Here is a 60,948-nt window from a genome sequence, read left to right on the forward strand (position 1 = left end):
GAAGGAATGGGTGATATTTTGGAGCGAGTCTGAAGAAGGGTCACCCATTCCTTCTCTCCAGAGATGCTGCCTGTCCCACTGAGTTACTCCAGCATTTTGTGTGTAAACCAAATAATTTCATCAGCATCTCATCATAGTTGTTTTCTCGGATCTCAATACACACAAATTTGCTGCAATGCTTCCCGCATTACCATTTTTTTAACTTGTAAAGTGCATCATAGGCTGTGAAGAGCTTTGAGTCATCTTGGAACCATAAAAGGAACTACGTAAGTACAAATCTTCTCTAGCAAGTCCAAGCTCCCTCCTCTACAGTAAAAAGACATCTGGATCTGTCAAACTCAGTGACTGTGTTAGACACAGGTGTCCTCACCTCTCTGCAGCCCACTCCATCCAGTTCTAACGACTTCACTGTAATTAAGCTGCTAACTGCTGTGAAAATAATGAGGAAATCTCCCTCGCATGAGTCATTCTTTTTAATTGCCATGGCAACGCTTCAAGTTCTTCGCATTCATTAAAGTCACTGATACCAAGGAACAAAATATTCACATTTCAAATTATCTGAGGAGTTTTGGAACACTGTTCAAAAAGTTTGTCACAAAATGGCTTCAATAGGTGTTGAGCAAGCAATAAAATTAACCTCTAATTCACTTTATCCAAAGGGTTTCATGGAAAAATGAAACTGTAAAGCACATTGAAACTGGTGCTGCAACTGCACCGTGCAAGGGATCTGCTGCTGTTCCTCCAACAGTTTCTTCCAAGCAATTCCATTTGAAATTTGAACAATCCTTTGTTTGCCCGTTTCAGCTTCTTTCTCCGGTCCAAATGTACGGTTTTATTAACTATGTTTCCATCCTTCCACAGAAACAAAGAAAACAGGTGCATTCGGCCCTTTGAGCCAGCACCGCCAATCAATATGATCATAGCTCATCATCCAAAATCAGTACCCCGTTCCTGCTTTCTCTCCATATTCCTTGATTCCGTTAGCCCTAAGAGCTAAATCTAACTCAGTCTTCAAAACATCCCGTGAATTGGCCTCCACTACCTTCTGTGGCAGAGTATTCCACAGATTCACAACCCTCAGGGTGAAAAAGGTTTTTCCTCATCTCAGTGGAGATGGCCTACTTCTTATTCTTAAACTGTGACCCCTGATTCTGGACTCTCCCAACACGGGGAACATTTTCCTGCATCTAGCGTGTCTAATCCTTTAAGAATTTTGTATGTTTCTATAAGATCACTTCTCATCCTTCTAAATTGCAACCGTGCCTCCCATATTACAGCAGTGAAGTCAGATACGTGATGTTCACTGACTGACTTCACTGTAATGCATGCAATGGCTTTCACAGATCACTGCCTCATGAGTCATACAGTCCGGGTTCAAATCCCACTCCAGAGACTAGGAAGTACAATGGTATTGGTTTATTATTTTAGTTTTTACTAGTTTTAGCGATACAGCGCGGAAGCAGGCCCTTCGGCCCACCGAGTCCGCACTGACCAGTGTTCCCCGCACATTAACACTATCCCACACTAAGGACAATATTTTCTACATTTATACCAAGTCAATTAACCTATAGACCTGTATGTCTTTGGAGTGTGGGAGGATACCGAAGATCTCGGAGAAAACGTAGGAGATCATGGAGAGAACGTACAAACACCATATAGACAGCACCCATAGTCAGGATCGAACCCGGGTCTCTGGCACTGCCAGGCAGGAACTCTACCGCTGCGCCACCGTACTGCCCTTAATTGTTGCGTTGTAGCGTGCACCAAGATACACTTTGTTTTGCATTGCCATCCAGGCAGATTATACTGTATGAGGCAGGAGATGTAGAAGTGTGAAAACACACACCTCCAGATTCAGGGACAGTTTCTTCCCAACTGTTATCAGGCAACTGAACCATCCTACCACAACCAGAGAGCAGTCCTAAACTACTATCTACCTCAAGGGAGACCCTCTGACTGTTTAATCAGACTTTATTGGCTTTATCTTGCACTAAACATCATTCATGTTATCCCCTTTATCATGTATCTCTGCACCGTGGACAGCTCGGTTGTAATCATGTATGGTCTTTCCGCTGACTGGTTAGCACGCAACAAAAGCTTTTCACTGTATCTCGGTACACGTGACAATAAACTAAACTCAAAATTTCAGGTAGTGCAAAGGAAAAATAAAACAAGAGTATAGAATATAGAAACACGGAACTGCAGATACTGGTTTGCCAAGGAAAGACACAAAGTGATGAGTTAACGTCACTCAGAAATAATGTCACCTAGACAGTGTTTGAGGTTATTATATTGTAACTACCATCACTTTATATCCCAGATCTCTTGAGATTGTAGACAACATGTCATTGGCAAATCAGTCATCACTTGTGGGACATATTGTCAAGCTTTGGGTGATTTTTAAAAACAGTTGAGACCCCAAAATCTCTGTTCTCCATAATTTATAGTGTTACTCCAACACTTTGTGTCTATCTATGGTTTAAACCAGCATCTGCAGTTCCTTCCAGCACACAGCAATCTCTGGCATGAGGCAGAGATCAGCAGCGGCGACTGGCATGGTTCAGAGGTCACAAAGCTGAGAGTGACCCTGACGCTGGTATCTCAGAACAAGCATTCTCGACAGATGTGCAAAAGTGTGCTGGAGGTCACAAGAGGCCTCAAATCTTGGTCAGGACAAGGAATGTAGTTTGAGACTTGGCCCAGGAGAAATTGTAAACCAGCATCTGCAGTTCCTTGTTGCAGCATCTCCAAGTATCAGATCAGTAAGGTTGAAGACCTTGGGAGAATTTTTTGCTGGAGAAAAAGTGCTAACAAAGGCCTGTTTCCTTTATCATCGTAACTTTTTGACATTTCTTTCATTCATCTGTATCTGTCTATGTCACCAGCTATATCTCTCGTTTTCCTTCCCCCTGTGTCTCAGTCTGAAGAAGGGTCTCGACCCGAAATGTCACCCATTCCTTCTCTCCAGAGACGCTGCCTGCCCCGCTGAGTTACTCCAGCATTTTGTGTCTATCTTCACTTTAAACTAGCATCTGCATTCCTTCATGCACAAGAGGACAAGCATACTGGCAATAAATGAGCAGGTGGATTCCTTGCTTCCATGCAAAGTTGCTCTACTCCTGGTTAAACTGATTATCAATATCACAGCTTCAGACACTGTGTAAATGTCACAGTTAACAAAGAGAGCAGAGAAGAGATTCTTTAGAATGGTACAAAATATAAAGCGGTTGGCAGCGGCTGGGACGAGAAACTGGAGCCCTCCATGAGATCAGAATTGTAAAGATGTGGTAAAGGTGCTGAAAATCATGAAGAAGTGGAATATATTTCTAATGATCATTGAGAAAATGGAGTATCAATTGAACGTCATCACTAAAGAATGAAGAATTATTTTTTAAACAATGGACTGCCGGGACTCAACATTCCTTGCCAGAAATAGTTGTTGATGTAGAATCCATAATGGCTGTTGAAAAGTAAGTAGGTAAATATTTAAAAAATGAAAGAATGTGGTCAACATCCTTTAATGAGCACAGTCAGTCTATGATTTGCATGTGGCTAATGTATGCTGGCATTCTTTAATGATCCAGTCATTTGTTGCAATGTGCCATGTGTGATACTACTGTGTCTCTAATCTCGCACCCATTTCTCCCTACCTCCTCCCCTGCCTACCTTAAGAAGTCAACTGACAAGAACAGTAGTTGAATAACATTTTGATGATTTGGACAGTGGGGTTAGAAATTAATAACCCAGCTCCTAAAGTTCTGAGATTGATAACCCGGTCATAGCTGACCTGCAATGCTGATCCCAGTCTTTAGTTTAGAGTTTTAGAGATACAGCGTAGAAGCAGGCCCTTCATGCTATGTTATCCCACGTACCCATCCTACACACTAGGGGCAATTTACAGAAGCCAATTAACCTACAAACCTGCACGTCTTTGGAATGTGGAAGGAAACCGGAGCACCTTGATCCACGTGGTCACAAGGAGAACGTGCAAACTCCATACAGACAGCCCGTGTAGTGAGGATTGATCCGCGGTGTCTGGCACGGTGAGGCAGCAACTCTACCGCTGCGCCACGCTGCATGCCTCTCTAGTACAAGGCAAATATCGGCTGTCACATCACCACTGTGACCCCTGCCTGGATGACATGGGTTTCTCTCTCCACTGCAGTAAATGACAGCAGAGGTCTGTCTCACTGCCTGTGCTAACATTCAGGTCCATTTCCATGTCGAGGGCAATCCTGTGGTTTTCAACCAGAGGGTTTAAAAACCTCAAGTGGTGTTTAAATCAACAGAGTAACAAGTGCTCCAACATCAACACAAGGCTTTTCCTGAACAACACTCTTTTCCTTTCTTTTTGTTCCTCTTGCTGACTAATTTTCCTGTATATTTCCTGTATATAAGTTTGCAGCAAGTGCTTTTATAAGTATGGAAACAATGAAGCAGTTTCCAAGCTGATTTGTTGTCTGTTCCCACTTGTTTATCTAACAGAGTTATTTAATCCAAGGTTATGTGATAATGTTTTCAAGTTTGTGAAGGAAGGAACTGCAGATGCTGGTTTAAGCCGAGGACCGACACAAAGAGCTGGAGTAACTGAGCGGGACAGGCAGCATCTCTGGAGAGAAGGAATGGGTGACGTTTCAGGTCGAGACCCTTCTTCAGACTTGATGTTTGCAAGTTATTGTTTCTTTCTCTTTGCGTTTGGTCCTTTTTTAGACAATTTCCTCTCTCTCCTTGACAAATTGTCAGCTCAACAAATTTTCAGAAGGAAACAGATTGTTTCAAGGAAATTTGAGTCTTCAACATTGATTGCAAGCCAGTCTTCCACTAATACTTTGAGCATGTTACTGTAAAATAAGCAAATCATCAAATCAGTCTGAAGAAGGGTCCCGACCTGAAACATCACTCATTACTTCTCTTCAGAAATGCTGCCTGTCCCACTGAGTTACTCCAGCTTTGTGTGTCTATCTTCAGTGTAAACCAGCAACTGCACTTCCTTCCAACACAAAGAAACAAAGATGTTGCTCCTCTCAAGACCCAATTTAATGCAGTAAACAAACACCCCGTTCCTGCTTTCTTCCCATATCCCTTGATTCCGTTAGCCCTAAGAACTAAATCTAACTCTCTCTTGAAAACATCCAGTGAATTGGCCTCCACTGCCTTCTGTGGCAGAGAATTCCACAGATTCACCACTCTTTGGGTGAAAAGGTTTTTCCTCAACTCAGTCCTAAATGGCCTAACCCTTATTGTTAACCTGTGACCCCTGGTTCTGGACTCCCCAAACATCGGGAACATTTTTCCTGCATTAGGCTGAAGAGCCTCTTTCCACGCTATATGACTCTAATGCAACAATTTAGATTTATTTTCCTGGCTGAGGACAATAGTGATGTGGTGCTGTTTTACTTTTATACTTTAACTCACTTGTCACGTGCGGATTTTATTTTGATGCCATTGTTTGGGTGTTCGTAATAAGGTCCTAAGTGATAGTAGAATTAGGCCATTCGGCCCATCAAGTCTATGCCATTCAAGCATGGCTGATCTATCTCTCCCTCATAGCCCCTTTCTTCTGCCTTCTCCCCATAACCTCTGACACAAATACTAATCAAGAATCTATCTATTTCTGCCTTTAAAATATCCACTGACTTGGCCTCCACAGTTGTTTGTGGAAAATAATTCCACAGATTCACGTCCCTCTGACTAAAGAAATTTCTCCTCATCTCCTTCCTAAAAGAAGTCCTTTAATTCTGAGGCTGTGACCTCTGGTCCTAGACTCTCCCACTAGTGGAAACATCCTCTCCATATCCACTCTATCCAAGCCTTTCACTATTCTGTACATTTCAATAAGGTCCCCCCTCATTCTTCTAAACTCCAGCGAGTACAGGCCAAGTACCGACAAACGCTCATCATTGGTTAACCTACTCAATCCTGGGATCATTCATGTAAACTCATCTGGACCCTCTTCAGAGCCAGCACATCCTTCCTCAGATATGGTGCCCAAAATTGAGGTATGGCCATCTCCCTGAATGGGCCCATAAATCTGTATAATTTTCTAAAATGCATGTGTCACTGCAGTCCCTAGTTGAGGAGGGAGTGAGAGAGAGAGAGGGGTGTAGACGTTCGGCTTGAACAGCTGTATGGAGGGGCTTGAAGCCAATGAAGTGCCCATGCACCTGTTATATGTTTCCACCTCACTGGTGGAAATCATACGTTTATAATTAAATGCAATTGTATAGGATATCATGTTCAATAATATCTTATGATACTGGTCCATCATTCTAAAACATTAAGCAGATCCTATTATGATGTTTTTAATGGCAGGAAGCCAGAAATGCCCCGTGATGGGGAATCAGAAAGGTAGCAGGCATTCACTGTATGTAGAGGCCTTATTACTCAGTGATAGTTGTCTGAAACACTTTGTGGGGACCTAATTAATAGGGCAGTGCAGTGGCGCAACAGTAATGTTGCTGCCCTACAGCGCTAGGAGACCCAGGTTCGATCCTGACTACAGATGCTGTCTGTACGGTTTTAGGTTCTCCACATGACCTGCATGGGTTTTCTCCGGGATCTCTAGTTTCCTCCCACACTCCAAAGACGTACAGGTTTGTAGGTTAATTGGCTTCTGTAAATTGTTAATTGACACTAGTGTGTAGGATAGTGCTAGTATATGGGATGATCGCTGGTCAGCACGGACTCAGTGGGCTGAAGGGCCTGATTCCAGTATCTCTAAAGTCTAAAAAGTGGTGCCCCTTAGGACCAAATATCTTGGCTTTATCTTATCTCACGAGATATCGGTGCTGGCTAGTTTCCAGGTTCTTTATCTAATAGCCTCTGGTGATGCTGATGGTCTCAACCCAGAATGTCACCTTTTCCTTTTCTCCAGAGATACTACCTGACCCACTGAGTTACTCCATCATTTTGTGTCTGTCTGATGGTATCAGAACCTGGAACATAATCTAGGATGTGTAGGAAGGAACTGCAGATGCTGGTTTAAACCGAAGATAGACACAAAAAGCTGGAGTAACTCAGCAGGACAGGCAGCATCTCTGGAAAGAAGGAATGGGTGACGTTTCGGGTCGAGACCCTTCTTCAGATGGCTGTCGAATGCTGAACTGAGGAAGTGCTGCCATCTGTGGGGGGAACACTAAACTGAAGCGTCTCAGCATCTACGGAGAAAGTAAAGGATCTCACAGCTATTAATCCATCCCACCTACAACTCATTTTCCAGCTCTGTTTATACACGTGGCTGTTTATTTCTTTATTTTCTGAACAATACAATCCAGCTCCTATGAACAGGTTTCCACAATATTAAGTCTAGAAAGGAACTGCAGATGCTGGTTTATACCAAAGTTAGACACAAAGTGCTGGAGCGGGCAGCGGGCATCCCAGGAGAGAAGTAATTCAGAGAGCAGGCAGCATCTCTGGAGAGAAGGAATGGGTGACATTTTGGGTCGAGACCCTTCTTCTTCTGAATTACTACCGCTGAGTTAGGCTGATTCTGCTCCTAGAAATTATGAACGTATATATGAGTGTGAACTGAACAACGAGACTGAAGGTGAAGGATATAATCTTGTTCTTTTCCTTCTAATGATTTATAACAACGATGCAACAGCAAGTGCCAAGGGTACAACTTATGTTTACGGTGAAGGGGAAAAGATTTAATAGGAATCTGAGGGGTAACTTTTTCACACAAAGGGTGGTGAGTGTATGGAACGAGCTGCCAGAGAAGGTAGTTGAGGCTGGGTCTTTCCCAACATTTAAGAAGCAGTTAAGACAGGTATATGGATAGGACAGGCATGGAGGGATATGGACCAAATGATGGCATGTGGGATTGGTGTAGTTGGGACATTTTGGCCAGTGGGGACAAGTTGGCCGAAGGGCCTGTTTCTACTCTGTATCACTCTAACAATTCAGGACACTGGGGGGCAATTCAGTATAAAACACTTGATTCCTGTGAACAAATTATTTGTGAATAAGAATAAATGCTAACACCCTAATTCTATTTGCAGACTGAGTGCAGTAGTACTATGACGTCTTCCCGCCATGAATCTTAGTGCTAGCACATGAATAGAAAACGGGTAAGCTGATGACTCGTGGCCCACGAACCTGGAAGTAATCAGGTCTCCCCACCAAGTTCCTCTGGTCAAGAGGAATTCTGTACTGAAAAGGGGCAAGAATGAACCACGATGCTGGTGCCATTCCATTCAATCACTTTAACCGTGCAAGCATGGTACTGCGGTACAGACAGACTGCTTTGGGACAGATTTACAATAAAATAGGGAGACCACATGTCTTTCCTTGCACAAACACTGATGTACGGATGCCATCTAGTGGTGGTTGGATTTATACATGTGAGGAACTGTCCAGGAAAAATGGTTTTCAGTTCAGTTTAGTTTAGTTTTTGTCACCTGTTCTGGGGTACAGTGAAAAGCTTTTGATGCGTGCTAACTTGTCAGCAGAAAGACAATACATGAATACAATCAAGCCATTTACTTTGTACAGATACATGATAAGGGAATAAAGTTTAGTGCAAGGTAAAGCCAGCAAAGTCCAATCAAGGATAGTCCGAGGGTCCCCAATGAGGTAGATAGTAGTTTAGCACTGCTCTCTGGTTGTGGTTCCCCCCCACATCAGTCTGAAGAAGGGTCTCGACCCAAAATGTCGCCCATTCCTTCACTTCATAGATGCTGCCTCATCCTCTGAGTTTCTCCAGCAATTTTGTCTACCTTCGATTTTTCCAGCATCTGCAGTTCTTTTTTAAAGGTTTGTAGGTTAAATTGGCTTCTGTAAATTGCCCCCAAATGTGTAGGAATTAGTGTACAGGCAATCGCTGGTCAGTGAGGGCTCGGTGGGCCGAAGGTCCGCTTTGCACGCTGTATCTCTAAACTAAACTAATGCAAACTCTCCAGATGACTTTGTACTCCCTTCTATGGCAGGAATGTGAGAAACAAAGGTCTTTTGTTGAATATGGCACACTCAATCCTTCGGATTTGTGTGCTACTAAATCTCCCAGTAGCAAGTCAAGAACAAAACATTTGTGGACCTGCCACAAAATTAGTCATAGTCACTAAAATTGTTGCTTTCCAATAAAGAGCTCCAAAGTTCCATTCAACATATTATTAATCTTCACTGTTTTATCCTGGGTTTTTTTTAAAACAGATTTTGAAAAATAATTGCTATGATATTTTTGACAGAATATTATAATCTTTTAATGTCATACAGCATTCGCAAGACAAAAATAACTATTAAGGTTTTAAATACTGGCTATTTGAAATAGATGTCAAAACAATTGACAAACAGGCTGTAATCAAAAGCCTGTGTATCAACTGATAATGATCTTGAGTAGGAAAGAACTGCAGATGCTGGTTTAAATCAAAGGTAGGCACAAAATGCTGGAGTAATTCAGCAGGACAGAAATGGAGAGAAATAATGGGTGAGAAGAGGGAGATGGAGAGGGGGAGGAGAGAGTGGTGGGGGAGGGGAGGAGAGAGGGGAGGGGGGAGAGAGAGGTGTGGGGGGGGGGGAGATGGGGTACCACCACCAGTTTAAATTCAATTTGGAGATGTTTGATCCAAGATCTAAAAGAGGCTCAGTTTTCATGTCAGGTGGTCGGTAAAAGCTTCCGATCTGTAACGACTGACCCTGGAGTGTAGCTTGATACCAGATTTGCTCAGAGTCGCTGTCTAAATCAGTTCTGTCAAAACAAGGAATGGTATTGTTAACTCCGATGAAGACAACGCCTCCATGCGAGTTTCTGTCCTTTCTAAAAATTTGGAGGTGAGGAGGAAAAATTTCAGCAGATTTGATTGATGGGTTCACATATATACAACAGAAATTATCTTGTCATCAAGTTCACCGTGGATTGAAGGGCCTGTTCCCATGCTGCACTGTTCTCTGTTAACTTCTAAGCTTTTCTCAGCAGTAGCGGAGTTTATCTTGGCCCACTCACATAATCCTGGCACGTTGCAGGATCTCACTGATCCTCTAGGCCACCTAGTTCAACGTTCAGGTTCTAACACCGATACGTTGGGAACAATGAGAAACATAAGTGGCATGCTGGGCAGTGGACCCAACTCAGAACATTGTCATTGACTCCTACAGCATTGAAACAGGCTCTTTGGCCCAACTTGCCCACACTGACCAACATGTTCCATCTACACTAGTCCCACCTGCCGCCGTTTGGCCCATATCCTTCTAAACCTGTCCTATCCATGTACCTATCTATATGCTTCCTGAACGTTGCAATAATACCTCGACTACCTCCTCCAGCAGCTTTTCCATACACCGTGAAAAAGTTACCCCTCGGGTTCTTATTAATTCTTTACCCCTTCACCTTAAACCTAGGTCATCTGGTTCTCGGTTCCCCTACTCTGGGCAAGACTCTGTGCATCTACCCGATCTATTACTCTCACGATTTTGTACACGTCTATTAGATCACCCTTCATGCTCTTGCGCTCCCAGCAGTCCTAGCTTACTCAACCTCTCGCTAAAGCTTAGCCCCTCGAGTCCTGACAACATACTCATAAATCTTCTCTGCACTCTTTCCAGTTTGACAGCATCTTTCCTATAACATGGTGCCCAGAACTGAACGCAATACTCTAAATGCAACCTCACCAACATCTTACACAACTGCAAGATGACCTCCCAACGTCTATGCTCAATACTGTGACTGATGAGTGCCAATGAGCCGATAGCCTGTTTGACCGCCTTATCTACCTGCGACTTCACCTTCAAGGAACCGTGTACTCCTCGATCCCTATGCTCTACAACCCTCCCCAGATCCCTACCATTCACTGTGTAAGCCTTGCCCATGTTGGGCTTCCCAAAATGCAGCACCTCACATTTCACTGTATAAAATTCCACCAACCATTCCTCAGTCCACCTATCCAAACGATCAAGATCCTGCTGCAAGTTTTGCCAACCAAAGTTGTCTGCCAATTTGAATCCTGAAACATAGGTTGGTTAATCCCTTAATTTACTGAGATATTCTGCTAAATGATGAATGCAGTTTGGTCTCCAAATCTGAGGAAGGACATTATTGCCATAGAGGGAGTGCAGAGAAGGTTCACCAGACTGATTCCTGGGATGTCAGGACTGTCTTATGAAGAAAGACTGGATAGACTTGGTTTATACTCTCTAGAATTTAGGAGATTGAGAGGGGATCTTATAGAAACTTACAAAATTCTTAAGGGGTTGGACAGGCTAGATGCGGGAAGATTGTTCCCGATGTTGGGGAAGTCCAGGACAAGGGGTCACAGCTTAAGGATAAGGGGGAAATCCTTTAGAACCGAGATGAGGAGAACTTTTTTTCACACAGAGAGTGGTGAATCTCTGGAACTCTCTGCCACAGAGGGTAGTTGAGGCCAGTTCATTGGCTATATTTAAGAGGGAGTTAGATGTGGCCCTTGTGGCCAAGGGGATCAGAGGGTATGGAGAGAAGGCAGGTACGGGATACTGAGTTGGATGATCAGCCATGATCATATTGAATGGCGGTGCAGGCTCGAAGGGCCGAATGGCCTACTCCTGCAATTTCTATGTTTCTATGTTTCTATGACACATTGACATAAGCACACTGCTATAAAGCAACATCCACACGTTTAATGTCAGTATCTATATCAGATCTGATATTTCATTGGGCACATCTTCAGCAAATCTCAAGCAAAGATTTTATGCATTGTTAGATAGCTACGTTAAATCATTGCCATTTATCATCAGATGCCAAGTGTAGTCATTTATATATGATGGAGGAAAAATATGTTAAAGTTTCCATCGTTAATTCAGTTAGCTACATCCACTAATGTACAGGCAGGGCCCTTTATCATTTATCAGTTTGACCCATGCACATCTCACACTGTTCCTGGAGACGGCTGGTTGAGCCATGCTGACTTGTGGTCTTGGTGGAATGAAGAAACCAATGAGCTTACATTCATTCTTTGAGTCAGCTCAGCTTGAATAGCAATGCTCTCTTCACTTTTTAATCCACACAAGACACTGCATTTTCTGCTTCTTCAGTTCTCAACTCATACCTGAAATTGACCACATTCTTGTCAAGTGAGGATGGACATCTTGTGTTGAAACTGGAACTAAACCTTTCAAAAAGTGCAATTAAGAGATTCACTTAGCGCCTAATGGAGATTAAAAGCTTATAATGGAAGATACTGACTTACGTTGGCATGCTAAGCACATTCCATGAAGTAAAGAATGCAAAATTCATGCTGAGTTCTTCAATATAATTGCACAAGAATTTCATAATGTACCCAGTGTGATCCTCTTTTCCCTTGCACAGCTCAAGTGTCAGCCGTGACCACTTGGAAGGTTGTTCTACTTCTGAAACTCAACAACCTGAGCTCCTGGAACCTGTTGAACTGGTTCGGCTGTAGTATTGAAGCTGGGTACCAAAAATATATAATCTGTGTTAAAAGTTGTTTCTTTTATCACAACCTTCTTTTTCAATGAAATTCATGTTCATAAGTGATAAGAGCAGAATTAGGCCATTTGGCCCATCAAGTCTACTCTGCCATTCAAACATGGCTGATTTAACTCTCCCCCTCAACCCGATTCTTCTGCCTTCTTCCCATAACCCTTGACACCCGTACTAGACTTGGAATAGACTTGATGGGCCGAATGGCCTAATTCAGCACCTACCACTTATGAAGTTAATCAAATTATCCATGTCCTTGGGCATACTTAAATTAAATAAAGCCTCATCAAATTTTCATAATACAAAGTCAGACTTATGAGATCATGCTTTTTATATCTGTGCAAATGATTAATCCGTACGCTAAGCCACAACAGATTCCTTGTATGAAAGCATCCATCATCTTGAGTGAGAGAAGTATGATCAGCAGAAAGTGGTTGAATAGATTTCACTGACTCTGTGGAATGTTAACCAATACCTAACAGGCAAAAATAATTAACAAAAGATAGGAACAAAATTCTGGAGTAACTCGCTGGTGGCAGCATCTCTGGAGAGAAGGAATGTATCAGGTCGAGACCTTTCTTCAGACTCAGAGTCGGGGGAGAAGGAGTCTAGAGAAATGGAAGGGTAAGGTGTGAAAAGGACAGATCAAAGCAGACGGTGATCAAGGAAATGTAGAATAGTTCATTGTTGGCTGAGGGGAAGCTGACAACGAGGCATACAAACAGTAAAATTAATCAGGAGGACAGTGAAACTAGTCGGAGAACTAGGGTGGGGGTGGGAAGATGAGAGAGGGAAAACAAGGGTTACTTGAAGTTAGAGAAATCAACATTCAAATTTTGAACGACAGAAGTAATTTTATTTACTGACCTGACTGACCAATGGATTTGTTTTACTTTCCGTATTAAAAGTTATAAAGTTATTCTTTTTTATAATTATGAAGAACTAATTTTAAGTTAGCTAGACACAAAATACTGGAGTAACTCAGCGGGACAGGCAGCATGTTTGGAGATAAAGAATGGGTAACACTTCGGGTCGAGGCCCTTCTTCAGACTGATTTTAATCAATTAACTAATTTTACGTTACTCTGACTGAGATGTGAAAAATTTGCTGATAAAGTCACGTTTAATGTGCATGTCGTTATCAGTGTGCAAAAGCAGTATTATCTGGTGGATAAAATACATTTTGCTGGGCAATATTCAGTACCTGTCTCACTAAAAACAGGAACTTGCCTTCAGCTTCCCAGGGATTTGAAAATTAACCTATTATCTCCCAGTTAAAACAAATTAAATTTAGTATAGAAGGTCTGGGCTGGAATTCATCGAAAATTCATGTGAAAATTCTGTTAATATTCCTGCAATATCATCCAACTTTTCCAATGTAGAAAGTGAAAAACTGAAACTGTGAAGACTCAGTCCTGCAGGTAATAAATTGTTCCACACGATTGAGAAATCAAATACTAAAGTGTGGAAACAGGCCCTTCGGCTCAACTTGCCCACACCCACCAACATGTCCCAGCTACACGAGCCCCACCAGGCCGTTTTGGCCCATATCCCTCCAAACCTGCCCTATCCATGTACCTGTCTAACTGTTTCTCAAATGTTGGGATAGTCCCTGCCTCAACTACCTCCTCTGGCAGCTTTGGGTTAAAGTACGAGAGGAAAGGTTTTCAGCTTTTTCACACAGAGGATGGTGCAGAAAGAACTGCCAGAGGAAGTGGTTGATGTATGTGCCACAACAATATGTAAAAGACACTTTGATAGATATATGGTTAGGAAAAGATTGAAAGAGGTGTATGAAAAATGGAACCAACATGGATGGACATTTATGCTCAGCATGGACCAGTTGGGCCGAAGAACCTTTTCCCATGAGACCTGCTAATACAAAGATAATTTATATCTGCGCCCGCTGCATACACACATCAGGTGTTGTCATTGTTTCACATCTTCCAATATCTCCAGTTCAATTCTGCTCCAGATTTACTAAGGGAAAAGTTACAAAGTTAATGTTTCTGGTGAATGTTCTAACGACTGAAGATCCTGACATCACGCTTAAGAAAGGTTTTGGACTATTTCCTTTTGTTGGACACCTCCCTCCCGAGGAAATGATTATTCTGCTGCTGACAAAAATATACATGTAACATAGAAGAACTAAGACGGCAAAAAATGTCAATAAGGATTAGTGAAGTCTAGATCATTTAATAATACCTATCAACACATGGGCACCAGATTTTCAATGCAAAAGTAAAAACTAATGCCAATGCCCTGCTTCCTATCCATAGACCTGTCAGCTCTAAGTCACGGCACTCAAAGGAGAAAGAGTCCAACTGGCTTTTGATACTATAGTTAGCACAAAAAGTTTGTCGTATAATTGAATCTTGACAGCAATGTTTATTGCCTGGTGCATGGACAGTTGACAATGAGCACGGAAAAGAAAAATGGAGATATTAGATCATATTTTGTTCAGATGCCACTTAAAATACTATCTGGCAGCAGGAGTACTGCCAGAAACTCTTGCCTAAAAAAATCATGGTTGAACAGCTTGATCGTCATATCATCATGTTGCACTCTGCCGCTGGAATCCATTTTGTTGAAGTCAACAAAATCAAATTGTGAAGCAAACGACAAGGTGTTGCCAATTTGGCATGTTTTGCCCGACTGACTGGGGATAAATTTCTCCCAATCTTATTTCCTGCCGATTTATTAAATGTGGAACAAATTAGTCCACTTAATTTCAGAATTATCGTGCAGCTGACTGATCTGGAGAAGTAGAAATAAGGAAGAGCAGATGCTGGTTAATGCACAAAAAAAACACAAAGTGCTGGAGTTTCAGTTTAGTTTATTGTCACGTGTACCAGGGTATAGTGAAACGCTTTTGTTGTACTCAGCAGGTCAGGAGAGGTGGCGTTTCAGGTTGAGACCCTTTTTCAGACTGATTGCAGGGGGAGAAGAAAACTAGAAGAGGAGAGAGGCAGGACAAAACATGGCAGTAGATACTCAGAGAGGGAGCTGTGAAAGAGGGTCTCGCAGAACTCATCTCAGAGAGGAGGGGAACGTCTCCAAAGTAGGCATACCTGGAGGAGATTGAGCAATCAAAATGTAGAAACAAGAACTGTAGATGTTGGTTAAGAATCTGGATTTGGAAGAATATATTTTGAAAGAAATGCTGAGGACGTTTTAAATGTTCTTTGGATAAATGGACAGTTAATAAACCAAATTGGTATCTTTAGCTTTACAAATAGAGTCATAGTGTAAAATGTAATCCTCTGTTGCCTGAATTAAACTTGCAATGATGTCCATTGATCTGCGCTTTATAACATTATTCCACTGAATTCGATTGAGTTACATTTCAGGTAAAATAAAGGTTTTGGATTGTTCTCTGTTGGACACCACCCACCAGAGGAAATAATTTATATCTATTATGCTACTGTCTAAATATCATCATGTGTTACATTGCTCGGTTGTGCACAACTGAGGACAGATTTTTACTGCGGAGTGCAAAATAAATAATACTTTTGCAAATCTTTATAAAGTATTAGTTTGGCTTCAGCATGAGTAATGTGGCCATCTCTGGGGACTCTGCTTCAGGCAGGAAGTCAAAGCTTTGGAGAGAAAAAATGAATTACATCTGGGAAAAGAGATTTCAGTGATGCAAAGAGAAGCTGGGATTGTTCTTGGAGAAGTTTTAAGTAAGGCATAATAAAAGTGTCAAAATAATAAAGTCCGATGATAAATAAGAACAAATTGTTTCCACTGGAATGAGAGTTGCTAACAGAAGCACATAAATTTAATAACTGAAAAAAATTGAGATAACTATTTATAAACCATGTTATGATATTCAATTCCAAATTTAAAATATGAGCGCGGGGAGCTGAGATTCCCCCAAGGCGGGAGTTTGATCGCCCCGATGTGGAGGACTGGACCGCCGGTTACGGGAGCCAAGATCACCCCAACAACGGGATGTTTTCGTGTGCTGGGCTGAATGTCCTAATTCAGCTCCTATAACTTGTGAGCAGGCCTTTTGACCCAACGTGCCCACGCCAACCAAGATGCGCCATGTATGTACACCAGTCCAGCCCGCCTGCATTTGGCCCAAATCCCTCTAAACAATTGCTGTCCAAATGTATTTATAGACCCGCCTAAAAGTCGCCAAGAAGCACAATCCATGGTTATGAGAGGTAAACGATCAGCATTTTGCTGTACAAACATAGAAACACAGACAAAATAGGTGCAGAGGAGTAGGCCATTCGGCCCTTCGAGCCAACACCACCATTCAATGTGATCATGGCTGATCATCTAAAATCAGTACCCCGTTCCTGCATTCTCCCCGTATCCCTTGATTCCTTTAGCCCTAAGAGCTAAATCTAACTCTCATTTGAAAACAAAGGAGATAAAGGACCAGAAATAGGTGTTTTTGTGTAAATCAGCAACTGCCGTTTACTTACACGACGCCACGGTCACGTGCCGCGAGGGGGGGGGGGGGGGTCGGTGATGTCTGGTCACGTGCCACGGGCGGGGGGGTCGGTGATGCCTGGTCACGTGCCGCGGGCGGGGGCGGGGGGGTCGGTGATGTCTGGTCACGTGCCATGGGCGGGGGGGGGGGGTCGGTGATGTCTGATCACGTGCCATGGGCGGGGGGGGGGGGGTGCCATGGGCGGGGGGTCGGTGATGCCTGGTCACGTGCCGCGGGCGGGGGGTCGGTGATGTCTGGTCACGTGCCATGGGCGGGGGGGGGGGGTCGGTGATGCCTGGTCACGTGATGTCTGGTCACCGCGGGCGGGGGGGGGGGTCGGTGATGCCTGGTCACGTGCCACGGGCGGAGGGAGGTGAGAACGCACGGGGCGCAGGCCCCTGTGACGTCAGCGGCTGCATGGCGGCGCCATTGCTGGCAGGCGGGTGAGGCGACTCGAGGCGCGGCGGTGTCGGTGTCGGTGGTTGCGGACGAGGATTGACCGACCTGTGGGGGCCACGTTGGCCCTGCTGACGGTAGGGTAACATCGCCTCAACAATCCCCACGGGCCGCTCCACCCCGCTCCGCCGCTGACTCGGCCATTCCCTGAGGTGAGTTGTAGCGGGAGGTGGAGGGCCTGTCCCGGGAAGGCCCCGCGGCGACTCTCCACTACTGGGCTTTATACACGGAGTCGAGGATTGTATTTCAATAATTTCGTCGTGTTTTGGTGAAGGGGGAGTTTTATTCGCCGCCTGAGGTGAGTTTCGGGGGGCGGGGGGGAGTGGACCCTCGTGCTCTCTCCTTCCCGCGCTCGCAGGCCGCAGTCGCTCCGCGTGTTGTTAAACTGTGAGGTGGGAATAGCGGGTCAGGCTCGGGAATAAGGCGAAAGTAGTTGGAATTCTGAAACTAAACTGTCTTAAGTGGTTATGTTTTCAATTGTTGAAAATAAACTCTGATCTTAAGGTTCAGCTTCATACCAACAAGGTTCTTGAGGCAGCATCTCTGGAGAGAAGGAATGGGTAACGTTTTGTCACAAAAACTCCCTCTTCCCTCTCTCGTTGGATTGAAGATACAAAAACTGGAATGCACATGCTTTCCTGCTGTTATCAGACTACAGAATGGTCCTCTAATAAAATCAGTAATCCCAGTCTTCCAATCTACCACATTGGGGAACTTGTACTTTTTTAATCTGCACTTTCTTTGTCACTGTAACACTAATGCTCTAACATCATATTCTGCACATTGGTATTTTTCTCTTTGCACTACCTGCTGTACTTGTATGTGGCTTGATTGTACTTGTGTACAGCATGATTTGACTGACTAGTATTGCAAACAAAGTTTTTCACTGTATCTTGCTACACATGACAAAAATACGTGGGAAGCCCGACGAGCTGTGGCCTTATCCCAACGGCAGGCCTGGCTCATCCACCATGAAACTGAGAACTCGCCCGGAGATGGAAGCAATGGGGGAGAGGATGGAGGGACTGGACAGGGAAGTGGGCACTAGACAAAAGGCCCCATGGTAAGAAGAACCTGGGGGTCTTACCTTCTCTGCCCTCGAGGTCGTCTGCTTTAAGTGCTCCCTGGAGAACAAGGGTTGAAGAGGAGCTCGACTGGAATGGAGCAACAGCTGCAGCTGGGACTGTAAAATGGTCCCCCTTGCACATAGACTCAGTGGGCTGATCTGTACTAACTGGTTGTACTTATGTATGGTAATAGGTTTGCTCAGCTGTATGCAAAAAAGTATTTTGCTCTACTGTTCTACACGAAATAAAGAAACCGTTGAACGTGTTGACTATTTCTCCTGAACTGAGATGACAATTAATAATCAACCTGTATAATAATCTAGCATAATATAATGGCATATTTACTTTTCAAACGGGCATTAGTGTACCAGAAGGGTCCTCACCAAAATCCAGTGGTTTCATGATCCTCCTCATCTCCTTCCTAAAGAAATGTCCTTTAATTCTGAGATATGTCCTCTGGTCCTAGACTCTCCCACTAATGGAAACATCCTCTTCACATCCACTCTATTCAGGCAAATCTTATCATAGTGCAAATCCTAACCTAATCTCAAGCTAATACATATCAGATGTGCTTTTTTAAAATAAATGTATTATTTTCTGTTCTGTATAAATTGTTTAATTTCTTTCTTGAACAGGAAAGTGTCAGTATGGCAACATCTGCGGATAAAAGCCACAGTACGATGTGGGCAAGATTTCATAGCGAATCAGCAAGTAGGGTTGTGAAATTATTGAGAAAAAGTAAAAGTATGGATACACTACTGCAATCCACCAACTGGATACTAAAAGATATTCCAGATTATGATATAGTTGAAACTTTACTCCCTTCATCTCTACCAATGGCGCCACTTACAAAATGGGAGGTTCTGCTCCATCAGCACGGAGAAGACCATTTTTTGGAATCAAGAAGGAAATTGACAACTAGCAGCAGCTGTCCATCGCTTGTGTACAGGCTGGAAGCATCTGTTTGTGAAGTACATAGTGTCGTTCAATCTCGTTCTGAAGGTTAGATGAAGATTTAGCCTTTATTGTAGTAAGAAATTACCCCACCTGTTAGTAACAATTAGGCACAAGCTCATGGGACAAAATGGTTTATTGCATTACACAGGATTATGTCCATTATAGATTGGAGCTTGATAATTGTTATTTTCGCCCTATTTGTGTGTGTTCTTTGCCTGACAATAAGTCGGTCCTCTCGAGCGACTGATCTGACTTAACCTTTATGCACTCATTAATGCAGATAATTCTGTGTTGATTCAAAATAATTACATTGAAATAAATAAAAACATGGATATCTACAAGTCAATAGATATCTGAATTGGCATGACTCTGGTGCAATTTAACCTATTGCTTGTATTTCACAGAAATTCCAAGTGTTACCAATCAACCTGAAGCTGTTTCATGTGAGGAAACGAATCAGTAAGTTGAAACTTTAATTCGGGGACATGTGTACGGTGTTGGTCATTACACACACGCACACTAACCACCCTCCACACACACACACACACTAAACCCCCCTTTCCAGTTTGCAAGGGTATTAACATTTGCTCATTCAATTGCAAATGATACAGATTGGGGAATGACTCAATAATGAGAAGTGCAACAGGTTCCTAGAGGGCATAATAAACTTGAAGAATTGGCAACAATTAGTCAGCGGATAAGATTCTTCATTTTGGACATGGAGACAATGCAAATGGTTGCAAATAATATCTTTAAGGATGATACAAGAAATAAGAGTATAAATATCAGGAAAGAATGAACTAACTTTTGAGAAAAGTCTATGAAGTAACCTAGTCAAACTCTTTAAAATTGAGAGGAGAAGATGCAGGGAGTGGTATGTTTTAAATGGGTAGAGAAAACAGAAAAATAAATAGTTGATAAAAGATGTACGTTGTGACTAATAGAGGCCATTCACCACATTAACTCCATACTAGTCTCTAGACTGATGCAATCAGTCCTATGCTTCCATTCTACATAGTCCATGTTTATTTCAACTGCCAACCTAATTTCCAGTGGAAATTACTGAATATCTGCATAAACCTGCCTCAAAGATATGTTTCACTTGTCACAGCAGCATGTTATTCAAGAATGAGATATGTTATTCACATTCCACATATCAGAGTACTCTTATTCAGGAGTTAGTATTAAATGTTTTTGTTAACATTGCAAATTAAGAAAGACAGGAACCAGCATTGCTTGTTATCTGTATTTCTACGATCTTAAAAGGTCAGCTTGTCATACTTTGTTAACAAAAGTTATCTGTCTCCAGGTTAGCTGACCTGAATGCCTTTACTATGGAATCAGTACAACGTACAGATGATGACAGTAAAATGCCAGATCAGAATGATGAGTTTTTCTCTTGGGCATTGGAGAGGTAAAGTTGGCTTCATGTCTGTGGCTTTTCTCACTGTTAAGAAAACTTCCATATAGAATGGCGTTGACTATAATGACTGAGGAACTGTGCACCAGGGCAGATAAATAAAATCTGTTGTTCGCATCCCTCCCTATAATATCTTGGCCGAAACTTTAATTCTGTTTTCCCTAATCCTTGTTTCATCAACAGTTTCTTTTGTCTTTTTTAAAATTTTAATGTGTGTTAAAAGTCTGTAAATGTTCTCCGGTTTGTTTTATGTGCGGGGAGGGAGTCGGTGAGACTTTTTTTCAGTTTCTTACCTTGCCGGAGATGCAATTATTTTCCGGGTCGCATGTCCGGCTGATCTGCGGATATCATCGATGGAGCTGGAAACCTCCTCGGACTGACTTTGGGCCCCACCGCGGGGTGTGGAATTAACATCGGCTCCGATCCCTTGCCTGGGATCGCTCCAACCGCGGGCCTGCAGACTACATCGGGAGCTCGCAGTCTCCGGAGAGGCCGAGTCGGAAGCTCCTACGGCGCAGAGGCTCGACCAGCCCTGACGCGGGGTCCGATCGCCGGTGCGGAGGAGCTGACATCCGCCCCGATGCAAGAGCTGATCGCCCCGATGAGAAGGGCCCAAACGCTGCCGGCTACGGGGGGTCAAGATCGTTCTGTCAACAGAGGGCTCAAGGTCCTTGAAGATGCCCCATTGTTCCATTTAATTTATTCTTGTTGCTTTTCATCCATTTTACATCCATGGGTCCTGTCCTGTCCAATTGAAATTTGGTCTTTCCCGGTTTAAAAATCTACTTTAATTAGATTTCATTAAATTACTACATCAAAAGCTTATGAAGCGTTGATCTCAGTTACTGATTCTGGTTCTGGTTGATTACTGCGCAAATACCTCAAAGACGATGTGTTGTCCCACTATGTCCTTGCCACTTCATTATCAAGCAGCAGTTCCAAAATGTCTATTTCCTAAATAGACGAAGAACATATATTGGTCAAGAATCACAGATGTGATAATTAAAAAAGTGTCTGCTAGTCCTTTATATGTAGAATCTAATATAACAACTTCAGTCTTGTGCTTTACTGTTCTGCCGTCCCTTGCTTTATAATGAACTGCACTCCTTCAATGTGTTGCTAGTCTTCCACTATCCTCATGGTCCTTCAAGTTTATTTCAACTGCTAGTCTAATTTTCAGTGGAAATTACTGGCTTTCTTACCCCTCCCCCGCCCCCAATCAGTTTGCAGACGGGTCCTGGCCCAAAATGCCACCTAGATACCAGAGATACTGCCTGACCCTCTGAGTTACTTCTGCGCTTTGTGTCCTTCTGAGCATTTCTCAACTGTTCACCAATAATTAAAGAAAGTCTCTATTCCCTTTTTAAAATCACGTTTCTACATCATTACGATGTCATTTAAATTAATACCTGGACTTTGGTTTGCATGTACCACTGTCTTCTCTCTTTTCTTGATTAATAAAATTCCAGATTATCTCTTTTCCTTCACTGTATTCAATTCTCCCGTTCACCAAATTCTAGATGGTACTCTAGGAACAGTAAAATCCTCTTTGCCTTTGATGTTAAAAGTTGAGTAAGAGTTTCAAAAGTAAATGGAACACACCAGATGGATTTGCATTAATTGAGCTGAGTTTATCAGTTTAGTTTATTCACATGCACCGAGGTACAATGTAAAGCTTTTTGTTGCGTACTATTCAGTCAACGGAAAGACAATAGTGTTGCTACTGTAGCTGTACTGGAGGAAAAAATTATATTATATATACGCATACACACACACAATCATACTGTATGAAAAATAATTGAGATTTACATATAATGAACATAGTTCTATTTCTAGAGCTGAAAGGGCAAATATTAAAGACCGAGGTTTTGAAGAATTTGTGGTGGAAGAAAAGGAAGGATTGATTTTGGAAAATGACTACCTTAGCCCAACGGTGCCTGTTGGTAAACTGGTAAGACTTTTTATCTCTTCCATCTGACCCCACAGTTTTTCCCGTTCACTTTACCTAAATGGGCTGTGTTAACCCCTATTCTGTGCCATACCCCAACTTTCACCAGAAACAAATGTGCTGGGTATTTTCCTCGATTTATCAATGCAATCAAGCATGCGGACCAATCTTGGTTAAATAAGGACATGACAGGAAGGGCACCAGATGTACCTAAAATGAGGCACAAACTTGCCAACGTTACAGCACAGGACTGCATGCATGATAACAGCAAAATAATACGCTATGTAGAGCTAAGTGATACCACAACAAGTAATTACTATTTCCAGCAAGAAAGAACTTAACTACGTACTCTTTACTTTCATTGACATCACGTTTTGAAGAATCCCACAACTTCGACATCCCGGAAGGCACCATTGATCAGAAACTTATTAGCCACATGAATAGTTACAAGTTAACAATGTCAAGATATTAGCAGGTCCAGAGTTGCACCCTAATTTGTGCATTTGTTGTACAAGCTCATAAACTATATTTGCATTTTGCATTCCTTCTGCCGTTTGCCTAATTTGCCCATTTTGTAGAATTTCCAAGAGGCAAGAAAGCATCTCAAGAACTAACCATGACCACTTCTTTTTCATAACGCATAATTTAATGAGAGGTTTTGATGGAAAATTTACCAGTAACAGAACTATGAATGAAATGTGATATAATTATATAACCTTTATGTCATCTAGGGTTTGGAGACGAATGTTAGCATGACATTTTTATTATCTTAAGGTTTTTTTATATGCATGTTATTATATTTCAGTTTAGTTTATTGTCACAGTGAAAAGAATGAGTGATTATTTTTTATTATTCAGGTAACTCAAAGAACAAATGCTGGGCCCGCAGCCATGGAGGAGACTCCAGTAAGTGCTTGCATAACCTGCAACTTTGTTCAGTGTCTGATCAAATGTTTAAAATGAAAAAACACCCTGAGCTACACTTTGGAGTTTAAACTGGGTAGAATTCACCCTTGGAATTTGTTTTTCTTTTAACCTAAGCAAAGAATTTCAGGAAATTTCACATTTCACAGAAATTTCATATTGAAACTAGGAAAATTTGTTTCAATATATTCTGAAATTAAAGAAGATGTATGTTCTCATTTCGGAAATCTAAGTCGGTTACAATCAAAGAATTAATACAATCTGAAATGATTTTTTTCATAAAAAAGATTATCATCCAGATCAAAATAAAATTAATCATATAAAAGTACTTTGTTGTATAATGTGCAAATTAATTTAAATTGATAGATGTGCAAATGAATGATAATAGACAATAGGTGCAGGAGTAGGTCATTCGGCCCTTCGAGCCAGCACCGCCATTCAATGTGATCATGGCTGATCATCCCCAATCAGTACCCCGTTCCTGCTTTCTCCCCATATCCCCTATCTTTAAGAGCCCTATCTAGCTCTCTCTTGAAAGTATCCAGAAAACCGGCCTCCACTGCCCTCTGAGGCAGAGAATTCCAGACTCACAATTCTGTGAGAAAGTGTTTCCTCGTCTCCGTTCTAAATACCTTACCCCTTATTCTTAAACTGTGGCCCCTGGTTCTGGACTCCCCCAACATCAGGAACATGTTTCCTGCTTCTAGCGTGTCCAAACCCTTAACAATCTTATATGTCTCAATAAGATCCCCTCTCATCCTTCTAAATTCCAGAGTATATAAGCCCAGCCGCTCCATTCTCTCAGCATATGACAGTCCCGCCATCCCGGGAATTAACCTTGTAAACCTACGCTGCACTCCCTCAATAGCAAGAATGTCCTTCCTTAAATTAGGGGACCAAAACTGCACACAATACTCCAGGTGTGGTCTCACTAGGGCCCTGTGCAACTGCAGAAGGACCTCTTTGCTCCTGTACTCGACTCCTCTTGTTATAAAGGCCAACATGCCATTCGCTTTCTTCACTGCCTGCTGTACCTGCATGCTTACTTTCATAGACTGATGAACAAGGACCCCCAGATCCCGCTGTACTTCCCCTTTTCCCAACTTGATGCCATTTAGATAGTAATCTGCCTTCCTGTTTTTTATACCAAAGTGGATAACCTCACATTTATCCACACTAAACTTAATCTGCCATGCATCTACCCACTCCCCCAACTTGTCCAAGTCACCCTGCATTCTCATAGCATCCTCCTCATAGTTCACACTGCTACCCAGCTTTGGGTCATCTGCAAATTTGCTAATGTTACTTTGAATCCCTTCATCCAAATCATTGATGTATATTGTAAATAGCTGCGGTCCCAGCACCGAGCCTTGTAGTGCCCCACTAGTTACTGCCTGCCATTCTGAAAGGGACCCGTTAATCCCAACTCTTTGTTTCCTGTCTGTCAACCACTTCTCTATCCATGTCAGCACTCTACCCCCAATACCATGTGCCCTAATTTTGCCCACTAATCTCCCATGTGGGACCTTATCAAATGCTTTCTGGAAGTCCAGATACACTACATCCAATGGCTCTCCCTTATCCATTTTCCTAGTTACATCCTCAAAAAAATCCAGAAGATCAGTCAAGCATGATTTCCCCTTCGTATATCCACGCTGACTCGGACCGATCCTGTTATTGCTATCCAAATGAGCGGCTATTTCATCTTTTATAATTGACTCCAGCATCTGCCCCACCACCAATGTCAGGCTAACTGGTCTATAATTCCCTGTTTTCTCTCTCCCGCCTTTCTTAAAAAAGTGGGATAACATTAGCTACCCTCCAATCCACAGGAACTGATCCTGAGTCTATAGAACATTGGAAAATTATGATGAGAGAAAGGCCATCAGACCTGTTGCTAATCACACAACCTGCAACTTGCTCAATTAAAAATTGAGTAATTTCTGGTTTACTCAACTTATTTTCAGAATATGTTTTCAAATGGGAATGTGCTTTTTATACACATATTTCATTTACAGACAGGAATTAATGACTTCCATTCAGAATATTTTGCTACGATGAAGGAGGTTAGTCATGATTTATTTTACAGATTGTTATGACTGAATTCTACAAATTGTACAAGTATTATTTGCAGTTTTTCACTGTTAAAATCCAATGATTTGCTCTCGGGGTTTAAGGCCTGACATTTAGAAAGCTTGAGCAAGAATGTGAAACTGAAGCAGCACGCTACCTGTTCTGCCTTTCAATGAGATGATGGCTGATTTTTTATTTCGTAATCCATTTTCTATATCATCTCCATAATATCTTGATCCGTTTGATAGCTAAGAATCTTTTGATCTCTTTAAATATGATCATCTTCCAATGTTGACTAGAAAAGTCCAAAATAAACCAATTCATTGTAGGAGAGAGGAGGCAATTTTCAACTTCAGTGCCTAATTGGTAATTTAGTAGATGACAGAGTTTCAAGAATAGAAATCTTTTTGTTTCATCCACATCAACCATCTTCCCAGCCATTGTACAAGTTATTCAATTTTCATTCCATTGATTTCCTCAATGCAATCTGGTAAATGGCTCCCAACTTATTGTCAAGATATTCTTTAAAGCCAGGTTCTGGAGCGCTTTTACTGCTCTTTTATGTTCTGCAGTATATGTAAAACTAAAGTGGGTGGTATCGTAGATAGTGAAGATGGTTATCAAAAATTACAGCGGAATCTTGATCAGTTAGGCAAGTGAGCTGTGCAATGATTAATGGAATTTAATGCAGATAAGTGCAAGGTGCGATCTTAGTGCAATGTATAAGATCACGAGAGGAGTAGATAGGGTGTTTCCACATTTTTACCCAGAGTAGGGCAATCAAGAACCAGAGGCCATGGGTTTAAGGAGAGAGGGTTAGGATTTAATGGGAATCTGAGGGGCAACATTTTCCACACAGTGGGTGGTGGGTATGTGGAATGAGCTGCTAGAGTAGGTAGTTGAGGCATGTACGATGACTACATTTATAAGTTGGACAGGTGAGACTCGTATAGATGGAGCATCTTGGTTGGCAAGGGTGTTGGGCTGACGGAGCTGTTTCCTTGCTGTATAAATCTATGCAGGTGCATGATTCCTTGAAGGTGGAGTCGCACGTAGATAAGGTAGTCAAAAAGGCTTTTGGCACATTGGCCTTCATCAGTCATCTGGGCACCATGTTATAGGAAAGATATTTTCAAGCATGAAAGGGTTCAGAGAAGATTTACGAGGATGTTGCCAGGACTAGAGAGTCTGAGCTATAGGCAGACGTTGAGTAGGCTGGGACTCTATTCCTTGGAGTGCAGGAGGATGAGGGGTGATCTTATAGAAATGTAGAAGATCATGAGAAGAATAGATCGGGTAGATGCACAGAATCTCTTGCCCAGAGTGGGGGAATCGAGGACCAGAGGACACAGATTCAAGGTGAAGGGGAAAAGATTTAATAGGAATCTGAGGATTCACTTTGGGTGGTGGGTGTATGGAACAAGCTGCCATAGGAGGTAGTTGAGGCTGGGACTATCCCAATGTTAGACAGGTACATGGATAGGACAATTTTGGAGGGATATGGACCAAACGCAGGCAGGTGGGACTAGTGTAGCTGGAACATGTTGGCTGGTGTGGGCAAGTTGGTCCGACTACTAGACTCGGCTTGTACTCGCTAGAATTTAGAAGATTGAAGGGGGATCTTATAGAAACTTACAAAATTCTTAAGGGGTTGGACAGGCTAGATGCAGGAAGATTGTTCCCGATGTTGGGGAAGTCCAGAACAAGGGGTCACAGTTTAAGGATAAGGGGGAAATCTTTTAGGACCGAGATGAGAAAAACATTTTTCACACAGAGAGTGGTGAATCTGTGGAATTCTCTGCCACAGAGGGTAGTTGAGGCCAGTTCTTTGGCCATATTTAAGAGGGAGTTAGATGTGGCCCTTGTGGCTAAAGGGATCAGGGGGTATGGAGAAAAGGCAGGTACGGGATACTGAGTTGGATGATCAGCCATGATCATATTGAATGTCGGAGCAGGCTCGAAGGGCCAAATGGCCTACTCCTGCAACTATTTTCTATGTTTCTATGAAGGGCCTGTTTCTACACTGTCACTCTATGACTCTTAAATGTTTTTACCGCCAAATTATTTTCTGTCCTTTCAAATTATTACAGTTTTCAGAAAGTTAAATAAAGAATACAGGAATACTCCTGGGATACAGAATTTAATTTGATGTAATATTGAACATCATCAGTCATTATCTAACCTAGATTGAAAAATTCCACTTAGGGTGGCAGACTGCACAAAGACTAATTCCTTCATGTTTTGTTCTTGGTATAACTTCAAATCTGGTCTGGTCATATATCCATTAAATAAATAGATTCTGAATGATTAGCTGCTATCTTTTTAACTAAATCTGTGCAACAGTTAATGGGCAGAATGCAGGAAAACATGTCCCAAAATCTAGTATGTATTATTACTTCATTTTGAACCAGTTTGTTGGATCCGTCTTGAATGCTGCCATATAAAGTCTCTTTTAATTTATTATTCTAAAAAATGCAATTAGTGGAATAGAACAAAAGTTAGCAGCTTTTGCTGTTGCCCTGCTTCCTCGTACATAACTAAATTTGTCAACATGAACACTTTAAGCTTGCGGTATATTTTATTTTAATTTAGAGTTATTTTGTGCTTCACAGCCTGAATGTAAAGAGATGGTGCCTGGAGTTAATACAAAGTGTGATAATGTTGAGGTAAATGCCAGTTAAAATACTTTATAGATTGTTAGCTGCTTTTCATCTTAAAAAAAAAACTAATCCTTGCTAAAAATCACGACTCTTCTGTTCATTTAACGACCAGTCTACTAGTTTGCTTTTTTCATTTTTAATTCATATGAAATATTAAGATAATGGAAAGTAGTTAATTAGTTTCATGACTGGGTTAGCAAACTGTCGTAGATTAAAGTTATATATGTTTTATAAATGTAAAGATTCAAGTTAATTGAACATAATATTCGTCACATCAGATACTTTGAGATTAGCGTCTGAATTTAGTTATTCTAAGCTCAATTACTGAGCTTCATGGGAGCTGATTATAGCAACAATGGATTCCAAGTTGAGAGCAGACCTGCTGATCTGTATGACTTTATCCTAGTCCAGCATGAAGATCAACTGTATATTTGCGTTAATATTAAGTATATCAGACCAAAACATGTTTTTCAGATGGATCAAGCGTTCCAAAAGATGGAACCAGCTGCAGAACCTGAACATCTTGCACAGGTAAACACGATGATAAGATAAAAAGCTTTTGTATCAGTTTTTCTTCATTCTGCATTTGAATGGTTGATTTTCTTTTAAATGTATGTACTCATCCAGCAGATTACAATTTAGGGAAACACTACAATCTTCCACAGAAGGCAAGATGCAGGTTGTTTTAAATTAAAACAATATTTGGGATAATTCCCTTCACCCCGGGTTATTCCAGGATTTTAACCAAGTGAATTGGAGTAAAGAAAATCTAATGTTTTTTATGTGTACATTTGTGGAGATTGCAGGGCCTTGAAAAAGATCTTTGTATTTTCTTTAGTCACAGGTGAAGTCCCAACGGACTGAAGAATTGTCAATGTTGTTCCTTTGTTTAAGTAGAGATAATCCAGGAAAGTATAGATCAGTGAGCCTCATAATCAGTGGTAAGAAAGGTATTGGAGATAGCACTGCCTTGCACCTTGTCATCCTTTGTATTCTGACAAACAGGTGGAATAATGTGATGTAGATTGACATATAATTCCAACAGCCATAGTAAATATCTGCAATCTAGGTGGCTGGCACAGTTATGATCCAGCCTTTCCCACCTGGTTTAGATCGAGGGTTGTGGCCTTTGTTACATTATCATGTGTTAGTAGGAGGAGGACCTTCCTCCAGTTTAAGTGGAAGTGCTAGTTTTTGTTTGTTGCTTCAGGTACCTGTTGTGGGCAACTTTAACCTGGAAAATAAAGGGAAGTTTGTGTCTGTATGTTTGATCGAGAATTGTATGTGTTACTGAGAAGGCATAGGATATTAGAGATTAATGGCGGGCAGCTGCAGAAATACCTGCAGTGGGTATCTGTAGTTGCGTTTAAAGTTGCCATTAATTAAAGAGAGCTCAAGGTGTCAAAGCACAAACCTGGCAAATCTTGTTAGGTTCTGGATGTGTTTACAGCACTTCCCCAAGGTTTGGAGGCCCTGCTGAAGGCTATCACTGATCAGCTTCCGCCAATTGTATCCCTGCTGTAGAGACCCTTCTAAAGTTTAGTTTATTGTCACGTGTACCGAGGTACAGTGGAAAGCTTTTTTGTTGCGTGCTAACCAGTAAGCAAAAAGACAATACATGATTAGAATCGATCTATTTATAGTGTACACGAACATGATAAGGGAATGACGTTTAAGCTGCTGATAAAGAGAGCATAAATCCTGACCACTTTTCGGCCATAAAGTTGAGCTCTGAAATTGGGAAGAGTGGGTGCACTCCCTCTTTTCCATTAGTTTCCCCCACTACTTGGGAATTAGTTTCATAAGGATTGTAATGATTACCAAACCTAGCATGCAGCAACATGAATTAATTGTGTTAAAGTTGCAAACATTACAGTTTAGCATCAGTCTGATTAGTGGACTGTAGTGATTTTTTTTAAATTGGCCAAAGCTTGACCTGTGAACATAAATTTAAAATGTTTTAAAGACTTTAAAAGATTTCAACAAGTGAAGTTTCATTTTAAAGAAAAAATGACTAAAAAAAAAAAAGAGGAGTTACATTACTTCTCTATTTCAGATTGAAAGCATGGAGTCATTTGAATATTCTTTCACTAAATCTAAAAGAAAGGTAACTATCCGTGCTTGCTGACATTTAAGTACTGCTCATTTATATTTTCATTCTTTTTGTCTTTCAGAAGACTTTTCACATTTTTAATGTATTTGTTCATGGAATGTGGAGCCAGCTTTTTGTTCCTTCCCTGCTTGCCCCTGAACTGGGATGGAGTTAAGAGTTGTGTAGAAAGGAACTGCAGATGCTGGTTTATATTGAAGTGCTGGAGTATACTGAAGTTGGAGTTACTCCAGCACTCTGTGTCTATCTGGGGTTAAGTATTAGTTGGTTGGCTCAATTCATATATCGCCTTGACTGAATAAGTATGGCAGATTTTCTCTTCTGAAAGATGTCTGAACCAGACTGGCTTTAACTATATTGTGCTGAGGCTAGCCATTTTTTAAAGATTCCAGATTAATTTAATTACTTGAATTTAAATTCTACGCATGGCATAATAGGATTCAAGCTCACACCCTGGATTGGTACAGTGGAAGTTATAGTCCTTTCATACAGTTTTGGCTACTTATTGATTCTGATCTCCTGTACTATTCCTGTGGAATTTGCACATTCTCCCTGTGAGCTGTGAATTTCCCCTGGGTGTTCCCATTCCTCCCACCTCCTAAAGATGTGCTGATTGGTACGTTAATTGGCCACTATAAATTACACTCTGTGTAGTTGGATGGCAGGAAAATCGAGGAAGTGTTAATAAACGTGTGTGATAATAGATTACAGGGGGGAAAAAGAAATGGAATGGGATCGCTCTCAGCATGGCAGCAAAGGAGCATTGAGCAGTGGCAAGAGAAATATGACAATCAATGTTCCAGATCCCTCACTTCTGATCCAATAACGAGCTCTGCTCTATTATTCTTGTGTTCACCTGTTTACTTCAAATTAAACAATATTACACTAAACAAAATTTGGATCCCTGAAATATGTTTTAAAATGAACTGAATGGTTGTTTTCAATGTGGATAAGGGTATTAGCACAAGACATCATAGGAGTGCCAGGAAATTGGCTGTTCTATTTATCCTAATGCCTATAAATTGTAATATGCCTTAAAGCTTGAAATAAAAGTTGTGTACAGTGCTTGCTCACTCCCACACAAATGTACCACGGGCCTCTGTCACTCTTTTGGGTTTAAATTGCAAACACCATTAGTACATAATTTAAAAAAAATAAAAAAATTATAGCAAATTTGTAACTCGTTTTTTTTGTTTTTATATAGTCGTATTATGCAGAGGAAGAAATGAAACTTGTGGTGAAGGATAAGGCTGAGGTAACAATTCAAATATTTTAAGCATGATAAAAACAATCAGGAGCCTCTAATATATTTGCAATCATGATAAATCAATAAATCAATTGCGTAAATCTCTAAATTTGTATTTTTGCTATATTTTTCATTATTTTAATTATTTCTCCATAATATTTTGTGAGACGAAAAACTTGCCATTGCTTATCTAAAATGGCTAATGTAATTTAATGTCTTCTAGATTTACATGATTCTTATAAATTTCCCACAATTTTTTTACTTATTTTTTCTGACAGGCATCTTGATTTTAAACTTTAACTGATGTAGGTTACAGTTCCATTAAGCAAACATGAACACTTTTATTTTAATGCAGATCGAGTGCAAGAGCCAACAAACTAAATTTTCTCGAGAGCACTATCAGGTAAGCCTTTCAGGACAGTATCTTGCAACAGTGTGACTCAACCACGGAGGACGCTGGAGCTCAGAAATCACCAAAGATGTCCCTTAGTTGAAAGGCTGAAGCTGTTGCTTTGAGAAGTTAATGAATGACATGGTTTTTAAAGGAAATTAGAGATGAGTGAAATCAAGATAGGACAGCCATTATCTAGAATGTGGTTGCATCGAACAGTAGTTTCAACGCAACATATAAAAACATTGAAATTTTCATTTGGAGTGCCATCAGACTGCTTTGTGACTAGACTAGAATTATTGTTATACATACGCATTGAAGCAATCTACATCATGTATCCCACTGTTGCAGTTGTTTCCACACTGGTTTCTTTTTTAGAAACATTTTTCAATCCATTCTCCATAAGCCTTCAAAGCTAACGACAGTGAAGTATATTCACAATGAACTTGTGATGTGGGGGAAATAAGAGTCAATTAAATGAAATTCTGAATTTTATTTAATTAGGGATTGGACGAGGACATTAAATATTCTGAGGAGCTGTTTGACGAACTCAATGATGATGATGACAGTACTAACCTGTAAGTACCATAATGTCATTTAAGATGTATAAATAAGTGAGCAAAGTTCGAAAGCAATCTTGACTGCACACCACGCCAGAACATATCGTGCCACTGAGTGATACTAGGACAATGCTGTCCATTGGAGCCTTTGAAGAACTGTGGCCAACCATCTACACAACAGCATGATTGTTAGGACAAAATGGTGAGAAGAACAATTGTATTTGAGATAGTAAAATAGGTGCAGGAGTAGGCCATTCGGCCCTTCGAGCCAGCACCAACATTCAATATGATCAAGGCTGATCATCTAAAATCATTACCCCACTCCTACTTTTTCCCTAAGAGCTAAATCTAACTCTGTCTTGAAAACATCCAATGAATTGGCCTCCACTGCCTTCTGTGGCAGAGAATTCCACAGATTCACAACCCTCTGGTAGATTATAAGTGTTTAATCGAGGAGGGAGAGAGAAAAGAGGGAACTATGTACCTGTTAGCCTAAGTAATTGGTAAGAAAAATGCAGGGATTTATATTGAAAGATGAAATAACAGCATTGCAAGAAGAATAATGTGAAATTATTATTTTTGTACCTCAGGGAATTTGTGTTAGACTAATCTTTTGGAGTCTTTGAATAAGTGACATAGAATATATAAGGAAAACGCAGTGGGTGCGGTATATTTTTGGAAGGTTTTCTATGTGGTCCTCGTACAGGAGGTTGATGAACAAGGTGGGCGTATATGGAATTGGAGAGAGTACGCTGATGTCGGTTGAGAAGTTGGTAATCAGATGGAAATCAATAAGTGAGAATATCTTCTCGGTGTAACAGGGCACTGAAGAGTTAGGTGCTTGAGGCCCATCTGTTAGCAATCTATATCAATAATATTGTTGGGGGGGGAAATGTCATAGTTCCATGTTTGCTGACAACACCAAACAAGGTAGGATTATGTGTTGTAAGGGTATAGACTGGGCAGAAGGTGAACCAGCTGAAGGAGAGAGTGGGAACCTGCCTGATGAATTATATATTTCAAAATGGGATCATCCATATAACACAAAAGCAGAATATTTATTAAATGGTGGAGAGATTGGGTCATGTTGATGTTTCAAGGGACCTAGATCAGCTTGTACACAAGTCACTGAAGGCAACATGTAATAGGAGGGCAAATGGCGTTTTAGTCTTGATGACAAGAGTATTTGATTCCAGAAATAAGGAAGTATTATTACGTTTGGAGAGACGTTATCTGGATTATTGAGGCCTGCTTTGGTTTCCTTACCAAAGATTCAATGGACTAGTTTCAGGGATGATGGATTTGCTGCATGAGGACAGTTTAAGTAGACTGGGACTGTACCTTCTAGAGTTTAGAAAAGTGAAAGGAGATCTCATCAGAACTTATAAAAGTCTTGAAGGGTTTAAAAGGTTGGATGCAGGGAGGATGTTTCACTTGACTGAGGGATATTGGACCTGGGACATAGTTTCAGAATAAGGAATAGGCTGAATAAAATGAAACATTTCTTCACTCTGAGGGCTGTGAACCTGGAATCCTCTGCCCTGGTACTGCTGTTGCATTCATTCAAACCTGAGATTGAGAGGTTCTTGGACATAAGAGCCTCAAGAGATTATGGTGACAATGCAGAAAAATGATCTGAATGAAGATCTCAAAGAAGACAGAGCAGGCTGAAAGGGCCATTTGGCCTTTCCTGTTCCTATTAGTTAAGTTATTATTGTGATAATTAAAATAGAATGTCTTTAAATATTAGTCAAATAACCAAACAGCAGCTTCTAGGTTGTTCCATCTTTTGTATACAGCCTCTTTCATCTAAATGCATTGGGAATTTTTACATTTAAAGCTTTTGGGGATCATCTTGTAAGTCTGAGGAAAGTCCTGTGTACTTACTGTATTTAGTTGTGTACTTTTTTTTGCACAATTTTGTGTATTTTTAGGGAGACAAGAACAATGTTGTGCCTACCGTTCTTATGTTGGAGAAGGAGAAATAAGCATGAGAAGGAGCAGAAGGTGAGCTACAGGGAAACTTTTGTTTTTGTAAAATTACCTTTATTTCTTTTAAGTTATTTTATTAAGTATTTATTCCTGTTTGAGTAAGGGTTTGAAATTTCCAGCTAATATATCATTGTGTGCAACAATGCAATAAATCTCTAGTAGAATCAGTATATGATTATTCAGAAATCCTGATGATTTTGCATCTGGTTCGTGGAGTGCAGGTTTTGCTGCTCACTTTCACTTGGGGGGGGGGGGGGGGGGGGGGGGGGGGGGGGGGGGGGGGGGGGGGGGCGGGGGCTATGTTCCATGCTCTCTTTAAACACGTTGGCTCTTTGATTTCCCCGCTACCTTTCACTCACCAGGGCCCCAGTTTCTGCACCTCCTTTTTGTTTAATTTCCTTGAAATTTACCTGGTTTTGCTCCCCACACTTCCTTGAATTTTAAGATAGACACACAAAGCTGGAGTAACACAGCGGGTCAGACAGCATCTCTGAAGAAAAGGAATTGGTGAAGTTTCGGGTCGAGACCCTTCTTCAAACTCGGCCAGAACAGTCATTTATTCCTTTTCTCCTGAGATGCTGTCAGACGCGCTGAGTTACTCACGCTTTTATTATCTATCTTCGATTTAACCAGCTTCTGGAGTTCCTTCCGACATACTTCCTTGAAACTTTATTGGGATCCTGTTTTCGTGTTCCTTTTAACCTTACCAGGCTTACTGAAAACATCATTATTCTACTGGGTAACATCTGATTTTTAAAAAAGTGAAGTAAAATCATGTTCAAGTATTAGTAGCCTGGTCCAGAAAATTAATCCAATAGCCCAGAAAATCTGCTAACCAGTGCCATCAAAGTCTCAACCTTGTCAGATTTTCCGAGGTTTACTATATTAGTATGTAACGTGATTAGTAAGATATCCAATTTCACCTTTAACAGAACCTTTTTGTTTTTCAACAGGGTCCCAACTTCTTTGAAAGATAACTTTGTGCCTGTAGAGAATTGTTAAAATGGAGCGATTGACCTGTTTTATAATAAGTGGAGTTCCACAAAAAAAGTTGTAAATTGTTTTGCTTGTTGATACGTTTAGCTGCTGTGTTATAACTTTTAAGCTAATCTTTAATAAAAACATTATTTCCATAGTACCTGTCACAGCATTTTTTATCTTGTCTCAGGCTATGCTGGTGACTAGCTAGTTTTCAGTGGAACAGTTACTGGTTGAAAACGCATGGGGACTATGAACAAAATGGGATAAACCTTAGGTCGACACAAAATGCTGGAGTAACTCAGCGGGACAGGCAGCATCCCTGGAGAGAAGGAATGGGTGACGATTCGGGTCGAGACCCTTCTTCAGACTGAGGAAGGGTCTCGACCCGAAACGTCACCCATTCCTTCTCTCCAGAGATGCTGCCTGTCCTGCTGAGTTACTCCAGCATTTTGTGTCTACCTTCGATTTAAACCAGCATCTGCTGTTCTTTCCAACACATGTGATAAACCTCATGTTGATACCACATCAGATGAACCGATGGACACTGGGGCTGTTCTTGCACTGTACTATTCTCTAACTTTTCATGCGAGTGAAATCCAGGTTAGCCGGGAAGTGGTGTTAGGTAAATTGAATGGATTAAAGGCCGATAAATCCCCAGGGCCAGATAGGCTGCATCCCAGAGTACTTAAGGAAGTAGCCCCAGAAATAGTGGATGCATCAGTGATAATTTTTCAAAACTCTTTAGATTCTGGAGTAGTTCCTGAGGATTGGAGGGTAGCTAATGCAACCCCATTTTTTAAAAAGGGAGGGAGAGAGAAAACGGGGAATTACAGACCAGTTAGTCTAACGTCGGGAGTTGGGAAACTGCTAGAATCAGTTCTTAAAGATGGGATAGCAGCACATTTGGAAAGTGGTGAAATCATTGGACAAAGTCAGCATGGATTCATGAAAGGTAAATCATGTCTGAAGAATCTTATAGATTTTTTCGTGGATGTAACTAGTAGAGTGGATAAGGGAGAACCAGTGGATGTGTTATATCTGGACTTTCAGAAGGCTTTCGACAAGGTCTCACATAAGATTAGTATACAAACTTAAAGCACACGGTATTGGGGGTTCAGTATTGATGTGGATAGAGAACTGGCTGGCAGACAGGAAGTAAAGAGTAGGAGTAAACGGGTCCTTTTCACAATGGCAGGCAGTGACTAGTGGGGTACCGCAAGGCTCAGTGCTGGGACCCCAGCTATTTACGATACATATTAATGATTTGGACGAGGGAATTGAATGCAACATCTCCAAGTTTGCGGATAACACAAAGCTGGGGGGCAGTGTTAGCTGTGTGGCGGGTGCTAGGAGGCTGCAAGGTGACTTGGATAGGCTGGGTGAGTGGGCAAATGCATGGCAGATGCAGTATAATGTGGATAAATGTGAGGTTATCCACTTTGGTGGCAAAAACAGGAAAGTAGACTATTATCTGAATGGTGGCCGATTAGGAAAGGTAGATGCAACGAGACCTGGGTGTCATGGTACACCAGTCATTAAAAGTAGGCATGCAGGTGCAACAGGCAGTGAAGAAGGCAAATGGTAGGTTAGCATTCATAGCAAAAGGATTTGAGTATAGGAGCAGGGAGGTTATACTGCAGTTGTACAGAGTCTTAGTGAGACCACACCTGGAGTATTGCGTACAGTTTTGGTCTCCTAATCTGAGGAAAGACATTCTGGCCATAGAGGGAGTACAGAGAAGGTTCACCAGACTGATTCCTGGGATGTCAGGACTTTCATATGAAGAAAGACTGGATAGACTCGGCTTGTACTCGCTAGAATTTAGAAGATTGAGGGGGGATCTTATAGAAACTTACAAAATTCTTAAGGGGTTGGACAGGCTAGATGCTGGAAGATTGTTCCCGATGTTGGGGAAGTCCAGAACAAGGGGTCACAGTTTAAGGATAAGGGGGAAATCTTTTAGGACTGAGATGAGGAAAACATTTTTCACACAAAGAGTGGTGAATCTCTGGAATTCTCTGCCACAGAAGGTAGTTGAGGCCAGTTCATTGGAGTTAGATGTGGCCCTTGGCCATTTGGGTATGGAGAGAAGGCAGATACAGGATACTGAGTTGGATGATCAGCCATGATCATATTGAATCTCGAAGGACCGAATGGCCTACTCCTGCACCTATTTTCTATGTTTCTATGTTACACCCTCAAATAATTAGAGCAAATATAGTTTAGAGATACAGCATGGAAATAGGCCTTTTGGTAAATTTGTACATTCTACCATAAATTAAAAAATGAGCCCATCTGATATCTTAGTGATATTCACAATGTTTTCCACGATGAACACATGCAAAAATGTATTCAACATATTTGCCATTTCTTTGTTTGCTGTTACTAATTTACTAGCCTCATTCTTTAGAGACCCTATGCTGTCTTTTTCCTCTATATCCAAACATTTATTGATTATTGTTGTCCACGGTGTAAATTTTCTCACAATTCATTCTCTACCACCGTATGAGCTTTATAGGCATTTGCCACTAAATCCTAACATTTTCCCAGTCCTATGGTCTACCACTAAACTTAGCACTTGGTATAGCTTACATTTCAATTTAACATTATCTTTTACCCAGCGCCACAGGAAGTGTAGATGCTGGAATCATGCGTGTAACACAAAGCACCAAATTCTGCTTTTATTTCTTGTGTTTTTATGTTACACCTGTACTATATTGGATGGAGATATTCCCAGAGGAAATAAACGGAAAACAAAAGAAAACTGCATATGCTGAAATAAAAAATAATATGCTGTGGATATGCAGTAGGCCAGGCTGTATATGTGGAGAGAAACAAAGCTAATGTTTTAGGAGGAACAAGGACCTGCAGGTGCTGGTTTACAGAGAAGAGATACAAAGTGCTGGAGTAACTCAGCGGCTCACAGCACCATTGGAGAACATGGATAAAATGGTGAGTCTCCTGAAAAAATGTATATACACTGATGAAAGGTTGCCCAATTCTTCTTGATAAACTTTTTTTTCCAAAAATGAACTTTTATTCAGAATAAAAATATATATACAAAACAGAAACTGAAGAACTCCCAATAGTCGAAGCATCCATACATTCAATAGACAATAGGTGCAGGAGTAGGCCATTTGGCCCTTTGAGCCAGTACCACCATTCAATGTGATCATGGCTGATCATCCCCAATCAGTACCCCGTTCCTGCCTTCTCCCCATATCTCCTGACTCCGCTATTGTTTTAGAGCCCTATCTAGCTCTCTTGAAAGCATCCAGAGAACCTGCCTCCACAGCCCTCTGAGGCAGAGAATTCCACAGACTCACAGATTAGTGTCATGCCTAATAGTGTTTGCACTTAAACATTGCACACGTTACAATGAGGGATTCCCTGTTATCTACAGGCATGCTACAGCATTGGGTTTCCAGTTGCCCACACCTGTGTCACAGTGAGAGATTCCGTCTTGCCTGTATCCATTTAGTGGAGGGATCCCTCTTGCACACAGGCATGTCACAGTGAGGGATTCCCTCTTGCCCCTACACTCCTGTCATAGTGAGGGATTCCCTCTTGCCCCTACTCTCAAGTCATAATGAAGAATTACCTGCTGCTCACACTCGTGTCACAGTGAGGGATTCCCTGCTGCTTACGCGGGTGCCAGTGGGATTCCCTGCCGCCCACACGCGTGTATCAGCGAGAGATTCCCTGCCGCCTACACGCGTGTATCAGTGAGGGATTCCCTGCCGCCTATATCCCTTTAGTGTTGGTATTCCCTGCTGTTTACACGCGAGCGTGTCACAGTGAGGGATTCCCTGCCGCCTACACACACGTGTCACGGCGAGGAATTCCCTGTTGCCTACACGCGTGTCAGAGGGATTTCCTTGCCGCTTACATACACATGTCACGGTGAGGGGTTCCCTTGCCGCCTACACACACAGATCACTGTGAGGAATTCCCTACTGCCTACACGCGTGTCAGTGAGGGATTCCCTGCTTCCTACACGCGTGTCAGTGAGGGATTCCCTGCTGCCTACACGCGTGTCAGTGAGGGATTCCCTGCTGCCTACACGCGTGTCAGTGAGGGATTCCCTGCTGCCTACACGCGTGTCAGTGAGGGATTCCCTTGCCGCCTACACACACATATCCCAGTGAGGGATTCCCTGCTGCCTACACGCGTGTCAGTGAGGGATTCCCTGCTGCCTACACGCGTGTCAGTGAGGGATTCCCTGCTGCCTACACGCGTGTCAGTGAGGGATTCCCTTGCCGCCTACACACACATATCACAGTGAGGGATTCCCCGTCGCCTGTGTCCCTCTAGAGGAAAGAGGAGGGGATTTCCCTGACAAGGCGTCGGAGCGCGCATGCTCGGGGGTGGGCGATGGCCCAGGCCCGTTGCTAGGCGACAGCCCAGGCCCGTTGCTAAGCTACGGCCCAGGCCCAGGCCCAGAGCGCGGTGACCGCCCGCTCCCGGTAAGTGCAGCAACTCCAGCCGCCGGACACTCGGACCCACCTCCGCCTCCGCTGCTGCTTCAGTGGATTCTTTCGCCAAGTGGGTTTTCTATTTCCTTTAACTCTCGACGACAAGCAATTGCCTCACCTGCTGTAGAACCAGAAGAGAGGAAGAACGTGTGTGGGGAGAGTCTAGGATCAGAGGTCACAGCCTCAAAATTAAAGGACGTTCCTTTAGGAAGGAGATGAGGAGGAATTTCTTCAGTCAGATGGTGGTGAATCTGTGGAATTCATTGCGACAGAGGGATGTGGAGGCCAAGTCAGTGGGTATTTTTCAGGCAGAGATTGATTCTTGATTAGTGCGGGTGTCAGGGGTTATGGGGTTGAGAGGGAAAGATAGATCAGCCATGATTGAATGGTGTAGTGGACTTGATGGGCCAAATGGCCTAATATTGCTCCTATCACTTATGAACGTCCAAGGCTGTAGTCTTCCCGCACAACCTCAGGGCGTCCCCATGCCACTGATGTGAAGCATGCAACTCCTGGAAAGAACACAATGGTGACCAAATAATCAGTCTTAGTGTAACTCGGCGGGACAGGAAGCATCTCTAGAGAGAAGGAATGGGTGACATTTCAGGTCGAAACATCACCCATTCCTTCTCTCCAGTCTGTCCCGCTGAGTTACTCCAGCATTTTGTGTCTATCTTCGGTTTAAACCAGCATCTGCAGTTCCTTCTTACACAATCAGTCTTAGTGTTGTTGGTTGATGGTAACTTTTGGATAGAATCCCTGGGAGAGCTTCCTTACTGATCATTCAACAGTATTGTCTGTCCTTCTATTTTCACCTTCTCTGATATTGATCTAAATGGACTACAGCTATGGGATCCTTCTTCTGGGTGCTCTGGTCCATGTCATGGTTCATACATACATGGTTCCATACATCTGATCCATTACTAAAACAGCGGTGGGAGTTTGCTCAGTGATTGTTCGACATGTTTCCACAAATACCTAGGAAATACCTAGGCCATATATCTTTAGAATTTAGAGATACAGTGTCTAAAGTCTAAAGGTTTTGGCCCACCGAGTCATCGCCGACCAGCGATCACCCCATACATTTGGGCAAATTTACCAATTGTATGTCTATACTTTACACAATGGTGCGTTACTTTAGAGACACAGTGTGGAAACAAGTTCGTGTCGCCCAGTGATCACCATGTACCCATGCAGATTCCTATAACCTTGGGACAATTTACAATTTTACCAAAGCCAATTAACCTAAAAACCTGCACGTCTCTGCAGTGTGGGAGGAAACCTGAGCACCCAAAGTAAACCCACGTGGGTCACACGGAGAATGTACAAACTCCGTACAGACAGCACCCGTAGTCCGCATTGAACCCAATTCTCTGATACTATGAGGCAGCGACTCTACCGCTGCATCACCGAGCCCCACAAAATGCTTGTCAGTATTTCCAATCATTTATGGCATACTTCTGCATTGAATCTCTTTTGTCACTTTTCTGCCAAATAACCAGTCCATTAACATTTTATTTCATCCCTATCATTTATTGATTTATTATGGTACAGATGCCATTCAGCCCATCAGGTCCATACCATTTCCCAGCAGACTAGCAAGCACCACGGCAAATAATGACGCAGTCCCACAAGGGAGCTCTGAAACTACCGGCACCTATCAAGGGCTTTTAACAATACTGGTGCTCTCCAGAACCATGGCCAATGTTCCCAGACTTCAAGGCCTCCTGCAAGTACTGCTAAACTCAAAGGAAATCCCTGCAAATACTGGCAGATTCTGGAATCCGTGCAATTATTGAAACAATCCAATAAAACCTCCTGGATATATTCCTGCACTGCACAGGGGTCCTGCAAATTCTGACAAGCGCCAAGGGTTGGCTCACTCTTAATTACTCACATTGGCATTGAGCCCACGAAAGCCCAGTTGCTAAAGCAAGTCACCACTGCCAGTAAGTTAGTCATTATGAGTAATTATGAACATTAAATGATTCCATTAGGCAACCTGACATTTGCAATACACAGTAAAAACACTGCATATATTCATCAAGATACACAGCGTGTGTGCACTCCAATGGAACCCCTGCATTTAATAACACAATCTGAGGGAAAAGCCCACAATTATCGGTATATTCTGGGAGCCACTGAAAATATTGGCAAACTCCAAAATTGGTTAACTCTTCACTGACTCAATTCATCCATTCAATTATCCAAATTTAAACAATTATTGAACATAGTTTGAAAGGGTACAGAGAATAGACACAAAAAGCTGGAGTAACTCAGCGGGACAGGCAGCACCTCTGGAGAGAAGGCATGGGTGACGTTTCGCGTTGAGACCCTTCAGACAGTCAGGGGAGAGGGAGAAACAGATAAGGAAGTGTAAGGCGTGAAAACGAGACAAAGGGACAAAGTATCGTATCTATACACTGTAAATGGCTCAATTGTAATAATTTATTGTCTTTCTGCTGACTGGTTAGCACTCAACAAAAGCTTTTCACTGTACGTCGGTACACGTGACAATAGACTAAACTGAACATCTGCAGTTCCTTTCTTCACAGTCAGATGACACGCAGTACAACCTCTTCTTTCAGCCATCAGGCTATTAAACACTACAACCTCAAATAAGCTCTGAACTACAATAGATTATTATTATTATTATTATTGTTATTATTATTATTATTATTATTATTATTATTGCACTACTGTTGTTTGTTTTTTGAATATGTGTGTGTGTATATATATATATATATATGTGTGTGTGTGTGTGTGTGTTTGTGTACTTGTGAGTATGTGTATATATACACACTGATTTTTCATCTCTTGTCTATCATATTGATTACAGTGTATTATGTCTACATATTCTGTTGTGCTGCGGCAAGTAAAAATGTCATTGTTCTATCTGGGATATATGACAATAAAACACTCTTGACTCTTCCCCTAGAGCCATGGCAGAGTGGCAGCGATTATATAACATTGTGGATGAGACCCTGTGTGATAATGTCGTCTGTCAACACCCACTGTGCTGGGCAACCTTCAGACGTCTGGAGCGCGGCCTTCCACGCATCAGATTACAGCCTGTCCGCAAGTTCCCTCCAGAAAAGCAAGGTAAAGGTGTAGTTTGGTTTTAGTTTAGAGATGTAGTGCGGAAACAGGCCCTTCGGCACACCGAGTCTGTACCGACCAGCGATCCCCGCACATTAACACTATCCTACACATAATTTACAAATATACCAAGCCAATTAATCTTCAAGCCTGGGAGGAAACCGAAGATCTTGGAGAAAACTCTTGCGGCAATGGGGAGTCGTACATACCCGACACAGACAGCACCCGTAGTCGGGATCGAACCCGGGTCTCTGGGGCTGCAAGTGCTGTACCGCTGTACTGCAAGCAACTCTACTGCTACGCCATCGTACGCCCATAAAGGTGTAGTTTGGTTTGGGAACATCTCCCATCCAAAACCACAAGAAATTGCAGAGAATTATTAAATTTTTTCGTTGCAATTTTAAATGGAAATTTTAATAGGTGATTCGCTTTCTGCGGCTTTAATGACATAATTTTACTTTTATTCAAATTTATTCTATATCCTGAAAAAGAACCAAATCCTTCTATTAAATTTAATAAAGTCGGGATGCTCGTTTGTGAATTTGTAATATATAAAAGTATATCATCTGCATATAATTAAATTTTGTTATTTGAGTCATTAGTGTTATATCCCTGAATATTCGGATGCATTCCTATCCTTTCAGCCAGAGGCTCTATCATAAGGGCAAATAACAGGGGTGATAAAACACATCCCTGCCTATTGCACCTCGATAATTGGAATTCTGGAGATAACATATTATTAGTTAATATTCTTGCCATCGGTTTATCATATAGTCATTTTACCCATCTGATAAAATTCTCCCATATTAAATTTTTGGAGTACTTTGTATAAATACTGCCACCCGATCTTTCTTTGATGTATAGTTTGTTACAAATGATATTTGGAGGAGGGCTTGGCTTCTGAAGACATGCATATCAGTGATTGTCTGCTTTCATTTGCAGATGATCTTCCACCTCTGAATATACTGGAGCTCCCTCAGTGGAGTGCAGATAAAGCTATTGATGTATCTTCTGCGCCTATAATTTCAAGGAAAACAGCTATTAGTGCGCAGTCCTATAAATCAGCCCATCCAGATATCTTGCAGTCTACCAGTGTGTTGGGGACCAGCCTTGGAAGCAGGTGAGGACTGAGAGAGAACCCAACAAAATATCTCTTGTTCAGAGTAGGGGAATCAAGGACCAGAGGACATAGGTTCAAGGTGAAGGGAGAAAGATTTAATAGGAGTCTGAGGGGGGAACTTTTTCACACAAAGGTTGGTGGGTGTATGGAACAAGCTGCCAGAGGAGGTAGTTGAGGCTGGGACTATCCCAATGTTTAAGAAACAGTTAGACAGGTACATGGATAGGACAGGTTTGGAGGGATATGGACCAAACGCAGGCAGGTGGGACTAGTGTAACTGGGACATGTTGGCCGGTGTGGGAATGTTGGGTCGAGGGGCCCGTTTCCACACTGTATCAGTCTATCACTCTTGACTTGACTCTCGGCTTGTACTCGCTAGAATTTAGAAGATTGAGGGGGGATCTTATAGAAACTTACAAAATTCTTAACGGGTTGGACAGGCTAGATGCAGGAAGATTGTTCCCGATGTTAGGGAAGTCCAGGACAAGGGGTCACAGCTTAAGGATAAAGGGGAAATCCTTTAGGATCAAGATGAGAAAAACATTTTTCACACAGAGAGTGGCGAATCTCTGGAACTCTCTGCCACAGAAGGTAGTTGAGGCCAGTTCATTGGCTATATTTAACAGGGAGTTAGATGTGGCCCTTGTGGCTAAAGGGATCAGGGGGGTATGGAGAGAAGGCAGGTACAGGATACTGAGTTGGATGATCAGCCATGATCATATTGAATGGCGGTGCAGGCTCGAAGGGCCGAATGGCCTACTCCTGCACATATTTTCTATGTTTCTATGTTGACTCTAAAATATAATCAGCCATTCGGCTGGGTCTAAATTTGATCAGAGATCAGAACAGAGATTCTAAATCTTTTTCAAATCTTAGTTTAGTTTTTTTTAGTTTAGAGATACATTATGGAAACAGGCTCTTCGGCCCACTGAATCCACACTGACCAGCGATCCCCGCAACATTTACATTAACCTACACACGCTGCATTTATACCAAGGCAATTAACCTACAAACCTGTACGTCTTTGGTGTGTGGGAGGAAACCGAAGATCTCGGAGACAACCCACGTAGGACACGGGGAAAACATACATAACTCCGTACAGAGACCAGCCTTGTCAGGATTGATCCCGGGTCTCTGGCGCGGTAAGGCAGCAACTCTGCCACCGCGCCACAGTGCTGACCTAGTGGAAGTGAATGTCTTTATCCTATCCACTCACAGAAATGATTAGAGTGGATGTGGAGAGGATGTTTCCACTGGTGGGAGAGTGTAGGACTAGCGGTCATAGCCTCAGAATTAAAGGACGTTCTTTTAAGACGGAGATGAGAAGAAATTTATTTAATCAGAGGGTGGTGAATCTGTGGAATTCTTTGGCACAGAAGGATGTGGTGGCCAAGTCAGTGGATATTTTTAAGGCAGAGATAGATAGATTCTTGATTAGTACGGGTCCCAGATGTTATAGGGAGAAGGCAGGAGAATGGGGTTAGGAGAGAGAAATAGATCAGTCATGATTGAATGACGGAGTAGACTTGATGGGCCGAATGGCCTACTTCTACTCATATCCCTTGTGATTAGCGACTGTATTCTTCTGCCTACGTCTCTGCAGTGGCATTCACCTTTACATCTGTGTAGCACATTTTTTTGTCTCACATATTCCATATTCTCTCATATATGAAATACCACACTTTTGATACGCCTCACACAGAAACACCTCTCCAAAACATGCACCACCCATAAAAATACAGATAACTGTTCCTTTACTGAATCTAAATACTTCAACACTCCCCAAAAGTGCCGCAAGAGTACCTACCTGAGTGTAGCAGTTTAAAACAAAAGTGGCTTCTCACGTAAACTATCTCACACAATCAAACAGTCTTCAATAATGTTTGAAGAACGGTCCCAACCCAAAACGTCACCTATCCATGTTCTGCAGAGATGCTGTCTGACCCGCTCAGTTACTCCAGCACTCTGTGAAATATCACCTATGCATGTTCTCCAGAGATGCTGCCTGACCCGCTGAGTTACTCCAGCATTTTGTGTCTAACTTTGGGGTGATTGTTATGTTTGATAGCAGATCCCCTTCTGGGATCAGCATGCAAAGAGTTACATAGCTCAGGTGAATGCTATAGTCTTCAATACTGACAGTCTTAGTTGCATGTGTCCATGCCACCACATGTTTACATATAATCTTCCGCATGCAGAGTTGATTAACAGTGACAGATATTTACTTTTCTTAATACATTTTTTACACAAAGGGTGGTAGGCATATGGTAATGGCTACCGGAAGAGGTAGTTGAGGCAAGTACCATCACAACATTTAAGAAACATTTGGACAGGTACATGGATAGAAAAATAGGAAAATCAAGTAGACTTTCTGGGCCAAATGACCTAACTGCAGCTATGACTTATGAACATGATATGGGCCATCACAGGCAGGTGGAACTAATGTTGGTGAGCATGGGCAAGTTGGGCCGAAGGGCCTGTTTCCACACTGTATGTATAACTATAATAGCAGAAGATCACTACTACACAATAATAGAAGTGCATTTAGATCGCAGAATTGCTGCTACTTAACTAATACTCAAGATTACTTAACTAATACTCAAGACTACTTAACTAATACATGATCAAGATCCATCAAGATACAGATATTGGGTATTATCATTGGCAATCACAACTACAGGGTATTATAGGAGCAGAGTAATAAATCTAATTTAGGAGTCCTGGAATCATTAATATCTATCCCTGAGTAATCAGTAACAGAAAACAGTAACCTGGAACTTTGCAATGAGAAGGGTTTTTCTGGGTGTGTATAATATTTACCTATGTTGTTAGTTTGGCATGTACCATGTCTCTTTGATGTTAACGCCTGATTTCTGCTATTACAGTATGGAATTTGTGCGCTATACCAGAAGTCGTTCTTGTTCTCCTCCAAGCAGGGACAGACCTGTCAGTGCCAGAAAGGTTGGTGTGAAGGGGCTTGTGGTGAGGGCTGGACTATTGTAGGTTTATACATAGAGTCATAGAGTCTTATAGCCTGGAAACAGGTGCTTCAGCCCAACTTGCCCACAACAGCCAACACCACCCTTTGTGTGAAAAAGATACCCCTCAGATTCCTATTAAATCTTTTCCCCTTCATCTTGAACCAATGTCCTCTGGTCCTCGATTCACCTACTGTGGGCAAGAGATTCTCTGCGTCTACCCGATCTATTCCTCTCATGATTTCATACACATCGATAAAATCACCCTTCATCCACCTGCGATCCAAGAAAGAGAGTCCTAGCTTGCTCAACCACTCCCTAGAGCTCAGACCCTCAAGTCCTGGCAACATCCTCGTAAATCTACGATGAACAAAATTTCTCTGAACCCTTTCCAGCTTGACAACATCTTTCCTGTAACACGGTGCCCAATATGAACACAATACTCTAAATGCAGCCTCGCCAACGTCTTATACAACTGCAACATGACCTCCCAACTTCTATAATCATGGTGAAGGTGTCACCTTGGAGGTTGGAATTATCATGCATTAGTGAGCCCTGGGTCAATATCAAGAGGGAGTTAGATTTTGCTCTTAGGACTAACTATACCAAGAGCTATGGGGAGAAATCAGGAGCGGCGTATTGATTCTGGATGATCAGCCATGATCATATTGAATGGCGCGGCTGGCTCGAAGGGCTGAATGGCCTACTCCTGCACCTATTTTCTATGTAATATGCAGCTGCTAATTCTGGTTAGATATATTGCTATTGCATACATGCTTTACCTGACATCTTCATGCCCTCCCAAAAACAATTGGCGACTGAATAGGTTGTTACCATCTACCATATAACCATCAGTTATTTATTATTGTGTCCCAGATGCAATATTTTTATAACTGATAAATTAAAATGTTCAGAAGAGATTTTTAAGAACACAGTATTTTTATTGCCCTTTCATTTTTCTCTCCGGCATTTCCACATTGTTATGTTATTGTCATTGATAGACACAGAATGCTGGAGTAACTCAGCGGGTCAGGCAGCATTTTTGGAGAGAAGGAGTTGGTGACGTTTCGGAAGGAAGGTCTCGACCCGAAACGTCACCCTTTCCTTCTCTCCAGAGATGCTGCCTGTCCTGCTGAGTTACTCCTTTGTTTTGTGTCTACCTTCAATCTAAACTAGCATCTGCAGTTCTTTCCTACATACAGGCTGCATTTGACTCTATGACTGGCTCGATAACTCATTATGGAGAGAAGATGAACCACTTTAAGGCTTGAAACCTGCCATCAACTTTGCCCTTAATGTGTAGGATGCGATACCGGGATAACATAAAACTAGTGTTTGTGTGATCGATGGTTGGTGTGGACTTGGTGGGCCGAGGGGCCTGTTTCCGCGTTGTATCTCTAAACTAAACTACATATTGTGACAAAATGATCTATTTTATTGGTGTTGATTACTATGTATTTTTATAGATAGAGTTATTGTTCTGAGTGAGAAAGACAGAATAATGGCGATCCATCCACGTGCCACATGATGGGACCCAGGAGGCTTGATGTACTGTCTCCTTGCAATGATCATTTACTCTTAGTTAGGTTGACAATTAAAATGAGTGAAGAAAATAAATATTTGTATTGTGGCATTTTAGTACAGAACTGTATATTGACGTGTAAAAGTACCGGCAGATCCCATTCACAATGTTCCCCCTGTCTGTAGGTTGAGGTGATCGATTTGCATCAACAGCCTTCCACCTGTGACCAGTACATGGGGAAGACCACCTATATCTGGGTTCCAAACCCTAGGAACAAGAGGAAGTGGCCGAAGAAGCACGCAAAATCGTAAGGAAGAACAGCAGATGATTGCTCAGGAATTAGATTGCTCAGATATTATCAGAAATGATCAGAACTAATCTAGGGTGGCACGGTGGCACAGCGGGTAGAGTTGCTGCATCACAGCGCCAGAGACCCGGGTTCCATCCCGACTACCGGTACTGTCTGTACGGAGTTTGTACATTCTCCCAGTGACCTGCGTGGTTTTTCTCCGAGATCTTTGGTTTCCTCCCACACTCCAAAGACGTACAGGTTTGTAGGTTAATTGGCTTGGTGTGTGTGTAAATTGTCCCTAGTGCAGGATGGTGTTAATGTGCGGGCATCGCTGGTCAGCGTGGACTCGGTGGGCAGAAGGTCCTGTTTCCGCGCTGTATCTCTAAATTAAACTAAACTAAATCTCGCTGCCCATAGCAACCGTCAATCAGTGTAGAAGAGGAATATTTCTGAGCTGCAATGGTCAAATTATGGAAGTGTGCCTTGTATTCCCTTTCCTATGGAATATTACTGCGGGACAAAGCATTTTGTATGGAGATAAATGATTTATTGCGATGGGGCCAACTCAGAAAAATGGGGCATTACATTAAAGTACATTAATGTATGGAATGAAGAGAGATATTGGAGATAAGATACAGGTTTGTCATTATCCAATTGAAGGGGACACATTCAAGGGGCTGAATGGGTCTTCTGGGCCTTTGACCTGGAAATCCATTCAATCATGGCTCAATCGCTCAATATTCCAAGACAAAAGAAGGGTAATGGTGCTGGTGAAGTTGCAGTCTCACAGAACTAGTGACCAGAACTGAGTTTCCAAATATGAAATCTGAATAAATAAAACCAGGTCATGCTCTACTCCATTACGGAAACTGTGCTGTAATAAAGAAAGTCAGTAAATAGAACAAAAGGTATAGATGTTTAATTAGGTTTTCTTCCAGTTTTTCACATAGCAGCATAACTCCAAAGTCTGTCTCCTTCAAAGAAATCAGCTTCCAGGGTCAGCCATTTGATCAACTTGATGGACTGTCAGTGGAACAGAAACAAAGGCAGAAGATGGTGAGTGTCACCAAACGTGGACTTACTGTTACTGTCAGCACCACTGGTATATTTGCAACGGCACACCTGCTGCTGCTTATAACCAACACTCACATTGGTATTGCTCCGTTCAAATCCAAAATGTTCATAGGAGTAGAATCTGGCCATTCGGCCCATCATGTCTACTCCGCCATTTAATCATGGCTGATCTATCTCTCCCTCTCAACCCCATTATTCTGCCTTCTCCCCATAACCCCTGACACTCATACTAATCAAGAATCTTTCAATCTCTGCCTTAAAAATATCGCTTGGCCTCCACTACCCTCTGACTAAAATTCCTACTCAACTACTTTCCGAAGGTCCATCCTTTTGATCTGAGGCTGTGGCCTCTGGTCCTAGACATGTTGCAATGCTTTGCAATCAATAATGTTTTTTTTTTAACTGTTAACATGTAAAGAAAGATGTGGCTAATTTTCACACTGCAGATTCCCATAAAGACCAGACGTCCTCTTTCAGTGATGTAAATTGTGGGATAATGATGAATCAGCCTGGGTCAGCTCAGTCTAGCATCTCACCAAATAGATGTCACATTGTTAGTGTGGCTATCCATCAGAACTGCAATCTGGATATGTAGCCCTGCATAAGAGCGAATCATAGATTTTCATCCTGCTAACTCAACATCAAGAGTGTAATGTTTAAAAAAGAACTGCAGTTGCTGGAAAAATCGAAGGTAGACAAAAATGCTGGAGAAACTCAGCGTGTGAGGCAGCATCTATGGAGGGAAGGAAATAGGTGACGTTTCGGGTCGAGATCCTTCTTCAGATTTCGGGTCTCGATCCGAAACTTCACCCATTACATCTCTCCGGAGATGCTGCCTGTCCCGCTGAGTAACTCCAGCACATTGTTTCTATCTTCAGTTTAAAACCAGCATCTGTAGTTCCTTCCTACATGTTTCACCTGACTCAACTATCGCGTCCGGTGACTTGTTCCATGCACCCACCATCCCATCCGTGTGAAAAGGTTACCCTTAAGATTCCTGTAACATCTTTCCCTCTTTACCTTAGACCTATGACCTCTGGTTCTCAATTCCCCTACTCTGGGCAAGAAACTCTGTATCACCCATTCAGCCAAAACTTGAATGGTACATTTAGTAGGCTGCCATTCTCCAAAATTGCCCAGACAAGTCTCCTTGGCAAGGATTGTAGAATAAACCATTTTTCTTCTCCTCAGAGAAAAAAAGCTAAAACTAAGGCACCAACAGGAGGACAGCCGTACACCTTCCTTGCCAGAAAACAGCAGAGCCTGAAGAGATGGAAAGACACACAGAAGCAATTGTATAAAGAGCACAGCAACAAATTATCGGAAGTGGCAAAGAGGATTGTGCAGCAAGCAGACCACAGGTAATGAGGGTAAAGTAATTCTACATCGTGCTTCACACTGAAGGAATGAAATCTTCAGTGAGGGGGGAGCTCATTGAAACTAATTAAATAAAGAAAGGCCTGGGTGGAGTGGGTGTGGAGAGAATGTTTCCACTAGTGGGAGAGTCTAGGACTAGAGGGTGACAAGGGAAAGGGAGCTGAGGAGCAAATTTTTCACACTTGAGGGTGGTGGGCGTATGGAACCAGCTGCCAAAGAAAGTGATAGAGGTGAATACAATCACAATGTTTCAAAGATATTTGGACAGATAATGGATAGAAACGTTGTATAAGTATGTGGGCCAAATGCAGGCAAATGGGACTACCTTGGATGGGCATCTTGGTTGAGTTGGGCTGAAGAGCCTGTTTCCTTGCTCATAGAGCCATAGGGTGATACAATGTGGAAACAGGCCCTTCGGCCCAACTTGCCCATACCAGCCAACTTGTCCCGGCTACACTAGTCCCACCTGCCTGTGTTTGGTCCATATCCCTCCAAACATGTCCTATCTATGTACCTGTCTGACTGTTTCTTAAACGTTGGGATAGTCCCGGCCTCAATTACCTCCTCTGGCAGCTTGTCCCATACACCCCCCACCCAAAGTTACCCCTCAGATTCTTATTAAATCTTTTCCTCTTCACCTTAAACCTATGTCCTCTGGTCCTAGATTCCCCTACTCTGGGCAAGAATTTCTGTGCATCTACCCAATTTTTTCCTCTCATGATATTACACACCTCAATAAGATCACCCCTCATCCTCCTGCACTCCAAGGAATAGAGACCCAGCCGACTCAACCTCTCCCTATAGCTCACAACCTCTAGTCCTGGCAACATCCTCGTAAATCCTCTCTGAACCATTCCAGCTTGACAATTTCTTTCCTGTAACATGGTGCCCCGAACTGAACACAATATTCCAAATGCGGTCTCACCAACAACTTTTACAACTGCAACATGGCCTCCCAACCTCTACACTCAATACTCTGATTGATGAAGGTCAAAGTGCCAAAAGCCTTTTTGACCACCTTATCTACCTGCGACTCCACCTTCAAGGAACCATGCACCTGCACTTCTAGATCCCTCTGCTCTACAACACTCCCCAGAGCCCTACCATTCACTGTGTAGGTTCTGCCCATGTTAGATGTCCCAGATATGCAACACCTCTGTATGATTGTATGATTCTATGACTTGTAGCTTGACGGTGATTTATTTTCTTGCTTTTAATTATCTTTGTAACAAGGTATGTTTCTGTTTCTACCGCCTACAGTGACTTTGTGACAGAGCAAGGTCTAATACACCAATATTCGGCAGCCAAGAGCCAACCTGCATATAATCGCAATGGGTATCAAGATGCGAGAAAAATTCCAGCTAACATTATGCCGATTCCAGTCAGTAAGAAAGTTATCCTGCATCAATTCACCGAGAAGCAGAAACAAACTCGGTCACCTCGGAATTCAAGAGGTTTATCCAGAATGGAAGAACAGGTAAAAACAAAGATAAAATAGTGAAATAGTGATGTGGAACTTATTGCTAACAAATGTCATACGAGATGATAGATCTTTGTTTATCCCAGGAGGGATATTGATCTGCCGACAGTCATAAAACACAACAAGATCCATGAGACATGAATTTAAAGTGACGAGTGGAATGCCCAGGTTTGGGGATGTGCAAGGATTTTTGAGCCTGAGGGGGGGGGGGAAGCGGGGGGGAAGCAGGGTGGAAGGGGAGTCGGTCTACTCCACGACAGAAGGGGGAGGAGTTGTGCAGTTTGATAGCACAGGGAAGAAGGATCTCCTGTGGCGTTCTGTGCTGCGTCTTGGTGGAACCAGCCTGTTGCTGAAGGTGCTCCTCAGGTTAACCAGTGTGTCATGGAGGGGGTGAGCTGTATTGTCCAAGATGTTCCGCAGTTTGAGGAGCATCCTCCCCTCCAAGACCAACCTCCCATGAATACAACTGCCACCCCCAGGACAGAGCCAGCCTTCCTGATGAGTTTGTTAATTCTGTTGCCGTCCGCAGCCTTCGCCCTGCTGCCCCAGCACACGGCAGCAGAGATGATGGCACTGGCTACCACCAATTGGTAGAACATCTGCAGCATCTTACTGCAGATGTTGAAGGAGTGGAGCCTCCTCGGAAAGTACAGCCGGCACTGTCCCTGCTTGTACAGGGCATCAGCGTTCCTGGATTAGTCCAGTTTACTGTCCAGGTACACTCCCAGGTACTTGTACTCCCTGGTAAACTGCACATCCACACCATTGATGGAGACAGAGGACAGGGGTGTGTTCCTTTTCCCGCTGAGTTACTCCAACATTTTGTGTCTATCTTCAGCCAAAACATTAACAGTGACACATTTACCACCTCATAAGGTCATGTGATAGAAGCAGAATAAGGCCATTCAACCCATTAAGTCTACTCCTCCATTCCATCATAGTTCAATCTTTCCCTCTCAACCCCATTCTCCTGCCTTCTCCCCATAATCCCTGACACCTGTACTAATCAAGAATCTATCTCTGCCTTAAAAATATCCATTTCTTGGCCTCCACTGCCTTCTGTAGCAAAGAATTCCACAGATTCGCCACCTTCTGACAAATAAATTCCTCCTCATCTCCTTCCTTAAATTCTGAGGATATGGCCTCTAGTCCTGGACTCCCCCACTAGTGGAAACATCCTCTCCACATTCATTCTATCCAGGCCTGAGTATTTCCAACAATATTTTTCATTTCAGACTACCAGCATCTGCGGTATTTTGCTCGTAGATGGTTGTTTGGTGTGCTGTGTAGGAAGGAACTACAGATGCTGGTTTAAACCGAAAATAGACACAAAAAGCTGGAGCAACTCAGCGGGACAGGCAGCCAGTATGGGGTGTTGGCTTGTTATTGTCTTGGTAACTTAACAGACCTATTATTTCTTCCTTCCAGCATTTGCAGTGCAAATATTTTGGCATCAATCATCTGAAGCTGCAAAAGTGTATTGACAACAATCTTTCTGACTTCCAAGATAACATACAGACGGATCAAGGTTACTATTTTCCTTCATTCATTTATTTGACATTTCCTGGTAGGAAGAGAAATGTGTGCCCCCTCAGCATGGTTTAGTAGGAGTCCTGGTTGACTTTCGTGCCCAGCCCTGTAATGTTTCTTCAGGTTTAGTTTAGTTTAGAGATACAGCATGGAAGCAGGCCCACCAGCGATCCCCAAACACTAATGCTAACCTACACACACTAGGGGCAATTTACAATTCCTACCGAAGCCAATTAACCTACAAACCTGCATGTCTTTGGAGTGTGGGAGGAAACCGGAGATCCCGGAGAAAACCCACGCAGGTCACGGGGAGAAAATACAAACCCCGTACAGACAGCACCCGTAATCAGGATCGAACCTGGGTCTCTGGCGCTGTGAGGCAACAACTCTAGCGCTGCACCACCAAGTTCCCTCCAACTGCTGTGTTTCCTCCCGCATCCTCAAGATGTGCAGAATGGCAGGTTAATTATCAATGCAAGTTGCCCGTAGAATGAAGGTGAAAGGTAGATGAGACCCCGTGGGTTTTCTCCAGGTGCCGCGGGCTTTCTCCCACATTCTAAAGATGTGCAGGTTTGTAAGATAATAGACTTTGGTTAAAAACTGTCCCTAGTGTGTGTAGGATAGTGTTTGTGAATGGGGTGATTGCTTGCCAGCGCAGACTGGGTGGAACAAAGGGTCTGTAACTGCTCTGTGTTTCTAAAGTCTAAAGGAACGTGAGGGAGAATTAAAAGGGATTCATGAAAATTTTGTATAAATCAGTGTTTACTGGTCAACATGGACTTGAAAGGCTGAAGGGCCTAATGGCCATTCTGTGCTGCATGGCTTTATTATTTGAGAACAGTCATAATCCATCCAAAGTATGTTTTTGGTTTCAGTTTAGTTTATTGTCACGTGTACTGAGGTACAGTGAAAAGCTTCTGTTGCGTGCCAACCAGTCAGCGGAAAGACAATACATGATTACAATCGAGTCATTTACAGTGTACAGATACATGATAAGGGAATAAAGTTTAGTGCAAGGTAAAGCCAGCAAAGTCCGATCAAAGATAGTCCGAGGGTCTCCAATGAGGTAGATAATAGTTCAGGACTGCTCTCTGGTTGTGGCAGGATGGTTCAGTTTCCTGATAACAGCTGGAAAGAAACTTTCCCTGAATCTGGAGGTGTAAGGTGAAGTGATAATATTTTCACACTTTTATACCTTTTGCCTGACGGGATAGGGGAGAAGAGGGAGTGGCCGGGGTGCGATTTGTCATTGATGATGCTGCTGGCCTTGCTGAGGCAGCGTGAGGTGTAGATGGAGTCAATGGAAGGGAGGTTGGTTTGTGTGATGGTCAGGGCAGCGTCCACAATTTGCTGCAATTTCTTCATAGGAAAGGAGGTTTAGTTTAGTTTAGAGATACAGCGTGGAAACAGGCCCTTCGACCCATCGAGTCCGCGCCAACCAGCGATCCCCGCACATTAACACTATCGTACACCCACAAGAAGGCTCTGCAGAGAGTAGTGCGTTCGACCGAACGCACTATGGGAACTTCACTCACCCCCCTGCAGGAACTATGCAACAGGAGGTGCAACTCCAGAGCAAATAAAATCATGGGAGACCCCTTCCACCCCTGCAACGGACTGTTCCAGCTGCTACGGTCAGGCAAACGCCTCCGTTGCCATGCGGTGAGAACGGAGAGGTTGAGAAGGAGTTTCTTCCCAGAGGCAATTCGGACTGTAAACGCCTATCTCACCAGGGACTAACTCTACAGAACGTTTTTCCTTCCATTATTTATTATGTAAAAGAATATGTGTGTTATGATTGTGTTTATAATTTGTTTGGTTATTTTGTTGTTTGTCTTTTGCACAAAAGTCCGCGAGCATTGCCACTTTCATTTCACTGCACATCTCGTATGTGTATGTGACAAATAAACTTGACTTGACTAGGGACAATTTTTACATTTACCAAGCCAATTAAACTAAAAACCTGTTTTTGGATTGTGGGGGGAGACCGAAGATCTCGAAGAAAATCCACGCAGGTCACGGGGAGAACGTAAAACTCCGTACAGACAGCACCCGGGTCTCCAGCGCTGTATTCACTGTAAGGCAGCAACTCTACCGTTGCGCCACTGTGACTGACCAGGTGTAAGGTGAAGTGATAACGGCTTTATATTATGCATTTGTTTGCAGGTTCTGTGCACCCACCTTCTCCCGCCTCTTCCATAAATGATGAATGTGTCCAGCGATGCTCTGATTTACTGGTAAGTTGTCTACTCCAAAGATCATAGAGCACATCTTTGGTCCACTCCTGGTCTGTGATGGCAAGAGGCGTGAAGCTGTCTTTACCACAACCACACATGGATGTGCTTACTGCTAATTCTAGAGAGCATTCTCATCTTAAAGTTCAAAAGTGATAGGAGCCAAATTAGGCCATTCGGCCCATCAAGTCTACTCCGCCATTCCATCATGGCTGATCTATTGTTCCCTCTCAATCCCCATTCTCCTGTCTTGTCCCCATAACCCCTGCCCCACCCCCCCTACTAATCAAGAATCTATCTGCCTTCTGTGGCAAAGAATTCCACATTCTCTGAATCAAGATATCCCCCCCCCCATCTCTTTGCTAGAGGAATGTCCTTTAATTCTGAGGCTGTGCCCTCTGGTCCTAGACTCTCCCACTGGTGGAAACATCTCCACATCCACTCAATCCTGGCCTTTTACTATTCTGTGTGTTTCAATGAGGTTCCCCCTCATCCTTCTAAACTCCAGCGAGTGCAGGCCCAGCGCCGTCAAATGTTCATCATATGTTGACCCACTCCTTCATGGGATCCTTCTTGTTAAGTGTCATCAAAGACATTTATTTAAATGTAGTAGTCTCCGCTTATAAATGGACAGTATAATTAGGACAGCTGAAGGGAATAGAAAACTGATAGCACTTTATGCATCCATTTATGTGTTTTGGGATCTACAAAACTATTTCTATATGTGCATATTAGCACTATCTATCTGCTTATGTCTACGAGCTTTACGTTTAAAAATACTGCAATGAACCAATTAACCGTGACGACAATCTAAGGAATTCATCAGTCAAGTGTTTTAGATAAAAGCATTGCATCCTAACTGCATTATCACCTGTCTAATTCCTGACCTTAAAATCGACACAAAAAGTTGGAGTAACTCAGCAGGACAGGCAGCTTCCCTGGAGAGAAGGAATGGGTGCCGTTTCAGGTCGAGACCCTCAGAAGAAGAGTCTCGACCCGAAACATCACCCATTCCTTCCCTCCAGGGATGCTGTCTGTCCCGCTGAGTTACTCCAGCTTTTTGTGTCTCTCTTCGGCTTCAAACATCATCTGCAGTTCCTCCCTACACACAGTAATTCATGCGCTTGTTTGATTTTAGGGTATGAAAAGTATTTCAGTCCATAATGTGGACGGCAGGCACTTCACTAGCCTGCAGATGAACCTATTGATGAGCCTACCTGGAACCTCCGTGTATGCACAGAAGCATGATTACTTGACAGTGTCTGCAGGTGAAGTAGTATGTCTCATTACTGGAATGGATTCTAGTAAATGTTCACTGGACTTCATCAATTTAAGTCTTAACTGCATGAAGCAAAATTCTGCGTTTAGTTCAGTTCAGAGTTACACACACTAGGGACAATTTTACATTTATACCAAGCCAATTAACCTACAAACCTGGACGTCTTTGGAGTGTGGGAGGAAACCGAAGATCTCGGAGAAAACCCACGCAGGTTACGTGGAGAACGAGCAAACTCCAGCGAGTAGAGGCTCAGTGCCGTCAAATGTTCACCATATGTTAACCCACTCATTTCTGGGATCATTCTCGTAAAGTGTCAAGAAATAAATGTATTGCCATGTAGTAATTTTCACTTGTAAATGGGCGGTAGGTGGCCCTCCAATTAGGACAGCTGAAGGGAACTGTTAGCACCACATATTGCATCCATTTATGTCCATGTGTTTTGGTTTGATGTGTGCATATGAGCACTATATATCTGCTTCTGCCTCCGTACAGACAGCACCCGTAGTCACGAGCAAACCCCCCACCCCTTTCCCTCCTCTTTGCCCCACCCCACCCTGGACTTCCACCTAATTTTCCCCTTCTTTCCCCACCCCCCCTGGCTTCACAATCCACAACACTTCAAACCTGATGCGTACCTTCTGTTCTTATCTCTGGCATCTGTTCCAACTACCTGCCTATCAATACCCTCCTTCACCTATGTCAACCTATTAGTTGTCACCATGCTTCACCCCTTTACCAGTTTTCTACTCCACAATCAGTCTGAGGAAGGGTCTTGACCCAAAACCTCACCTATCCACTATCCGATGTAGGGGGTTGAGGTGTGTGGGGGGGGGGGATTGTCACCACAGACCAAAGAGCTAGGACTAACATTTTGAAGAAATAGCTACAGTTCTTACCATTATACTTCACATGTTAATCAATGTTTTGTGTATATGATAACCATATATAAAGGAGCAAATTAGTAGCAAGGTTCCAGGAATAGCAATTCTAAGTGACTTGCCATCTTCATTGCTACTAGGTTGGAATGTTTAATGCTGTTTCATTTTCAATCTACAGCCAAAGTACAAAGTATTAAAGATCTAATGGCCAGTGATGTCACTCTCACGGGATTTTCAGCAATTGAACTGACAGCCCCCGAGGGCCAGAGTGGCATTTCTGGTGACACACAGCAAGACCTCAGCTCTGCTATTGAAGTTGTAGCTCCAACATTGGAACAGGCAGGCTCCGTGGACCAGAGCAGTGTTCCTGTTGGCGGACAAGATCAAATCAGCGCTGCCACTGAAGTAGGGCCTCCTTTAGAACAAGCGAATTCTGAGGATGAGGGTGGACTTCCAATCGCCAAACCTGATGTTGAGCAAGACCTCAGCGCTGCTACTGAGGCACCATCTCCAACGACAGAGCGGGGAGACTCCGAGGAGCAAAGCAATGTTCCAACCGTTGAAAGGGATGAACTGCCAGAGCAGGAGTTGGCAGGCACAGGGATGGATGAACGGGAAGACCTCAGTGTCATTGATGAAACGGAATCTCCAAGAGTGGACCAGGGTGAAGAGGACCAGAGAGCTCTTCCAACTGCAGAAATAAATGAACAGAAAGATTTGGGAGCTGCCACCAAAAGCATATCTTTGACCAGGGAACCAGGGAACGGCAAGAGCCATGATAATCTGCAGGATGACTTTACAATTGCTAAAAGTGTTGAAGGGCAAGATTCAGAAGCTGCCGTTTAAATGGATTATGAATATTACATGGATTAACATTATGAATAGAGAGGAGAATTATCCTCACAAGTTGGTTCTTCACTTTTACACTTAAAATGTTGCATCAAAGGTATTGACTTTTTCAAATGAGTCACCAGGATTCAGGAACAGTGAGCTTTGCAGGGAATTGTGGTGATCAACCCTCAAGCTGGTGATGGGAGAGAACCTAAACATTCTTACATTTCATTGTCTGCTGGCCCTCGATGACCAGAGGCAGATCAGTCAAACAATGGACAAAGTCCAGTCCACACTCTGACACGGCAACTTGAAGTCAACTCCAGATCACCATTCATACTGGATCAGAAGTGTTCTGTATTAAGAACACCATTGCTTTCTGTACTTGCTATCTGTTTTCTAAAATGTGTTCAACATTTTTATCCCTTCATTGTACGCGGTAAATCCATTAAACAAATCCTCAACTACTTCTATTTATTTAATGACATAAAAAATTGAAACAAGGTCATTTGGTCCCTGCTTAGTTTGAGTTGATTACAATGGGGGGCTGATGTTCTACATCACCTGTACTTTCCTCAACAACCCCACATCCCTTGATTCCCTTTATAGTTACAAAAGAATCTTGATCTCTATCCTGAATGTCTAGGCAACAAAGCCTCTTGAGTGGGGAATTGCAACAATAGACAATTGATAATAGGTACAGGAGTAGGCCATTCAGCCCTTCGAGCCAGCACCGCCATTCAATGTGATCATGGCTGATCATCCCCAATCAGTACCCTGTTCCTGCCTTCTCCCCATAATCCCCTGACTCCGCTATCTTTAAGAGCCCTATCTAGCTCTCACTTGAAAGTATCCAGAGAACCTTCCTCCACCACCATCTGAGGCAGAGAATTCCACAGACACACAACTCTCTGTGAGAAAAAGTGTTTCCTCGAATCACTACCCTCTGGATCAAGTGATTACTGCTCAGTCCTGATCGTACAACCATTGCGGCATTTAGCATGAATGCACCAAAAGTTCTGCCACATCCTCTCTCACTGCTCCCTCTCTGTGATTCCTCGAGCTCTCCGGCACTACCACCACATTTTAACCCAGACTCTCTACCACAGCCACAGGTGTTTATTAGGTGCTTGC

The 60,948-nt window shown here is 42.5% G+C and overlaps 2 protein-coding genes across 8 annotated transcripts; both read left to right on the top strand.

The window, feature by feature from the left end:
- Positions 1–17,262: 17,262 nt before the first annotated feature.
- LOC129712142 (uncharacterized) lies at positions 17,263–35,793 on the top strand. Of its 4 annotated transcripts, XM_055660362.1 has the most exons (15): positions 17,264–17,469; positions 19,020–19,386; positions 19,746–19,800; positions 20,651–20,755; positions 22,598–22,712; positions 23,567–23,614; positions 25,651–25,698; positions 28,318–28,371; positions 28,840–28,896; positions 30,422–30,472; positions 31,680–31,730; positions 32,077–32,124; positions 32,617–32,690; positions 34,607–34,679; positions 35,618–35,793. In XM_055660362.1, the coding sequence occupies exons 2-15, from the start codon at positions 19,032–19,034 to the stop codon at positions 35,639–35,641; spliced, it is 1,158 nt and encodes a 385-aa protein (XP_055516337.1). In that variant the 5' UTR covers positions 17,264–17,469; positions 19,020–19,031; the 3' UTR covers positions 35,642–35,793. The 4 variants fall into 4 exon arrangements, with proteins under 4 accessions (XP_055516338.1, XP_055516337.1, XP_055516339.1 ...); XM_055660363.1 differs by lacking the exon at positions 30,422–30,472 and having other exon boundaries at positions 17,263–17,469; XM_055660364.1 differs by lacking the exon at positions 20,651–20,755.
- A 4,182-nt stretch (positions 35,794–39,975) lies between these two features.
- LOC129712143 (uncharacterized) lies at positions 39,976–60,281 on the top strand. Of its 4 annotated transcripts, none has more exons than XM_055660367.1 (12): positions 39,976–40,111; positions 43,059–43,228; positions 44,162–44,339; positions 47,225–47,300; positions 49,025–49,146; positions 50,070–50,187; positions 51,397–51,566; positions 52,843–53,059; positions 54,491–54,590; positions 56,759–56,829; positions 57,965–58,094; positions 59,162–60,281. In XM_055660367.1, exons 2-12 carry the CDS (start codon positions 43,063–43,065, stop codon positions 59,827–59,829), a joined length of 2,016 nt encoding a protein of 671 aa, XP_055516342.1. In that variant the 5' UTR covers positions 39,976–40,111; positions 43,059–43,062; the 3' UTR covers positions 59,830–60,281. The 4 variants fall into 4 exon arrangements, with proteins under 4 accessions (XP_055516342.1, XP_055516341.1, XP_055516343.1 ...); XM_055660366.1 differs by having other exon boundaries at positions 40,056–40,190; XM_055660368.1 differs by having other exon boundaries at positions 40,057–40,190; positions 43,059–43,222.
- The last annotated feature ends 667 nt before the right edge of the window (positions 60,282–60,948 follow it).

This window comes from Leucoraja erinacea, chromosome 31, assembly GCF_028641065.1.
Source record: "Leucoraja erinacea ecotype New England chromosome 31, Leri_hhj_1, whole genome shotgun sequence".
Taxonomy (NCBI): domain Eukaryota; kingdom Metazoa; phylum Chordata; class Chondrichthyes; order Rajiformes; family Rajidae; genus Leucoraja; species Leucoraja erinaceus.

Coding starts and splice junctions, on each gene's coding strand:
- LOC129712142 (XM_055660362.1), top strand. CDS start 19,032: ATGGCAACATCTGCGGATAAAAGCCACAGTACGATGTGGGCAAGATTT. Junction 19,801..20,650: donor TCATGTGAGGAAACGAATCA/GTAAGTTGAAAC, acceptor ATCTGTCTCCAG/GTTAGCTGACCTGAATGCCT. Junction 23,615..25,650: donor CAGCCATGGAGGAGACTCCA/GTAAGTGCTTGC, acceptor TTTCATTTACAG/ACAGGAATTAATGACTTCCA.
- LOC129712143 (XM_055660367.1), top strand. CDS start 43,063: ATGGCAGAGTGGCAGCGATTATATAACATTGTGGATGAGACCCTGTGT. Junction 51,567..52,842: donor GTGCAGCAAGCAGACCACAG/GTAATGAGGGTA, acceptor TACCGCCTACAG/TGACTTTGTGACAGAGCAAG. Junction 58,095..59,161: donor TTACTTGACAGTGTCTGCAG/GTGAAGTAGTAT, acceptor TTCAATCTACAG/CCAAAGTACAAAGTATTAAA.